General features: G+C 35.3%; 2 protein-coding genes and 1 pseudogene across 2 annotated transcripts; 1 reads left to right on the top strand and 2 right to left on the bottom strand.

Annotated features, from left to right (window-relative positions):
- The first annotated feature begins 2,260 nt into the window (after positions 1 to 2,260).
- On the top strand, positions 2,261 to 8,407 carry LOC114374288 (annotated as a pseudogene).
- An 8,584-nt stretch (positions 8,408 to 16,991) lies between these two features.
- On the bottom strand, positions 16,992 to 17,336 carry LOC114374297. The gene has a single exon (XM_028331928.1). It carries the CDS (start codon positions 17,334 to 17,336, stop codon positions 16,992 to 16,994), a length of 345 nt encoding a protein of 114 aa, XP_028187729.1.
- A 20,753-nt stretch (positions 17,337 to 38,089) lies between these two features.
- Positions 38,090 to 39,521, bottom strand: LOC114374305 (ubiquitin carboxyl-terminal hydrolase 12-like). The gene is made up of 3 exons (XM_028331940.1): positions 39,400 to 39,521; positions 39,149 to 39,306; positions 38,090 to 38,589 (listed from the first exon to the last, which is right to left on the bottom strand). The coding sequence occupies exons 1-3, from the start codon at positions 39,519 to 39,521 to the stop codon at positions 38,090 to 38,092; spliced, it is 780 nt and encodes a 259-aa protein (XP_028187741.1).
- Between the last annotated feature and the right edge of the window lie 32,568 nt (positions 39,522 to 72,089).

Raw genomic sequence — 72,089 nt, forward strand, 5'->3', positions numbered from 1 at the left:
CACTAAGTAAGATCATAAGGAGACCAGTCAGGGTCACGATGTTTTGCGAGAATGCTCCAACCATATGGGATTAGCATAGTCTTAAAGGAACACTCAAACCCGGTGACCCCCAAGACCTACACTCCGAAGAGTCCATCAGGGCCTCTCCCTCCTGATTCAGGTCCAACCCCTAAAATCATTTAAGCACACAGACATTGCTCGTGAATTATACAATACCCACGACCTCACACTCGTGTGTTAAACACGTACAACATATTGTGCTACAATTTAACACTGGTTCCTAAATAGAAAACCTACACTTTCTCTTTAACACTGGTACCTAAATAGGAAACCTACACTTTCTCTTTAACATTGTGCATTTACACTTTTCTCAAGATAACACTGGTCAGGTTATCGTACAATTCACAGCTTACAACACCAATAATGTCACATCAAGAGTTAATCACACACTTATTCACGACCAAAACTCATTTACAATTTCACATCTCATAATGTCACAATCCACCATCACATGTTTTCACGTATCTCATAATTTAGCACATGTTCTACTTTACACTTTTACTCAATCTCAATAACAATATTATAATCTCAAGGCAACATATTATTCCACAATTCATCACATATTTCATTTATAAGCACTGTTCATGAATTATACAATATCACGATCTCACACTCATGTTTCAAACATGTTTAACACAATTGCGCTACAAATTTAACACTGGTTCCTAACTAGGAACCTACACTTTCTCTTTAACATTGCGCATAAACACTGGTCGGGTTATTGTATAATTCATAACTCACAATATAATTAATGTAACATCTAGTGTTAAACATGTCCACTTATTCACAATCGAATATCATGTCCACACTTTAACATCTCATAACATCACATCAACCATCTCATAACATTCTTAATGATATTCATAAGGTACAACATACACATGTTCATCAAATTTAACCATAATATTCTCAAACTCCAACACTTAATAATTTTTGGAATCATACTATAACACTCTACAATATTATTTACATAAATTATTAATATAAATAACTACCTCTATATATATAAACTAGCAAACATCATATTGAATCACAAATTTCAAAGTAAGCTTTCAATGCATAAATTCTAAAATAATTATATGAACACTTTGGTCAATTTCAATTATGATATTAATTTTTTAAAATTATATATAAAAACCTAAAAAGCAAGAAAAGGAGAAAATACAAAATCAATATCTCTCTCTAAATTTTTCCTTACTTTATTTCATCAATTCATATTAATTAGAAAAATGCTCGACTTATAGGGTTCACGCTCAACACAATAATATATCAATTTCACAACAATTGGTCTGTCAAACATATATAATTCACTGTAATAATTATAAGGATAAAATGAAAATTGCAAAAACACCCCAAAACTCATTCCAATTGATATCTCTAAGGATCCTTACACATGTTCTCACTAATCCCCAATTGTGAATAACTCATCCCTTACCGCGGGCTCACGTGTCTTCAGCCAGCAATAGCAGCATCTCTAGCGGTTCCCTGATATTCCTCCAGTTATTCCTCCGAGTGTCCCAATAAAATTCTCAAACGTCAGAGAGACGGAGAAGAGATTGAAGCCTCCACTTATACTATCTTCATGCGATTCCTTTTTCTCCCTCCAAGAATATTATCTCGCAAATCACAACGTGAAAGTGTTCGAAATTGAATTTCGAACAACATATCCAAATTTTATGAAAACCCAACGGTTAACGAAACTGGGATTGTAGTTTTACTGAGACTATTTTGGGTTTCTGCGGGAAAAGAGAAAGCTAAGGTGTAAAGGATATTTCTCTTAGCTTCAACATGTTTTTATAATTCTCAACGGTGAGAATGCTCGGAATTGGGTTGCGAACATGATGCTAAAGTTTCACGACGATCCAACGGTAAATGAGTCTGAGATCATTGTTTTTCTGAGACAGGTTTGGTGGACTGCGGGAAAAAGAAAGGATTTTGAGCAGAGAAGGGGAAAAACGAAAATGAGGCCAAGAGACACCTAACTTAACATAGCTATTTATACCTAGGGTACTCAGCCTATTATTTGCTCTATATTTATTTATTTATTTACTAAAAATCTTTTTAAATTTATTTACGAAAAAATTGGAATGTTACAATTTCCACCACTCTTCATGTACCATAGCAAAACTAATGACATCCTTCTTCCTCTTAACCTCCATCTCCTACCTCTTCTACACCCTCGGATTCATCACACATTCATATGATTTCCCTCAAAAAAAGCCTTACCCTCTTCCCACCACCACCCACTTTTCCAACAACACTGCTCCATCCCCATCTCAACACACCAATAAAACAACACCCTTTGAGGGAAAAACCAACATTTCCCACAGTGTTCGGCATAGCAGCCTTATCAAGGCTATGGAACCATAGAAAAGAGTACATCAAACTATGGTGGAGGACAAATGTGATAAGGGGCAACGTGTGGCTAGATCAAGAAGTGACAAATGAACCTAGTCAGGAATACCTTTTACCAACATTGAGAATATCAAGTGATGTCTCAAAGTTCAAGGTCAAGAATCTACACAGAAAGAGGTTGGGAGTTAGAATATCTCGCATAGTCTCGGAGAAAGTGAGGCTAGGGATGGATACTCAGCCAACTTATTAGCTAACCTTAAATTTTATATTGGTAATAGTAATTGATTGGTAGGAAACCAAGCCTAAGTTTAGAGATATATGACCAATCCAAGTCTTCACCTGATAACTTTAAATTTTAGAATGATTTAGATGATTATGGGGAAGTACAATAAATAGATGTTGATAGTCTTCGTAAGTATATGACAATATTCATGTCTCGGAATTGAATCAAACTTGTCAATATATATATTTCCATCTTGCAGTAAAACTAACCGTGATTGAAACACCTCCAAGTCCTCGGTGATTACTGACAACAACTTTCCATCCACACTTCGTTGTATGATATGCAAGATGTTTGAGATACTACAAAGAAAGTGGGGAAAGGAAAAAGGAAAATTAAATTGTAAGACGGCAATATAATATAAAAGAAACCCCTAATCAACAAAAGAAGTGAAAATTTAGAAATTAATAAAATTTCAAGTGGGGGAATGTCTAGCATACTTTAAGTCTAACAGAATAAATAAATAAATCAAATTATGCTGTGAGACACTTTCTCCATTTTGACAATTAGTGTCACTCAGGGAAACAATCTGTTTAGCATTAATTCCTCAGCGTTGATAAAATATCAGGCTAATATTGCTCTTGGCTCACTTCCACTTGCACTTGGAAAAACTTTATGGCAGGCCGAGGCATTGTGGAGAACTTTAATGTGTGACATTATTTTGTGTTATACAAGCATAAAAAAGGTGAAACATCTATTCTAAATTTGAGAAATTGAAGAACCCCAACCAAAAATCAAAATCAACGGCACATTAAGTCCCATTCACATGCATTGCAAAGTAGCAAACAGTTTTTTATGTGGTTATAAGAAAGAAATCATACAAAACACAAAATATGTGTATAGAAATGCATACTTAATTATTGTAACAATGATAACAACACAACAACAACTAAGTGTTTTTTCTCATTAGGTGGAGTCAGCAACATGAATCAAACAATGTCATAATATTCTGTGGTAAATCATAACTATAGACAAATTATTGACCTCTAAGTTTTACTTAATTGTTTTGCTTATAGTTTTTCTTGGTATCCCTCTGCCTCTAGTGGCTACATTATCCTCCATCTGCTCTACTCTTCTTTTTAGGGCTTCTACCAGACTTTGCCACACATGACCAAACCACCTAAGGAGAGATTCTACCATCTTTTTGCAACAAGAGCTACCCCAACTTTACCCCTAAATGCATCCACTCCTAATCTATCTTGACTAGTATGTCTATAGACAATGATAACACTAACAGTAACACAACATACGTCTTTGGCATAACTGCCATCTACCAAGCCACTAAGGCAGGCAATTTACAAGCCGTGACATAGCAGTCAAGTAATTGCTCACAGGGAAGGGGATAAGTATGTGGTTCTTCCAAATTCCAATAAAGTTGTACAATGAGGACAGGGGAAAATAACAACATTAAGCATACACGTAAAATGAATCATAATATAACTTATGGCAGATGAAGAGTCACTAGTTAGACCAGGAATTACTACAATAATGGGAGTGGATTCATCTCTAGAAACAACATCTTCCATATGGATAGCACCAGCCGAAACTGTACCATGATTAGACACATTAGTCCAAAAGATAAACCATGGAATAGTATTTATGCTTAGGCTAGAGATTTCTAATTTGATAACCATTATAAACTCAAGACTTGGAAAACTATTTAGTATCTATAATATAGGATTGTTTCCGTTTTGATTCTGTTAACAATGAGAGGTGGTTTGTGATGGGGGATGACTACACTTTCTTTGTGACCAAGAATTTGGTGAGGGTGTTGCAAAAATATGATCATAATCAATTCTATTACATTGGGACCAATTCAGATAACCATATGCAAAATATTCATTTTTGTTATAATATGGCTTATGGGGGTGGAGGGTTTGCAATTAGTTACTCTTTGGTTGTGGCATTGGAGAGAATGCAGGATTAGTGCCTTCAGAGGTACCCTGTATTGTTTGGCCCAGATGATAGGATCCAGGCTTGTATGGCAGAGCTTGGTGTCCCTCTTACCAAGGAGATTGATTTTCACCAAGTTAGTGTATAATTAATGAAATGTTTCAACTTAGAGGCAAAGAGGAAGGTACATACATTTGTTCCAACTTAGAGGCAAAAAGTGTAACTTTAGTTGACTGTAGCTGCTGCCTTAAATTCATACAAGAATTTCTTCAGACCATCTTAAAGACCCCACACACCTAAAATAGGTTTGCTCATCAAACTATTTTCAATTGAACTAAAGTGATAACTAAGTTCTACAAGGCAAACACAAAGGCACACAAATAGGCGGACTAGGGTAGCATATGCATGCAATTACATTGGGTTCAAGCATTGTTCAATCATGGAAGGAAAACAAACTCTTGACGGACAGGGCTACTTACCTTTGACCGAGACTTCACAGATGAACTTCTCTGGTGTTGCTTTGCAGAGATTGAAGAGACACAGGGCCCAATCAAAGCTTGAGTTTGAGGGTCACTGTAAAAACAAAGTAAGCACAAAATCCATGAGAGTGAGAGAATTAAACTCGAAGACAAACAGAAAAGTAACGGGGTTTTGAGGGAGTACACAACTAGCTTGGACAACGATGAATGGAAGAAGCACAAAAGAAGCTAGGTTATGCACGTGCAACTGAGACAAAGCTAGCTACGAAATTAGTAGTGATTTTGCGAAAAATTTTAAAAGCTTATTCAAAGATGGTCAAAATGAAAAAATCGTCTTTGTATTACCAACACAACTACGACGGTCTTTGTCAACCCGTCGTTGTACTCCTTAAAGTCATTATTGAAGGCGGTTATTAAATAACCGTCGTTGTATACTTTCCTGAAAGTTACTACAACGCCACCGCATATCCTTCAACGATGTTTTCTTCTTAATTGTCATAGTTAGTGTGTCGTTAAAAAGCTTTATTGTAGTAGTGTACCTCACTCATTTTAAGTAATCTCAAGAGATTGAATCTATCACATGCATTTTTTGTTATATTGTTATATTTTGATGGTCTATTGTATGCTATTATTGATCTTGATACTACTTATATATATTTCTTTACATGCATGACGTATGTCATTACTCACATACTTATGTTGTTCGTTTATGTGCTTATTATCTCTCTTGCTTATGTTGTGTGATGATTGTGGTGTTAGTGTCGTGGGAATAGATGACATGCAGTCAACAATGCATAGGAACATCATACTTTGATCCGTAATTCATACCACTAACTCACAGGAGGAGGACTCGTCAATGACTCTTTAGTCTAGGGTTAGTATGTCCAACTTATGAGTCATTTTGTTGTATTTAAGGTTACCTCTTCTCCATTTTTGATGTACTTTGATATTTCCTATTAGCATTTAATCTATGGCATGCATTTTTGTATTCAGAATTACTTTGATATCAACACTACTAAAATCAAGGTATGTAGTACCATGTGATATTTTTTTTTAAAAGTACGCTTTGGTGTAGTACATTATTAATTTATTTGATGCATGAGGTAACTTATCTGGTAATTAAATTGTGGTTATTTAATTATGCCTACGTGATTATCATTTATGTTTACTATGATTTTGGCATTACAATATTTTCCAAGTATTTTCATGAATTAAATAATATTTTCGTAAAATTGAATTGTTTTCACATACCATTAGTTTAGCGTGACATCAAAGGATGTAATTACATTATCAACCTTGACCAAAACATCATTTTATCAATTAACACCCACATTCTCCTTCATTTTCTTCTTCTCAAAATGGAGGTTGACACAATTGTTTTAATTTATGGTTAAAGTTGTTTTTTTGCTTTAACTTATTATTTAGGTTCAATTTGATCCTTTAATTTTTTAATTTAATTTAATCCTCTGATTTTTAAAACTAATACAATTTGATTCTTTCGTTTAAATTAAATTCACGGTGTTTGAAAATGTGTATTTTATGATGGTTTCAAATCATTAGTGATGATTTTAAACCATCACAAATTATGATTTTTTAACTCTATTGACCCAATTTAGACAATAGAATCAAATTGAATAATTTTTAAAAGTAAAAGAACCAAATTGAACCCAAAAAAAAAATAAAGGATCAAATTTATTCTAAAAAATAAATTAAACGACAAAAAAATAATTTAACCTTAATCTATAAGCCCAATATAATGGTGGATTCTCTTTCTTGAAATGAGAAGCTGGATCAAATATATATATTTTCTTTTGAAAAGCTATTGGTAAAAATAGTTTTTTTTTTTTTAACAAGTAGGGTGAGAAGCTTTTAGGAAAAAATTGCATATTTTCGGTTAGATATTTCACCTCTCTCTTTCTATTCTCTTCCATGATGATTCCTATTTTTTTTCCTCTTACTTTGAATCTATTTATAGTTCTTTGACTTTTACTATCAATCTCATTCCAACAAAATTCACTACCTTTTTCTTTACAGGTATTTAGTTAAGCTATTTTGCCTTTTGGAATTATGTATATTGTTGATTAATTATGTTGCGTTGGTTAATCTCTCGTCATTGTGACACAAAAGATGCAATTTATGTGTCTATATATTAGGTGTTGTATTGTATTTAACTTGACTTAGCTATATGAAAAGAAGATACCAAAAATTCAAAATGAACGCAACACTAAACTTAGGAATATCTTAATTCAGGTAATCATGCTAATGTTTCTATAATGCAGGTAGGAGGTTGTGCTTTGTGCGGCGGAGCTCAAGAGTCAAGCACCTGCATGACTCAAGAGGAAACATCAAAGAAGGTCAATTATATGGCCAACATGAACCACCATGGGTATAATCAAAGAAGCAATGCAAGTTATCATCCAAGAAGTAATGCGGGTTTTCATCAAGGAGGAAATTTCTCTCAAAACCAAGGTCAAGATTGGAGGTTCCATCCAAGTAATAACTTCAAGAAAGACCAAGTGGGTTCGTCCAATTGCCCCCTCCCCCCCTAATCAGGGTCTGAATTTGTACAAAAGAACCAGTAATGAGTCAACTATTAAGAATCTGGAGGTTCAAGTGGGCTAACTTGCTAAGCAATTAGCTGAGAAACCCAATGGACATTTTGTGGCCAATACAGAGAAAAATCCTAAGGAAGACTACAAGGTGATCTTCACCAGGAGCAAGGTAAGAGAGAGTCTAAAAAGGAATGAGTGTAGAGGGAGTAGGAAAGGAAGTGGGAAAAGATGAGGAATATGATGAGAGAAAAATAAAAGAGACTGAGAAGAGAATTTTAAAGGGCGAGAAAAATGAAAAAGAAAAAAATAATACCAATGAGGAGAGTGATGTTGAACTCTAAGACCAAGGGCCAATTAGCCAGAGAAAGCAAGCGGGAAGCACAAACTGTACTTGCCAAGGATATTCCTTATCATTTGGTCCCTTCTAGAAAAGATAAAGACAAGTATTTTTCTCACTTGATATTTTCAGGAAAATGGAAATCACCATCCTCTTTGGTGAAGCGTTACAACAGATGTCGATGTATGAAAAATTCATGAAAGATCTCTTAACAAAGAAGGAAAAGTATATCAACGATGAGAGCATCGTGTTCGAGGGAAATTACAGCTCTATGATTCAGCGAATCTTGCCACACAAGTTCAAAGATCTCGGGAATGTGACTATCCCATGCTCCATAGGAACAACTTCAGTGGGAAAAGCTCTTATCGACCTAGGGGAAAGCATCAACTTTATGTCTCTCTCTGTATTAGCGCACACACATTTACTTGCTAAGTGCATCATGCACACTTAGTGAATCTTGCAGGCCAAAATAACCTACAACTCACGCTAAGCCAGGTCAACCCACTCTAAGCCCCAAACTCTCTCGGGCTTGAAATTATCTGAATTGAGCTTAGCGCACATGCTCGTGCTTAGTGCGAGTATTGTTCAAAAAAATATTAATTATGAGTGAATCAGGAAGGTAGGAATACCAAAGGTCACCGCCATTGTGTACTAAGCAGGAAAATCTCCTGCAAATCATGATTCCTTGTTAGCTCAGCTAAGTTGCAAGCCTAATAAAATCCTTAGTGATCCGTATTATGTGTGTGCAATTGCATTGTTTAGATGATGTGCGAATTTGAGATTTATAATTCCAATTAGTTTAAATGATAGCCACTAGCTAAAACAATTGTGTGATGAGTGAAACACTAGCCTTGTGAGAAGTGAAGCATGGTTAAACTTCTTTAATACTTATCATGCTTGCTAACCTTTTCACTCTCTGAGTGTATTTTTTGCATGATTCCTTCATGAAACCATGACTTGCCTGAACTTAAGAATTGGAAACTGAACTTGTTGAAAGATATGCAATTATCTCAGTTGTTGTGATTGGTTACAACTTAAACATTGTCATTGATCTAACTTGGTATAGTGTTAGTTTACTTTTGTTTGAGACAAACAAAGCTTTAAATTTAGGAGAGTTTGATAAGTGTTATACGTCATTTGTATATTAAAATCACATAGCAATTATTTAAATTACTTCTCTTTTATTGCTTATTTTGTGCTCAAACAATAGTGATGCAATCCTACCTCCCAAGGGCATTGGATAGAAGATTCCAAGAAGATTGGGCCAGAGATGCAAGAGAAGGACCTAGGGTTCTCATGAGCCTTAGGGTAAATTTCGGGCCCATGGGCTAAGTATGAGCCCACTTATCTTTGTAGATATTAGATTAAGGTTTCATTAATTTTTAGCCTTGTATTTAGGGCTCCATAATGTAGGTAGGGTACCCTAGAATTGTAGGATTTTTCACCCTTTGTATTTTAGGGCACCTAGACTATAGTTTTTGTATTAAGGGTAGTTTTGTAATTTCACATGCATTAAATCAATATTTGATGTGTGTGTTGGGAAATAAATTTAATTGCATTGGGAGAAACCCAATCCAATTACATTTTAGAGGGGGAGGTGAGCATTTGCTTGCTGCACCTCATTGCCACATCATATAGTCACACTTTGTGCATGTCCTTCATGCTTTACATGCCTCATGACACCTAAGCACATTTAGTAGAGAATCTTAGACTTGATCTTGGATTAGTGGACTGAACCATAGCTAAAATTCACTAATATAATTAGTGAAATTTTGGCTCCAAAATTTGGCTCCACAAATTCAATTTCAAATTCAAGTGAAATTTGAATAGAAATTCAAATTTCCCTCCAATTTTGTGTGACACTTAGACTATAAATAGAGACATTGTGTGTGCATTTTTTTAACTTTGATCATTTGAGAATTACACTTCAAAGTTCAAACTTCTTTTGAGGCACACAATTTTGTGCTCCTTCTCTCCTTCTCCCTCCACTCATATTCTCCTACCTTCAAGTTCTTATCCATGACTTCCTATGATGGTGAGCTTCTTCTTGACTCATCTTCTCCTCAAAGTGACGTCTCCTCTCAACTCTTCTTCTTCTCCATTCTGCTGCCATTAAAATTCAAGAAGCAAATGACTCCAGTGATGAAGAAGATCCAAGGCCTACAAACTCCAATGGAGCTACATCAAAGAGGATATTGATTTTCGATATGGTAGACAAGCTCAGAGCATATTATCAAGTTTAGAAGAAAGCATTGGGAGGATTGATGCTTTTCTCTCATTTGAGAGGGCATTTGTCCATGAGGATCGGATGTGGTCTGTGCCTCCTTAGACTCGTCTAAGTGTTGATGTGTTGGTGGACTTGGAAAATGTTAAAGGAGAGAAATAAAAAAATGTGAATTCCAAGAAACTTAAGAAGATTAGCTCCATTTCAAAAGGTAATTGTGTAAATAAGGGGCCATGGATTGGCCTGTTTCAGTGGGTAGTAGACAAAGTGACTATATTGATTTTCCTTTTTGTTTTTGACACTACTTGCCATCACTCTTGGTTGTCCTCTACAATCGGAATGTTTTTACCTTTAGATGGATTCTCGTCGTCGAAATCATTAGAAAACCTGTTTTTCCCTCCTCCTTGTCTCTCAAGCACTACCCCCAGTGTTTCTCCTTGACTCTCTCTTTAACATAATGAAACTTGTACCACAAAACACTAGTGCCCTGATAACATTAAAAATATTGATTGCTATAATAATTCAAGATAAATATTGATCTCTCACCATATCAGTATAATTAGCTTTTCTCTCTTCTTCTTGACCTCCAAAATAAGCATGATACTTATCCTACATGAACCATAAGTTTTATACACTATCAGTCGTTGAATGTATATATTTTTTCCCTGTAAAACACAATTAGTTGCCTACATATAATAAGCTAACAAGTTTGGCAATATATTTCCCACTTTTCATGGTTTCACTACCAATGAAATTGTCAACAAGTAACGTCCCATTGCAACACAAAATAGTCCAAATTATGAATAGTGCAAAGGTAAAAAAAAAAACTTAAATATGATTCTAGTTCTTGTAAACTTACCTTTATTTTAATTTTAATTTTTTAATTTTTTTTCATTTTTAATTTTTACAAGTTTATTTTTTTCAATTGTAGTCTTTAAATCACGAGCTTTCAAAGATTAAAAATAAAAAAGTAAAATCTTAAAAGGATTAAAATTAAAAAAAAATACAAAATCACGCAAACTAAACATGAAATTAGTCCATGTTCGCAAAGCAGAGGACCAACGCATTTATGCTCACGCATGACATCAAGGTGGCACTAAGGCCCAAAGTTGCGGAGGAGACTGGATTGGTCCAAGCCAGGAAATGGCCAGTGTTGTCAAATGCCTAATGGAAGGCCAGGAAGGGAAGAAGCTTCATTACCGAATCAAGGATCTCAAGGAGGTTGCGGCTAAGGTTCTCTCTCCACATGGTTCCTCTACCGACCATATCTCCAATTTGCTTCTCAAGTGGACCAACAAACCACCATCTCTACTAGTAACTAATTAAACCAGTACTAGCTTCTTCTTCTTCCTGTAATTTTATTATTTGCACTTATAAAATGTTGTTGTATTTATTTTATTTGGGATGATGACGAAGGTTTGGTTTGGTTCCATCTTTGTGTTTGTTTACCCTGAACCAAAAGAGTGGTGTAAAATTGAAATCCACGTGGTGTTTGTTACACACTTTAGTGTCATGTTGGATAGTCTACGTGACACTAAAATTGCCAACAATGCACTTCACTAACGACGTTACTTTCAAATTTAACGGCAAGGACTATTTTGCAAGACTTATGCAAAGATATGGACTATATTTTACATTTCAAAAAGATAGGAACTAATTTGCAAAATGGGTACAAAGACAGGGACCAAAATGCCTATTCACTCAAAAAGTAGGCTTTTAACAGTTTTTTAGACTTTCAACATTAGTTATGAACCAATGTTAAAACTATTATCGTTAAAAGTATCAATTTTAACATCGATTATTAAAATCGATGTTAAAATCTAGTATACAACATCAATTATTCCTTAATTGATGTTGTTTAATAAGAAATATACAAAAAATGCAAAAAATACAATAACAACATTGGTTATAGGAAAAACCGATATGGATAAAACACTTTCTACATCGGTTTTGGTAAAAACCAATGTAGAAAAGACATTTTCTACATAGATTTTATCTAAACCAATGTTGTATAGTAATTACAACATTGGTTTTGTCTGAAACCGATGTAGAAAGCATCTTTTTCACATTAGTTTTTCCTACAACCAATGTTGTATAGTCACTTTCTAAATCATTTATTATATAACCTATGTAGAATGTCATATTTTTTTTTAAAAAAAAATATGGCCTATTCTATCTAATAAAAGCTTAAACAATAAAGACACCATGTGTACTCAACTAATGTCAATATATAGTTAATACCAGGTAGTCAACTATTGTAGAGTTAATACATCACATAGTACAATAATGACATAAAGTCAATAAAATAACAAATATGCTAGCAAAAAGTTTAAATATGGGCAGATACCACACTGGAACAACCTTAATTTTCTCCACTAAATATGTTTAGGTGTCATGAGACATGTAAAGCATGAAGGACATGCACAAAGTGTGACTATATGATGTGACAATGAGATGTAGCAAGCAAATGCTTACCTTCCCCTTAGGATGGTCCAAAATATAATTAGATTGGACTTCTTCCAATTCAATTAAGTTTCTCTCCCAACACACACACACACACACATCAAATAGTGCACTTAATACATGCAAAATTACAAAACTACCCCTGATACAAAAATTAGTCTAGGTGCCCTAAAATACAAGGGTTGAAAAATCCTACATTACTAGGGTATCCTCCCTACACTATGGAGCCCTAAATACAAGGCTAAAAAATAATGAAACATTAATCTAATATGTACAAAGATAATTGGGTTCATATTTAATCCATGGGCCCTAAATCTACCTTAAGATTCATGAGAACCTTATGGTCTTCTCTTACATCTCTGGCCTAAACTTCTTGGAGCCTTCTATCCAATATCCTTGGAAGTTAGGATTGCATCAATCTTGGTCCTCACTGCTACTGTCACGGGAAGTTTCCCAATCTAAATCAGTCATGCGAGCATCCATCAATACGATGTCTGTCATAATGTGTTCATGGTACCATCAATAAAATAATTCCAATAAAATGGAAACATCCAAATAATTAGATAGCAATAAGGTGACAACATTTTTTACTTATATCATCCTAATTCACGAGGAAAGAAAAAAATGAGGTTTCAACTTGGATAAATTAATGAACTCTAAAGGGACCATTCCGTTTAGACTAAAAATAACACTAGAAAAATGATAACTAATAATTATATGAACATTAGTTCCGTACATATAAAGATGCGCGCAAGTTACACATTGTTCTTTAATAATAATTCTTTCTAACAAGCAACATTTTTAATCAAAAACTGTTTAATCCATATGGATTTTCAAAAGCTAGTAAACTACACAATGCTAATATCCAACAGGAATTTCAGCAAGAACTTCTTCAATCAAATTCACTAGCTATTCAGACAGAGAAATGCCTATGAAGTAATAATGTAATGCACCCAATTTTTTACCATCCACGGTCCACCGAAAAATTAATAATTTCTAGTAATCAAATAAACCTCAACTTTATTGCTTTTCTATGTTTGTCCAAAATAAACAAATAAAATCAGTGGTTGTTCACACTTCACAGTTCAGGCAAGTTAATCATTTTCTCAGGCTCTAACTAAGTCTAGTATTAAGAAAAGGACAATTCATGATCTTATGGACATGGTTGCTTCATGACTACAACAGCACACCCTGGATGCTTGGCACAATAATCACTTATACTTCCAATAAGTGCCCTACAATTAAGGAGGTTATTTTCAATCATATATTACTTAAATTAAAAATGAAGGGTGCCTGCAGCAAGCGATCCACAAGTTTTTTAATTAGCTACCTCCTAAAAAATCCATAACCATGAGTTCCCAGGACCAAGGTATCAACCTCAAGTTTCTGAACTGCACTGCATATCAAAAGGGGGAACCATGAGGGGTTGATGGGCTCTGCCAAAGAGGATTCAGTACCAACCTTTGCATTTCAAAATGGGAAACCACAAAAAAGTTTCCAGGAGAACCGATGCACACACATTTATTTATATTAACAAGCATAACCAAAATTTAATAAGAAAAAAAATGTTATACACTAACTGTATAAAATAATTATTTTATAATGTTATTCAATCACAAACTACTATATATGATAAATTTATTGGCTATCATGATAATAATTTTAAAAAGCATACCTATAATAATTTATAATTAGATGACAATGTGATTTTACCATGTAATTTTATAGTCACTCTAAACTCATTTAATAATGTTGTATTGTGAAAAAGTCTAATTTCATAGTATATTATATGTTCCACTTGTTGCATTTGTATTTTAGGCTATCACGAGTATATATGAAAGGCATCAAGATATGTTTGCCTACAGCCAAAAGCCAATTGAAAAGCAATAAAAGATTTAACTGTTTCAAGTAAAAAATGATACAAATTAAATATGAAAATGAAACTACTTGTGCATCTAACACTAATGCACTTAGAACAGACTCTCTGTATTGGATGACCAGTTCAATAAAGGCACATTACCTACCTATTTCAGATTCAAACGGGCAAGCCAATCAAAAGTAATTTACGACCAATTGAACTGTCCTCTTCCATTGATGAGCAGAGTCTAAAAAAAGTGGAAATTACAACCATTTAATTCTTTTATCATTTAACAAAAAAGAAAAACAGTAGGGAGTGAAGATTAAAGAAGCCCTATATTATAAAAATTCATTACCACTTTGCGCAGACGGGCCACATGTTCAAGTAAAAATTATTCAATAAAATCTTGTTTGCATTTGTCAAAATTTAAGAGTTTTTATTGAACGAGCTAAAGTAGTATGCAGAACAAGCTAAAGTAGTAATAACTACATATGCTTGCATCTTATTTCAATACATAATTAAGCTATGAAAAGGATTTTATCACTGATGGCATACTTGTGTCCAGATTCTGAATGGCATTTGAAGGTTTTATGCATAATACCAAGATAGTTTAAATACATTTCTGCCTCCATTTTAAGTGCAGTCAAATCAACGATACCCTACTAGTATATGCAGTTCATTTTTTAAGACTTCAAAGCATATTTTAAAATGTAATACGTATCTGCATTAAGAAATAAGTAATTATATTTGAAAGGAAAGTATAAATTCTAGAAATATCGTGCAAACATATTAACTAATCTCTTATGAAATCTTGTTTGAATTTGTCAAAATTTAAGAGTTTTTATTGAACGAGCTAAAGTAGTATGCAGAACAAGCTAAAGTAGTAATAACTGTTGGTTTTGTGGAGGAAATTATAAAAAATAGAGGAGAGAAGAGAAACAATACGTATGCGGAGGAAATAGAATTATTCTATTTTAATTCAAATTGTTCTCAGCAGCGATACAATAAATAACAAAAGATAAACTGATTAGATAACAAGATATTAGCAAAACAGAATATTAAAACTAACTTGCTCCTTAAAGATAGGAACCACTTATTGACTAGGCTAATCCATTAAAACTAACTTACTCCTAAAATATAGGAAACCAACTTATTTACTAAATCCTATTTTAAAAACTGAAAAATAAAATATTATGCAGTTACAAAAGTATATCTTCAACACTCCTCCTTGCTTTTGGAACTGCAAACTCCAATTCTTTGCCTTAAGAGTTCAAGTTTGTTGATAGGTAGTGACTTTGTAAACATGTCAGCCAGTTGATCTTTAGACTTGCAGTAAATTAAGTTCACTTCTCCACTTTGTTGCATTTTTATCAAATAATAGACCTTGATATTGAAATGTTTAGTCTTCCCATGACACACGGGATTGTTTGCAATAGCAATGGCTACTTGATTGTCAACAAAAATTCTAGTTTTGTTCTTTTGAGAAAATAGAATGTTTGGCCTTGTTGTAGTGAGATACATTAGACATCCAATCAAGCTCCCATAATATCCTCATCAATGTTATAAACACCTTCTTCCTTGCTAAACTTCTCCTTTTGATTCATTGGTGTGCTAATAGATTTGCATTCCTCCATTTGAAACTTCTTCAAATTTTCTTTTGCATATTTCCTTTTTTTTCATGTTTAGCATTCTTTCAAGATGGCAATGACCAAGTCTCTTGTGCCAGAGTTCCGTGGGTGTGACTTGAGTGAAATAGGTTGTATGCTCCTCCTCTGCTGGATCAAATGAAAAGCTTTTACCTTTCATTTTAACCCTTAGAACTTCTCGGCCAACAATGTCATAGATCAAGCAATGTTGATGTTCAAAGGACACTTTAAATCCCTTTTTAATCAACTGACCTACACTTAGCAAGTTTTGGTCAATGTTAGGTACATAAAGAACATCTGATATTAATTTGATACCTGAACACGTTGAAATTGCAGCAGTTCCTTTTCCTTTTACTGGAATATAACCACCATTCCCAATTCTGACCTTTGAGACATTAGTTGGCTTCAAATCCTTGAATAGAGTCTTATCATATGTCATGTGGTTCGTATAACCACTATCAATCAACCAACTTTCACTTGATTCACTACTCAAGAAGCATGTGGCCACAAACAATTGGTCCTCCTCGTCTTGATTAGCAATCTGAGCTCCCTCATCATGGTGATTTTTGTTGGGGCAGATCACCACTTCATGCCCTATCTGGTTGCACTTGTTACATTTTGCATCTGGTCTCCTCCAACATCTGAAAGGTGCATGACCTTTTTTGCCACAATGCTGACAAGGTGGATAATTTTTCTTTTTATCCTTACCTTTGTTTTGGTTGTTTGCACTATTTTCGCTGCTTGCTGGTTGATTTTTCTTGAAAAAATCATTTTTGCTTTCATCAACTTCATGATGTTTGGCGGGCAAAGCACCTTCGACAACACGATCTTGCCTCATCAACCTTCACTGCTCTTGAGCTTGCAGGGCATGTAGCACTTCTGCCAATGTGATTTTCGACAGATCCTTTGTGTTCTCCAATGAAGCTATAGATGCTTCATACCTCTCCGGCACCGTCACCAAAATTTTCTCTATGATTCTCGAATTAGCAAAATCACTTCCCAACAACTTTATCTTGTTGGCAATACCCAACAATTTGTTTGAGTGTTCTTTGATTGTCTCTGACTCTTCCATCCTTTGAAGCTCAAATTCCCTCCTTAAATTCAGCACTTGCATGCTTCGTATTCTATCATCTCCAGCGTATTCCTCTTTCAGATAATCCCAGATTTCTTTGGGTGATTTAAGAGTCATGATTCTGATGAATATCATTTGTGAAACACCAGTGAACAAACATGACCTCGCCTTTGCCTTCTTCATCTTTCTTTCTTTGTGATTTTTAATTTGGGCCATGGTGGGATTTTCAGGCAACGGATATATTTCATAATCCTCTTCCACAGCATCCCACAAATCCAAAGACTCCGTGTAGGATTGCATTTTCATTTCCCAAAGATCATAATTCTCTCCATCAAAGATTGGAAGAGTTATGTGGGAAAAACTTGCTTCACCTTCCATGGTACAGGTCCCGTAAGAATAAGACTCTAATACCAATTGTTGGTTTTGTGGAGGAAATTATAAAAAACAGAGGAGAGAAGAGAGACAATACGTATGCGGAGGAAATAGAATTATTCTATTCTAATTCAAATTGTTCTCAGCAGCGATACAATAAATAGCAAAAGATAAACTAATTAGATAACAAGATATTAGCAAAATAGAATATTAAAACTAACTTGCTCCTTAAAGATAGGAACCACTTATTGACTAGGCTAATCCATTAAAGTTGACTTACTCCTAAAATATAGGAAACCAACTTATTTACTAAATACTATTTTAAAAACTGAAAAATAAAATATTATGCAGTTACAAAAGTATATCTTCAACAATAACTACATATGCTTGCATCTTATTTCAATACATAATTAAGCTATGAAAAGGATTTTATCACTGATGGCATACTTGTGTCCAGATTCTGAATGGCATTTGAAGGTTTTATGCATAATACCAAGATAGTTTAAATACATTTCTGCCTCCATTTTAAGTGCAGTCAAATCAATGATACCCTACTAGTATATGCAGTTCATTTTTTAAGACTTCAAAGCATATTTTAAAATGTAATACGTATCAGCATTAGGAAATAAGTAATTATATTTGAAAGGAAAGTATAAATTCTAGAAATATCGTGCAAACATATTAACTAATCTCTTATGAACTAATCCAAGAAGCAGATAGACTACAAATTATGTGATTATCCCTTGGCCTCTTGAAAAGAGGACCTGCTTACAAAATCAATATACAGTATTATAAATACATTTAATGTGCACTATACTGTATGATCACAAATCACAAGAAAGCCTAAAAATGCATAAATAGAGGTCATAATTGTTTGGAATATACCCAGACCAGAATTATAAGTTATGAAACCAAACTAAAGAAAAGAAATACACAAACATTAAAGAAACTTCTAGAATGCGATTAAGCTACACTAATAGGCAAAACATTATGTAGCATATGGTTTTGTTTGGTTAAATTGTAACAATTAAATTCAATAAAGATCTGAAATGTGTGTCATAGAAATCAAACAAACCCATAAACTGTAACAATTAAATTCAATAAAACAATGCATTAGAGAAAACAACTACGCCACCTTTTCCTACGATCGTCATCATCGCCTCACCACTCTCTTCTCTTCCTCCCTCGTCCACCATAACACCCCTGGAAAAGCCGCACACTAGAAACACACTTGAAGAGAAGTTTCTGCGAGCAGATCCATCGTCACCGCAACAGATCTGGCACCACCACATCAGTATCCACACCACCAGCATAGATCCAGTGCCGCCAACCACAGATCCAGTGCGGTTTTGTGAATATCTGATGCAGCATCAATATCTTTTCTCTGACGCCCTATGATGCTATCTCTTCGTTGCTTTAAGGTAGTCATAGAGGCTTCTGAATCTAAGATAGTGACGCACTACGACCTTGTTGTCTTCTCTCTCAGAGCGAGACAGTCTATGGACCTGAGTCCATTTATCCACCCCTATACGCGGCGAGACTTGCTTTGAGTCACCGAGTCAACTCAACGAGCAAGTGATCCAACTTGGAGCATTGATCTTGGAGCTCGAGAGAGAAGGTGGGAGCCAAGGCTAGGGCATGTTGTGTGTGGAACTTGTGGTCGAGGAAGGAGAGTGCGAAGGGAGGGAGGTGAAAGGGCGGCGGCGGCGGCGTTTGGAGTCACTCCATTGTGAAAATTGAATTTTGGTGATTCTTGAAGGTTTTTCGTTATTGTGTGCGGCTATTCTTTGATAAAATACATTATTGAAGATGCTCTCGAAGGGGGACGAACTATACAGGAGCACTACAACTTTAAAATAAAATTAAATTGGACACATGATTAAAGCTCAATCCCTAATTTAAATTACATTATTGAAGATGCTCTCGAAGGGGGGACGAACTATCCACGAGCACTACAACTTTAAAATAAAATTAGGTTTAATTACCCATGTAGTCTCTATAGTTTCCTAACTTATCCATTTTAGTCTCTATAGTTAATAAGTGATTTTTTTAGTCCCTGTAGTTTACCTTTTAATTTCCAATAGGTCCTTACCGTTAAAATTGTTTAACACCATTAAATTATTGTTGCGAGGACCTTGGCTCTTCTCTGATATGTTTGCCAGGACTTCAGATTTCGTTGCTTTTCTCGCACCGCACCCACGCAGAAACACGCGGAGTAGGGTTCAAGTACTTGCTCACGTACTTGGTCTCTTAGGGAAAATCTGTTTCTTCCATTGTTGATATCTTCGACGTCGACGAACAAAGCATTCTTGAAGCCAACGAGCTTTCTGCTACCTCCGTTATTTTCTACTTCACGTCGATTTCGGTTCCTTTGAAAATAGAGCCACCGGTTGGACTACAGAGAGCAGTGACTCCCTCGGAGGATTCTCGGTCGCCGCCGCCACCGCGTTCTGCTCCAGCGGAGGACGGAGATTCTGACTCTTCCAAGAAATGGGTTATTGTTGGAATCATGGTTGGGGTTGTTGTGTTGCTTATTTTAAGTGTTGCCCTGTTTATTCTCTATTTCTATCAACTACGACAGGTGGAACACCTACCGCCGCCGCTGCCAAAGGCTTTCTCGGGTTCTGCCACCATGGAGATGACTATTTCGACGACGCATTCTTGGTCTATTTCTTCTGAAGGGGTTTGTTACACGATTGAGTCGTTGAGTGTGTTCAAGTTTGAGGAGTTGCAAAAGGCAACGGGGTTCTTCAGTGAAGAGAACAAGATCATGGGTTCTGTTTATAAGGCTTCTTTCAAGGGTGATTATGCTATGATTGAAGTTCTCAATCCTCCACATTGGATTGGGATCCATCTGACGAGCTTGAATGGTCTACATCTGTTAGCCAAATCTCTGACAGCAGATAGATGATGATGAGCTTGGCATTGTGTTATTGCTGCCCAATTGCTTCAACGGAATAAGAGATTCTTTGATCTTGTGTTTGTAAAGTTTTCTTTTGGCCTCGTTTTGTATCATATGGATTGATTGACGGCTACTACTACAAATTGAAGTTCACACTTACACATTTCAACATGTTATTCTTTAAGATAATTAATGATCCAACAAATGATATTATATCATTCGTGAGTGATATCAAATGCCAATACATAGAAGAGTCAAGGTCCTAGTAACAATAATTTAACGATGTTAAATAATTTTAACGGTAGGGATCTATTGGGAATTAAAAGGTAAACTTCAAGGACTAAAAAAATCACTTATTAATTATAGGGACTAAAATGGATAAATTTAAAAATTATAGGGACTAAATGGGTAATTAAACTATAAAATTAAATTGGACACATGACTAAAGCTCAATCCCTAATTTAATTTAATGGTTAAAAATTTATTAATTGAAAACTCTATAGTTATTTTTAATTAATTGGAGAGGGTCCGAATCCATCAATAGTAACTATTTTTTACACAATTTCACTTTCTTTTTTATTATTGAATACATTATAGTCATTTACACTTTATTTCTTATTGTAAGGGTATAATCTTTTACATTGACCCAAGTTATGGTCAATAAAATATTTTATTGCGTTAATAAGAAAAATATCATCAATAAAAGGCTAATAAGATTATAGATTATTAAGACTACTAATACTTAATAATCCCAATTATTAAGGTAATAGTAAACTGAAAATAATTATTATATAAATTAGTAGTCTTAATATTTATCAAATGCTAATAAGATATAATTGCTTAAATGATTTGCTTATCTTAAATTTAAGAGTTCTACAATGTCATATATATTTAATAACTGTACGAAATAATTTACTTCAATGCTAAGATTGTTCAAAAGTTACATTAAATTTTGGATTTTTTTGTAATAATCAATTAAGTAATAATTGTTTATATAAGTTACTCATTTAGTAACACATTATCAAGTCTTTAATTTCAATAAAATATTTTTTAAACAACTCACTTAAGCATCGTGTTAGAGATGCTCCAAGAGTATCTACAATGTATGATTATTTAAATAAGTTGTTTATCTTAAATATGTGACCCTAGAATGTCAAATAGATTTAAGAATTTCACCTAAAAATTTACTGCAATGATAAAGTTGTTAGAGTAACTACTTATTAGTTGCATTGGTATTTAATCAATGAAAGATATTTTTTTTAAGAATGCTAAACATAGGTACTTATTAGTTGCATTGATGGATAAATATAAATTAGTGAATTGTAATTTAAAAACTTGAATAATATATATCATTTATTTATTCAGTTAAAAATATATATTAAATTAGAAAAATAAAGGTAAATCTAATCAATGAAAGATAAAACAAGTAACAATTCTAAAAATATGTTCTTCTTAATGTATTAATGGCCAAATATAAATTACTGATTTGTAAATAAAATAATAAAAACATGAAATAAAAGTAAATATTCTTAATTCAATGTCATATTTTCTTTTTAAATTTGGTAGTCAGCTCTAATTTTTCTAATTGAATATAAAATTTAATTTAATTCATTTTAATTATTTGTATATTAACTTTTTAATATTATAAATAAGACCTTAACTTCACCTTAGCAGGATTAATTAATAGTTGACACTAATTCTTCATATCTTACATACTTATTAATTAAATATTTATTTTGCTTAGAACGATATATTGTCCGATGTATTTTAAGACTAATTACTTTTTAAGTATAATTAATTGAATAAGCCATGTAATGAATTTTTATATATGTGACTAGAAGCTATTATACTAATTTATTTTTAAGGCTTAGTTATTGTTTGGGTCCCTCAAATTAGGGAGTCTCTTTTTAATCTTTCAAATAAAAAATTACATTTTTTTAGTTTCTCAAATTTAAAAAATATTTTTTTAGTCTCTCTCCTAAAATAATAATTTTCATATTTTAGTCCATCAAATTGAAGAGAGACTAAACAAAACATGTAGTAAATTTAACTTAATTCATGAAAGTAAATATTGCACTTAATACACACAATTTAGCTGAAGTTACATTAATATCTAAATTTTTATTGTGAAATTATATTGTATATTTAATCCTTTATTTTATTTTACAAACATTAAAAAGTATAAAAATAATAAATGAGGATTAATATTTTAAATAAAATATCGAGAACAATATAAGAGCAATGTAGACTTAACTTATCATATAAAATATATAAAACATAAAACACCATGATAAACATGTTTTTCAAAACAGGAGTAAAAAAAACATTACATAAAATTCAAGGTGATAAACATTTTTACTAAATATTTTTATCTAATCAAAAGTTGAAATTTATTTTACATAATTAATATATATCTAATTACATAACAAAAATAAAAATTCAATAAATTACTATTAGTTGTCTAATATTTACTTTTAAATAAATCATTTTATGTTTTTTGTTTTATTATCTTCATAGTTAAATAAAGTATTCATGGTGTTCTTCTAGCTGACCAACTTTTTTATTTTGTTTTATACATAAATTTGTACATGCCAATTTATTAAAATAAAATTATATTTAAAATAATCACATAGATGTAATTTTTTATTTATTTGTAAAATCAAGTAAAATTTATTATTATTTAAATAATTTATTGCATGCTTTATTTTATGATCATAGAAAGTATAAAAAAAATGTAATAAATGTGATTGAATATCTCTTATGAGAATATGAAGAGAAATTTAGACTTAACTAATAATATAAAATGTATAACATATATAAATAAATACAAAAATTACATTGAATTTACGAGTATAAAATTTTTTACTATTTTTTTCAGTCGATGTTTATTAATTTATTTTACATGATTTATATATATATATATATATATATATATATATATATATATATATATATATATATATATATATATATTTAATTAAAATAAATAAAATAAAATTTAAACATAATTACTATTATTTTTTTCAAGTAAAACTATTGTCTCTAAATTGATTTTTAAGCAAATAACTATTTATTTTTATTTATTCTGTTCTCAGTTAAATTAATCATTTATGATTTTTTTACATGAATAATTTTTTTTGTTTTAACCTTCGTTCAATAAGGAAATGGACCATGACTAACCCAAATTAAGTTCAATTGAATCATAAGAAAGTATGACCAATAATTATTTTTGTCAAATATTAAACTTGAAAATTTTAATTTTCTTATATATATATATATATATATATATATATGTCAATATGTTAAAATGAAAATCATATATAAAAATATAACAGATTACATTACATATAAAATATCAAATACAAAATCTAAATAAAAATTATAATTGTTGCACAAGTCAAAATCTAGTGGTTATATAATGAATACGTACTGTAATGAATGCATTACCAGTAAAATGTTTATGAAGAGTGTTTAGCCATACACTTTTTAAAATATTCATTCTAATAAATAATTTCCTAGTTAAAATTTATTGAAAATGAAGAAAGATTCTAAATAAGAAATGGAACCTATAAAATTTGTACTACAATTGAAGACAAATCATTGCGGTTAAATAAATCATTTACATCTAGCAGAATATTCAATTGTTAAAAAAAAAGTTCATCAAAACATACTGAAACTGAATTCTTCTTCCACACATGACTAAATTATGGTGCTCCATAACCTAGTTCGGCATCCAAATTGCGTTCTTCAATGCCTTCTTCTGCTTTCACCAGGTCTTGCTATTTTAAGTTCTACCTCTATTTCTGTCGTCTTTGCTTTCAACCTTTCTTCTATCTCCAAAGCAGTCGCATTCTCCTTCTTCTTTTTTCAGCTGAACATTTTTCTCCATATAATTTTTCATACTCAAGGCAGATTAAACATGGAGTTCCAGCCAGATCAGATCAAATCTAAATTGCTCAAGTAGTTCATCCCATAAAATTTGAAGGTGATTACAAGCATCAATATCCATATCTTTTATCTTTTTATTCTTGAGAAAATGTAAAACTCGACCTAAAGCTCTGAATGCATATTCAATAAACATGCCAGTTCCTTTCCCTGATTATTGTCAATTAGAGAAGAATGCTGTGAACATACTTCTTCTATTAGTGGAACAAAAGCTTTTTCTATTTTTCCTAAACCCCTGAAATCCACCAACTCATCATGCGAGGTTGTGAACATTTTCTTGGGTAAAGGATCAGCAGTGTGTTCAATAGGCTTGTCATAGTCAATCTTGATAACTGGTTGATTCAAATGTTCTGAATTGCCGACCAAAATCTCAACTTGAATTATACAAGTATCATTCACAATAAACCCATTGGAAGGATCACAAAGTTCATTTAAAGAAATGAATGAAATGTAACCGCGATCATACTCCCTTGCATTGAACTGGAGACTAGATTCTAGCAAATTCATATAGCAAGAGTTAGTTGTGAGTTGGATTAAAATTCAAATGATATGATTATCAAATGGTTATATAATTACAATTCACAAGTAATCAATCATTACATGGAGAGGATCCTTCTCTAAGAGACTCTTAATAATGGGAAAAGTATGGAAACATAAACATCACGCGTATGCATCTATGTAGGATATAGATGATATAGAAATCAAAGAAAGAGTGGTGAGTAGAAACTCTTGTAGCTGCTTTATCCAACTATTAGAATCTAGTAATGTTTTTATCACATTTGTTAACTTTTAACCAAATGATTTTGACCTGCATATTTCTTACAAACATTTTCTAAATAACAATGCATACCAATCAGTGGCACAAACAGAGACTAAGAAAATTGAATTTATTTTAGGCTAACCACATTTGCTAGGAGGAAAAAATGAAATCTGAAAAAGATGAGGAATAGCTAAAGGATACAAAAAGTAAATGAGAAGAGACCATTATTAACTTTTTTATATATAGACAAATATTGTTAATTTGTTAATTTTTATCAATGAGAGAGATTTGAATTCATGACTTTTTTTCTCCTTCTTCCTTCAACTACCAAGCAATCTTAAGACTCCCAAGAGACCATTATTAGTTTCTACCAAACATGTGACTCCCAAGTTTGATTATATCAAAAAATGGATGAGTGTGAATAATGACGTATTTCGGTAATGCTTGCAATGACCGGGATTCGTCCACCCATCGATTCTATAGGTTCTTTTACCCTTAACCACCACCGACAACCTCTAATACTAGGTTTATGTGTTAGCAATTTTGGGTTATATATATATATATATATATATTATATAATTGAATGAGTTAGGGTCATTATTTTATTAGCCAAAATATTAAAGTAGTCTAATCAATATAAAATTATGGCTAAGGGCATATATGTTATGAAAGACTAATTGTGTACGTACAATTAGAATCCTTTTTCTTTTTATCCTCATCAGAAGTGAAAATTCAAAGGAGAACATAAAGCTCTCTACATTTGGAAGATCATAAAATCAATCTTAATCCTCATCAACCTTTCATCATTCCATTATGGCTAATCCAGGTACGCTTCCGCATTTAGTTTTCATCATGATTTTGAGTATGGGAACACAATGGGGTTTCATTCATCTTTATATATTAATTTCTCTCTACATTGATAGAAAGCATGTGGTTAAGATTGATGATCGACTATTGGAATCAAATTAGGTTGATTGATTGAATCCCTACAAATTGGTATCAGAACCACCCATACTTGATTCATGTATGATTTTGAAAATTTTATTTATTCAAGCTGTTGGCATATTCTAAATTATAAATGAATTTAGATATTTTATATATTGTTTCCTGATCTTACCTTTTACTGAAGCGTAACTTAAAACTATTTAAATGCACCACTCATTTAAAGGTTACAATGCATCAATGTTCAAAATTTAGCTACAGTATATCATTTTAATTGTTTAGCATTTAAATGAGTTAATTGAATCAAGATATCACCAAAGTGACCCCTCTTGTGTAGATTGTTCATAAGAAATGTTAACATGTGTGATTATTTATATGAGTGGTAATTGGCCCAAAGGAAAGTTACCATTTAACTAATTTACATACACACCTGTGATGTTAAACGTATGATAATTATGAGGTTTTGCATGTGAATGATAAATCGGATCAAAAGATGGGTTTGTTATTTGATATGCTTTTATTATCAATGTTTGAACATTATAACAAGGATTTCACTAGCAATTAATACCATTATCCAAAGACTTGATAGATATTAATGGTGCAGTAGATATCTTGAGATGGATTATACCATTATTTAAATGCATTGATGATTGTTCTGTGAGCTTATTGTATTATTTTTTTTCTTTCAAGTTGCTGTTTCTATATCTGCTAATCTGAATTTGGTTTCGGTTCTTGATGGTACAAATTTTAAGGAGTGGAAAGAGAACATGCAAATTGTTCTTGGTTGCATGGATCTAGACCTTGCATTAAGGATTGAGAAACCCCCTTCTCATACGGATCACTCAAACCGCATGAGTCTTATGATCATTAAGCGTGGCATTCCTGAGGTCTTTAGGGGTACTATTTCAGATGATATAACTAGTGTCAAAGAATTCCTTGCTGAAATTGAAAAGCGCTTGGCAAAAAGTGATAAGGCAGAAACAAGTACTATTCTTCAGAACTTAATTTCCTTGAAGTATCAAGGCAAAGGAAATGTCAGTGAATACATTATGGGAATGTCAAATATTGCTTCAAAATTAAGGGCACTAAAGCTTGAGCTATCAGAAGACTTGCTTATTCATTTAGTACTAATTTTTCTACCTTCACAGTTTAGTTAGATTAAGATCTCATATAACTGTAAGAAGGAGAAATGATCTCTTAATGATCTTATTTCATACTGTGTGCAAGAAGAGGAAAGACTGAAGCTAGAAAGGATTAAAAGTGCTCATGTTGTAAGTACCTCTAAAGACAAGGGCAAAAGAAAAAGAACCGAGGAGCCCAAGAATGAAGCTGCTAAGGGTCTAGCACAAAAGAAACAAAATCAAGGTGACAACTGTTTCTTTTGCAATAAGCTTGGATATGTAAAGAAGAAACAAAATATCATGCTTGGCGTGCAAAGAAAGGGTTGCCTAAGCTACCAGTAGTCAATTGATTCTAAAAGATGAATATATGTTGGAGATGGTAAATCGGTGGAGGTGAAAGCTATAGGACATTTTAGATTATCATTATGTACTGGTTTTTATTTGGATTTGAAATACACTTTTGTTGTACCATCATTTAGATGGAATTTGGTTTCAGATTCTTATTTGGACATATTGGGTTATTTGTGTTCATTTGGAAACAATGTGTTTAGGTTGTCTTTTAATTCAGATATTTGTGTTCTTGGCTTATAATAATCTATATTTACTTGATATTGTAGCTTCCTATGGTGAATCTTTTAATGCGGAATTGCGAGGTACTAAGTGTAGAATTGATAATACAAACTCAGGAGCATTATGGCATAAGCGCTTAGGTCACATTTCTAAGAACAAAATTGAACGACTTGTGTCAAACGGAATCTTGGATTCCATTAATTTCACAAGCTTTGATGTTTGTGTTGAATGCATTAAAGATAAACAGACCAAAAGCAAGAAATTAGGTGCATATAAAGCTACAAACATCTTGGAATTGATACATACTGACATTTGTGGGCCATTTCATACACCTTCATGGAATGGTCAACAATATTTTATATCATTCATAGACGATTACTCCAAATATGCATACTTGTTTCTTATACATGAAAAGACACAATCTATGGATATGTTCAAAGCATTTAAAGTTGAAGTTGAAAATCAACTCAACAAAAGAATCAAGAGTGTCAGATCTGACCGTGGTGGTGAATACCATGGCAGATATGACAGTTCAGGTGAACAACGTCCGGAGCCTTTTCCTAGGTGCCTAGAGGAATGTGGAATCATCCTACAGTACACCATGCCGGGGTCACCTAGCATGAATAGTGTGGCTAAAAGACAAAACAAAAATCTTAAGGATATGGTAAGAAGCAACTTACCAGAGTCACTTTGGGAAGAGACACTAAATACCGCAACTTACATTCTGAATAAAGTGTCAACCAAGGCAGCTGCCAAAACACCTTATGAGTTTTGGGTTGGGCAAAAGCCTAGTCTTAAAAATTTTCATGTATGGGGATGTCCAGCTGAGGCAAGGCCTTATATGCCAAATGAAAGGAAATTGGACTCCTGAACAGTAAGCAGCTACTTTATTAGTTATTCTGAAAGGTTCAGGTGCTATAAGTTTTATGATCCCAAATTAAAGACAATTTTTGAGACAGGAACTGCCACATTTTTTGAGGATATTGAGTCTGGGGGGAAGAATAAGGTTAGAGACTTTGTCTTAGAGGAAGAATCAGTAACAATTCCAGAACTGATTCATACAGTTGTTATTGATAAAGCAAATTCGGAACCTCTAAAAGATATTGTTATTGAATCTCTCACTCAAGATAATTTGGTCGTTCATGAAGAACAAACTTAAGATTCACAAGAACCTATGCTTCATGAGCCAATATGATGCAATCCTACCCCCTAAGGGCATTAGATAGAAGACTCCAAGAAGATTGAGCCAGAGATGCAAGAGAAGGCCCTAAGGTTCTTATGAGCCTTAGGGTAGATTTTAGGTCCATGGACTAAGTATGAGCCCACTTATCTTTGTACATATTAGATTAGGATTTCGTTATTTTTGGGCCTTGTATTTAGAGCTCCATAATGTAAGTAGGATATCCTATAAATGTAAGATTTTTCAACCCTTGTATTTTAGGACACCTAGACTAGTTTTTGTATTAGGGGTAGTTTTGAAATTTCACATGCATTAAGTGAATATTAGATGTGTGTGTTGAAAAATAAATTTAATTGAATTGGGAGAAGCCCAATCCAATTAAATTTTAGAAGATAGGCGAGTATTTGCTTACTACACCATATTGCCACATGATATAGTCACACTTTGTGCATGTTGTAACATCCCATTTTTCGTAAATAAATTAAAAAGGTTTTTTTAGTAAAAATAAATAAATAAAGTTTTAGAGAACGGTGAAGTTTATATAATTAAATAAATAAAGAAAAAATAATTGTAATAAAATAATGCTTTGAAATATATATATATATATATATATATATATATATATATATATTTGATTTATTCACTTGATAGGAAATAAAATAGAGTTCCTTTATATAAAATAATAATAAAAATAGAGTAAATAATAAGCTGTGAGTATTCTAGGTATAAATAGCATTATTAAATTGAGTTTATTTTGGGATATTTATTAAATTATAATTTTTCCTTTATTATTATAAATACATTATTGATGTCCTGATGCAAATTGGTTGATAAAATATAGTGATCTTGGTGTTTTTATTTTTTTTATATCTATGATTTTGATTAATTGATTTTGGTATAATTGTGTGAAATTATTTGGAGGGTTTTACTCGTCATGTTGTGATAAACTTTTTGTATAAATTGTTAAATTGAGATTATGAAATAGTGATTCAAATTTGAGTATATGATAATTTGAACCTGTGATTAATGGTGAAATAGATGTGTATTGAGATGTGTGTATTGAGTTGTGAGCTATGAATTGTGAAATCACAAAATTGTAAGACCCTTTAAGGGCAACAAGTTAATGCAAAGTCCCTTTAAGGGTGACGAGTTAATGTTAAGTCCCTTTAAGGGCGACGAGTTAATGCTAATACCCTTTAAGGGCGGCGAGATAAACTATTCGAGAACAACTGAGGAGTCATGTATTTTGTACAGTTCATACATAGAGTCTGTGTGCAAAAATATTTTATGGGTTGGACCTGAATCAGGAGGGAGAGGTCTTGATGGACTTTTTGGAGTGTAGGTCTTGGGGGTCACCCGGTTTAAGTGCTCCTTTAAGCCTATGTTAATCCCATATGGTTAGAGCATTCTCGCAAAACACCGTGACCCTGATTGGTCTCCCTATGATCTTACCTAGTGAGAGTGACCTGACTTGCTAGTGTGTGGTTTGTCTTGTCATGTACTCCTAGGCGCCCGACGTGGTTTTTCACTGACATGGTACCACATTGCATATAGGATTGAGTCTTAGTGTATATGTTGCATAACACTTGTGTATTGATCGATATTGATTGACTTGATGACATTGTGATTTGATCCTTGAGTACGTGAATGTTGTGAAAATGAATGAAATGTGTTGTGTGATGATGTGATGTTGGATGACAAAGTGGTGAAATAATGTGAGTTATGTTTAAGTAAGTTTTATTTTATTTTTATGATATTTATACCTACATATTGTATTGTTACTCTTCATTAGTTAGGAATGTGATAACTCACTCCCAGTGTGCTATTTGTGTTTGGATCCTTTGATGATCTCGAACATTGTGTTCATGGGAGCAGATGAATATGTGAATGATTATGAAAAACCTCATGCTAGAGGACATAGGAACACAATGCTCTGATAAGATGTGACATTAGGGTATAGGTTCTATATTAATTATATGAAGTTTTGGACGGCCTTGTTTTGAGCCAAAGTGAATTTCTTATTTATTTAGACAAGTTTTATTATGATGTTAGAAAGGTGAATGTGAGCCTTTTACCCTTTTGAAAGGCTTGTATTTAAAAAAATGTTTTAAATACTTTTAATCAATATTTGAATTTTTATTCCTTTTATTATTAATACATATATGTATGGGGTAGAGGGTGTCACACATGTCCTTCATGCTTTACATGCCTCATGACACCTAAGCACACTTAGTGAAGAATCTTGGACTTGATCTTGGATTAGTGGGCTAAACCATAGCTAAAATTCACTAATCATAATTGGTGAAATTTTGGCTCCATAAATTCAAGTGAAATTTGAATAGAAATTCAAAATTCCCTCCAATTTTGTGTGACACTTAGGCTATAAATAGAGGTCATGTGTGTGCATTTTTTCAACTTTGATCATTTGATAATTACACTTCAAATTTCAGACCTCAATTGAGGCACAAAATTTCGTGCTCCTTCTCTTCCTCTCCCTCCACTCATCTTCTTCTTCCTTCAAGCTCTTATCCATGGCTTCCTATGGTGGTGAGCTTCTTCTTGACTCATCTTCTCCTTGAAGTGGCGTCTCCAATCATCTTTCTTCCTTCTCCATTCCGCTGCCATGATCTTCAAGAAGCAAAGGACTCCATTGATGAAGAAGATCCAAGGCCTACAAGCTCCGCATAGAGCTACATCACAATATCTTTGCAGAGATCTACAAGAGAAAGGAGAAGTTCTATTCTAAATGATTATGTGGTATTTCTCCAGGAACACGAGGAAAATAATGGTATGGTGGAAGATGACCCAATCAACTTCCATCAAGCCATGCAAGATTCCAACTCAGAAAAGTGGATTGAAGCAATGAATGAGGAGTATAAGTCCATGCAAGACAACAAGGTCTGGGAACTTGTCCCATTACCAGAAGGTGTGAAACCCATTGGTTGCAAATGGATATTTAAGACTAAGTGGGATTCCAAAGGTAATGTGGAGAGGTATAAGGCTCGTCTTGTGGCGAAGGGCTATACCCAAAAGGAAGAGATTGACTTTAAAGAGACTTTCTCTCCACTTTCATCGCAAGACTATTTTAGGACAATCATGGCTCTTGTTGCACATTATGATTTGGAGCTTCATCTAATGGATGTCAAGACGAAATTTCTCAATGGAAACATTGATGAGAAAATTTATATGGTGCAACCATAAAACTTTGTGATGTAAGCTCCATTGGAGCTTGTAGGCTTAGGATCTTCTTCATCAATGGATTCCTTTGCTTCTTGGAAGATGAATGGCAGTGGAATGGAGAAGGAAGAGAGAAAGGAGACACCACTTTAAGGAGAAGATGAGTCTAGAAGAAGCTCACCACCATAGGAGGCCATGGATAAGAGCTTGGAGGAAGAAGGAGATGAATGAAGGGAGAGGAAGAGAAGAGCACGAAATTTTGTGCTCTAAAAGAGCTCTAAAATCTGATGCTTAATATTCAAATGATCAAAGTTTAAAAAAATGCACACACATGACCTCTATTTATAGCCTAAGTGTCACACCAAAATTGGAGGGAAATTTGAATTTCAATTCAAATTTCACTTGAATTTGAAATTGAATTTGTGGAGCCAAACTTTGGAGCCAAAATTTCACTAATTATTATTAGTGAATTTTAGTTATGGTTCATCCCACTAATCCAAGATCAATTCCAAGATTCTCCACTAAGTATGCTTAGGTGTCCTGAGGCATGTAAAGCATGAAGGACACGCACAAAGTGTGACTATATGATGTGGTAATGGGGTGTAGTAAGCAAATGCTCACCTCCCCCTCTAAAATTTAATTGGATTGGGCTGCTACCAATTCAATTAAATTTTATTTCCCAACACACACATCAAATATTCACTTAGTGCATGTGAAATTACAAAACTACCCCTAATACAAAAACTAGTCTAGGTGCCCTAAAATACAAGGGCTGAAAAATCCTATATTTCTAGGGTATCCTACCTACATTATGGAGCCTTAAATACAAGGATCAAACATAATGACATCCTAGTCTAATATGTACAAAGATAATTGGACCCAACCTTGGCCCATGGGCTCAGAAATCTACCCTGAGGTTCATAAGAACCCTAGGGCCTTCTTCAACAGCTCTAGCCCAATCCTCTTGGAGCCTCTTGCTCATGGCTCTAGTGACTGGTCCCTTCCTAGGGAGGATTGCATCATCCCCTTCCCCTTGAAGAGGATTTGACCTCAAATCTGTTAGTTCCTCCTCCTCAATATCAGCTTCACCTGCAAAAGGAATAAAATTAGAAATGTCAAAAGTGGTGCTGACTCCATACTCTTCTGGGAGGTCCAACCTATAGGCATTGTTATTGATCCTCTCCAAAAACCTGAAAAGGTCCATTCCCTCTAGGGCTAAGCTTGGATTTCCTTTTAGTAGGGAATCTATCCTTCCTAAGATGGAGCCAAACCCAGTCACTGTCGTTAAGAACTAGCTCTTTTCTTCCTCTATTGCCTTTAGTTGAATACACCTTTGTGTGGTTCTCTATTTGGTTCTTAACCCTCTCATGCAACTTCTTTACAAACTCTGACCTAGATTCCCTTTCTTGATGTATAAACAAAGTGTCCAGTGGGAGGGGAATAAGGTCTAACGATGTTAGGGAATTGAACCCATAGACAACCTCAAAAGGGGATTGCTTGGTGGTTCTATGAGCTCCCCTGTTGTCGGCAAATTCTACATGAGGAAGATACTCATCCCAAGACTTATGGTTGCCTTTCAGAAGAGCCCTTGAAAGGGTAGATAAAGACCTATTCACTACCTCTATTTGCCCATCAGTTTGTGGATGACAAGTAGTAGAGAAAAGAGGTTTAGTTCCTAGCTTAGCCCATAAGGTTTTCCAGAAGTGGCTAAGGAACTTAGCATCTCTATCTAACACAATGGTTCTAGGCAAACCATGGAGTCTCACAACTTCCCTGAAAATGAGTTTTGAGATGTAGGAAGCATCATCGACCTTGTGGCATGGTATAAAGTGTGTCATCTTGCTAAACCTATCCACCACCACAAAGATAGAGTCTACACCTCTTTGGGTTCTAGGAAGCCCAAGGACAAAGTCCATACTAATGTCTACCCAAGGTGTAGAGGGAATGGGTAAGGGTGTGTATAGCCCACGAGGCATCACCCTAGACTTGGCTTGTAAACAAGCCACACACCTAGTGCAATGCTTATGGACATCTTTCTTTACATGGGGCCAATAAAACTTTTCTTTGAGTAAGACAAGGGTCTTGTCTATCCCAAAGTGGCCCATGAGCCCACCCTCGTGGCTCTCTTTCACAAGTAATTTCCTAATGGATCCTTGGGGTATGCAAAGCTTTCCCTCTTTGAACAAATACCCCTCAGCCAAATAGAATCCATCTTGGGCCTTTTTCCCAAAACTCTCGTAAATGGGAGAGAAATGTTCATCTAAAGCATACAAGTCCCTAATATTATCAAATTCTAAAATTTGGGCTCTTAGGAGCAAAACAATGTGTGTCTCTTAGAAAGGGCATCAACTACCACATTTGTTTTTCCCTTTTTGTATTTGATAACATATGGAAATTGCTCTAGGTACTCTACCCATTTTACATGCCTCTTATTTAACTTGCTTTGCCCTCTAATGTACTTAAGTGATTGATGATCACTATGAATGACAAATTCCTTGGAAACAAGGTAATGTTCCCAAGTTTGGAGGGCTCTTATTAAGGCATAAAGCTCTTTATCATAGGTGGGGTAGTTGAGGGTGGCACTATGACTAAAATAAGCAATAGGGTGCCCACCTTGTAACAATACAACTTCAACTCCCATTCCAGAGGCATCATATTCTAGCTCAAAAGTTTTAGAAAAGTTAGGAAGAGCTAGAACAGGTGCCTTAGTAAGCTTTTCTTTGAGCAAAGCAAAGGCTTGCTCTTGTTTTTCACCCCAGGTAAATGCCACATTCTTCTTCACTAGCTCATTGAGAGGTGATGCAATTGTAGAGAAATTAGGAACGAACCTTCTATAAAAGCTTGCTAACCCATGGAAGCTCCTAATATCTCCCACACTTTTTGGGGTGGGCCATTCTTGGATGGCCTTGATTTTCTCAGGGTCTACTTGGACCCCATTTCTACCAACTACAAACCCTAAGAAAACTATATCATCTACATAAAAAGTACAATTCTCTATATTTGCATAGAGGGTGTTTTTCCTAAGGACTGAAAGAACTTGCCTGAGATGTCCTAAGTGATCATCTAGGCTCCTACTGTACACTAAAATATCATCAAAATAAACAACTACAAATCTACCAATGAAATCCCTTAAGACATGATGCATAAGCCTCATAAAGGTGCTTGGTGCATTAGTGAGCCCAAAAGGAATCATTAGCCATTCATACAAACCAAACTTGGTCTTGAAAGCGGTTTTCCACTCATCACCCTTTTTCATCCTGATTTAGTGATACCCACTTTTAAGATTAATTTTTGAAAAGATATTGGCACCATGCAACTCATCAAGTCTAGGAATGGGGTGCCTATACTTTATAGTGATGTTGTTGATGGCCCTGCAATCTGTACACATTCTTCACGTACCATCCTTTTTGGGCACTAACAACACTGGCACAGCATATGGGCTTAAGCTCTCTTGGACCCAGCCCTTCTCCAACAATTATTTAACTTGAGACTCTATCTCCTTAGTCTCTTGAGGGTTAGTCCTATAGGCTGGCATATTAGGAAGGCTTGCTCCTGGGACTAAATCTATTTGGTGTTCTATTCCCCTTAAAGGAGGTAGCCCAGGGGGTATCTCTTTGGGAAATATATCACCAAATTCATGTAAGAAATCTTGGACCTTTGGGGGTAAGGTCTCAAATGTAGGAATTGTGGCAGTGCTAAGGGATGTTTCCCTTGATAGGAGAAGGTAGAAAGATTGTTTAAGAATGAGTGCTCTTTTAATATCACCTTTTGTTGCAAAATGATTTTCCTTCTTAACAATCTTCTTGGAGGAATCCTTTTCCTCTTTTTCCTTCCCTTTGGCCTTTGAAGACAAGGCCTTACTATCCTTCTTTTTCTTTTGTTTTTCTTCCTCATCCCTCTTATCTTTCATAGTTAGTTGATCTTTGGCCACTTGTGAAGTTGTTTGAGGATGCAACACAAATTTAGTGCCAAGATGGGTGAGGGTAATCTCATTAGTTAGGCCATTGTAAATGATCTTCCTATCAAATTGCCACGGCCTTCCTAAAAGAATATGTCCTACCTCCATGGGAACTATATCACAATTAACTTCATCCTTATATGTCCCAATGGAGAAAGGTACCTTCACTTGTTGGTTAACTATCATTTCCCCTTGCTCATTGAGCCATTGAAGTTTATAAGGTTTTGGGTTGGGAATGATAGTGAGGTTCAACTTGGAAACTAATCTTGTGCTACAACAATTGCAACAAGATCCACTATCCACAATGAGAGAAAAAATTTTATCTAAAATTTTAGACCTTGTATGAAAGATGTTCTCTCTTTGTTTAAATGATCAGTACTATCATGTGAAATCAAATATTTTGATGATGGATCCACTTCCTATTATAAACAAGGTGTTTTCTTTTGCTGTCCAGCAGGAGAGACAATTTAATGGTACTGATGCTCTAGGTAATTAACTTGAGTGTAGTTAATGCAGCTTCCAAAAGTAATTCATGTACTTACTATGGCAAAGGTTATCATACGGAGGAGAATTGTTATAAAAAGCATGGTTATCATCCCAATTTCTCTTCTAACAGAGAAGGAAGAGGGGGTAGAGGTTCTGGTAGAGGAAATTTTGTACGTAGAAGTAATAACAATGGTAAAGTGTGCACATATTATGGAATTAATGGACACACAATTGAGAAATGTTATAGGAAACATGGATATCCACCTGGGCACAAGCTATACAAGACTTAAAATGATTCGATCAATAATGCTATGAGAAAGGAGTCTAATGCCTCATATTTAAATAACAGTCAAGAGACACAAAATCAAAATATCAGAGTCATGCCACAACAGTATCAAGCTTTGATGTCACTGCTTCAACAACAATCTAATAATGGAGGATTCACTTCAGGCACGTCACACATAAATCAAGTTGGTACTGTTATTAAACCTCACATAGGTAAAGTTCTTTCATTTACTTGTAGCATAAGCAAAGCTGAGCCTAGAGATTGGATCTTAGACTCAGGAGCAATTGACCATGTTGCTTGCTCTTTAAAATTCTTCTCCTTAAACAAACAAATTAGTCCCATAACAATTCAATTGCCTACTGGTCAACAAGTGATAGCCACATTTAGGAACTGTGAAATTTTCTTACTCTTTATACCTTGAAACTGTGTTGTATTTGCCAATTTCAATTTCAATCTCATCTATTTTCAAATTAGTTGCAAATTTGAGATGTCAATTGACTTTTTATGGTGATCATTGTTTGATACGGGATGTGACCAACCAGAGGATGATTGGTACAATTGAGTGTGCGCAGGGACATTACAAATTGATGTTGCCCTCTGCTGAAAGTGTTGCAATCAACACAATTAGCCTTAATGCCTAATCTGTCTTTTCTTGTAACAAGGTGCCAATTGAGCTATGGTATTTTTGTTTAGGCCACCCTTCACATGATAGATTTCATTTGTTAAAACAATGTTATCCTATATTGTCAAATGATAAATAATTTGTTTGTGATACTTGTCATAAATCAAAGCAAAGAAAGTTTCCTTTTCCACATAGTGATTCACATGCTCCTACTCCTTTTTCTCTTATTCATGTTGATATTTGGGATCCTTGTGCTACTCTCTCTTTTAATGGTCATAAGTACTTTCTTACAATAGTTGATGATCATACTCATTTTGTATGAATTTTTCTTATGATTTCTAAAGCTGAAACACAAACAAAACTGAAAAATTTTATTTCTTGGTGAAAGACAATTTGATACCAGAATCAAATCTATAAGGTCTCTTCGTGTGATTTCAAGATCTACCTCTGCTTCAATCAGCTTTGTCTTCAACCCCTTTGTTTTCATCTCTAAAGTTGTTACATTCTCCTCCAACGTTTTCACTTGAACAACTTTCTTAACATTAGTTTTCATACACAGGTTTCGAGTTCCTCCCATAAAATTTGAAGATGATTATAAGCATCTTCGTCCATATCTCTCATCACATTTTTAGTCTTGAGAAAATGTAGAACTCGACCCAAAGCTGTAAATGCCCATTCAATAAATCTTTGACTTCTCTTCTGCATACTATCAATAAGTGAGGGATATCGTGAACAAACTTCTTCAAGTAGTGGTACGAAATCTTCTTCTAGTTTCCCTAGACCCCTGAAATCTACTAGCCCGCCAAATGAAGTTGAGATCATTTCCTTGGGTAAAGGATTATCCATGCGTTCAACAATCTTATAATCAATCTTATTGACTGATTGATCAACTTGGTTCTCATGTTTTGATTTGTTAGCCAAAATCTGAACTTGAATTATACAAGTATCGTTCACAATAAACCCAAGGCTAGGGTCACAAAGTTTATTTAAAGGTGTGAATGTTGTGAAACCCCAATTAGTCTCACTTGCACTGAACACGTGGCTAGTTTCTGGCAAATTCATAAGAGTCAGTTGTGTATCAAATTTAAAATCAAATGATATAATTATCAAATGGATACACACACATTTCATACATAAAATTGCAAGTAATATATAAGTGTTTGTTATTCACTATAGATGTTATAGAATAGAACCCACAATATGATTGGACGGTGGAAACTTTTGTAGCAGCTTTACCTAATCTATAAGAATCTAGTAACATTTTTACCATGCATAATTTTTAGGCAAATGATTTCAACTTACACAATTCTAACAAACCTTTTCAAATAATATACCAATCAGAGTCGCAACAAAGGATTAACAAATTGTATGTATTTCATTCTACCCACACTACTAACAGAAAGGATGGAATCTGATAAATTAATGAATGGCTAAAGGATAAATAAAGTAAAGGAGGTCTTTAGTAGCTAAATAATCTGATTCTTCTTCCAAAAAATTTAAAACTCATCCAAAGCAATAGCCTCTATGTGAAATTGCTAGCAGATCCATTCGTTAAGAAAATAATAGCCAAAAGCTAAATTTGAAAAGAGATATAAGTATGAAAGATACCTTCTATGTCATTATATTTGTCATGGACCTGATTAACCAAAGCCAACTTGAAATTTGCATATTTTCTCCTCCCATGAGGCAAATCATCAGGATCCCCAGCATCTAAATAAATTGACAAATAGGCCACCTTGTTCCCTTTTGGATAGATAAGAATGCTCCTAAAAATGAAGTTACGAAACTTATTAAAAAATAAATGAAAATCAAGTCAAAGAGCAACATATATAATAGACAAGAATTCCTCAATCAAGCACCATGTATGGTTATCGAGGAAAAATTCCTCGGAGTACAGTGGCTTGGAGTCTAATGTAGAGAAGTTTCTAATCCTCCATGTAAACTTCTCAAATATTTTATCCTTTGCGTTCTCATTATCCATTTCAATGACTCGTAAGCTTCAGCCTGAGCAATGAAAAAAATAAAAAAATAATAAAAACATTGATTTTCACTTGCAAAGATCAAAAGAATGGTTATCCACGAGAAATAAGGGTGGTTGAATTCACAAAGACTTAATAAAATCATATGTTAAAAAAATGTTATCACTTTTCAATATCAGAATGTGCCAAGGAACTGAGATTATGAAATACAAATATTAATGTGACAAATAAGGTAACAGTTGAGCCCCAAATGCGAAAAAGGATATCTTTAAGTTGGAGTTGGACAACTATGAATAATACTTGACATACATACCATACCAAAAATAAAAAAACAAATCACGACGCAGCACAGCAGCAATAAGAATGAATTCAAAACAAATAATATTGTATGAGTCTATATATGTTCTCACTATTTTACTCTCTCTTGCATTAATCCTTTTTCTTATTATTATAAATGAATAAGTCTATATATGTTCTCACTATTTTACACTCTCCTCATTAATGCTAAATCCTAAATCCATACAACTTGTATATGGGTTGTAATATGAATTTGTGTAGCTGTCCTCACTCACCTCTAATTTTTGTAACTACCTCACTTCTTCATATGATGCTTGATGTAGCTTCATGTGCTTGTAGGCCTTGGATCTTCTTATCAATGGAGTCCTTTGTTTCTTGAAGATTAATGACAGCGGAATGGAGATAGAAGAATGATGATTAGAGATGTCACTTTAAGGAGAAGATGAGTCAAACACAAGCTCATCACCATAGGAAGACATGGATAAGAGCTTGAAAGAGGAGAAGATGAGGGGAGAGAGAAGGAGAGAAATAGCACGAAATTTTGTACCTCAAATGAGGTCTGAACTTTGAATTATAATTGTCAAATGATCAAAGTTTAAAAAATGCACAACATGGCCTCTATCTATAGCCTAAGTGTCACACAAAATTGGAGGACCTCATTGAAGCTCACCTCTTCTCTTTTATCTTCCGTTGCATCTCCATGGTGGAAAATCACCATTGAAGGACCTCATTGAAGCTCAAAGATTCAACTTCCATAGAAGCTTCACAAGCAAGCTTCCATCACCAACACTAAGATTTTAAAATATGCTAATCATGCAATAGATCAAATGAGTGAAAATGTATGATAATTGGAACTAACCAATTTGGATTGTGAAATCAATGATTCTCACAATTAATAGATAAACAATGTATATCTTTCTTCATAGTAATATTCTCTCTGATGTGCTTTGATTTCATTGAAAGGAAGAAACAAGATATCGTTGTTGTTAGACCCCAATTTTGTCTAGGTCCAAAAAAAAAGAAGAAGAAAAAACAAAGAAAACAAAACAAAAAATAAGAAAAAAAATAGAGAAAACAAAATGAAAAAAAAGAGAAAAGAAGGAGAAAGAAAAGAAGAAGAAAATACAAAAAGAGAACAATAAAAAATAAAAATGAAAGAGAGAAAAAAAAATGAAAAAAAGGAAGAAAGAATAACAGAAGAAAAACAAAAAGAAAGAAACGAAATGTGAAAGTAAATAAAAATAAAGAAAAGCAATGTAAAAAAAATGAAATGAAAAGGGAAGAAGAAAAAAGAAGAGTAAAAACAACGTAAAAAAGAAAAAATAATAATAATAATAATAATAATAATAATAATAATAATAATAATAATAATAATAATACATTTTATGGTCTATTGGACTCTCAAAGAGAACCCATTAGGTCAGAAAAGAGTACAAGATAAAAGTCGAAAAAAGAAGGAAAGGTTCGGGGGGATTAATGCAAAGGAGGCACAGGTCCCAAGGGGAGAAACTGACCAACCCAACGACGCTATTTGAGAATTCAGTCAGAGAAGAGAGAGGGGTCATTAGGACCCCTCATTCCTCACTTTCTCACTCTCAAGTTTCCTACTCTTCTCTTTGTTTTTTTTTTTCTCTTCTTCCTCTTCTTCTTTTACTTTTTTTTTTTCGAACCACCGCGTCACCCTTCGTGGTGATTCCACCATGGCTATCGGTGAGGCCTACAAGGTCTGTTGTTTTTTCTCATCCCTTTATTTTGTTGGGTTGTGCAAATGCTTCTTGGATGCATTTTTGATTTTTTTACTGTCTTTTGCCGACTCTAACGCGGCCACAGTGCCTCTGTCCCCACTGTCACTATTTGTCATTACCCTATGGTAGTGTAGGAGCACCTCCATTGCCATTCACCATTGGGCCCTTCGTCAGTGGCGTTAAGTCCCCTTTTCACATTCGTTTTCTTCTCTTCCTTTTTCTTTTTGCACCTCTACGCCACCGCCCTAGTGGCAGTCTCATGCCGATGGACCTTGTACTAGTTGTGCCACAAGTAGCGCGCCACCCTTCGTGGTGGTTTTCGTTTTGGTCGCGCTGTTTTCTGCGTGAGGCAACTAGGGTTTTATTGTATAGCTCTTTATTTTACATATTAGTGAATAACTCTTTATTTTATTGTATTTCTTTATTGTCTCTATCTTTTATTCTTCAATGTGACTTTCTTTTTTTATCATTGCCTAGCTAGTTAGTTTAATTGATAAAGCATTGTATGTATCATGTTATGTATCTTATTTTCCCCACGTTTCAATGTGACTTCAATTAATAATGCATTGTAAGTGTATTTCTCAATTCTATTCTATCTTTTTCTATTCTCATTCTATTTATTTGATTTTGTAGCACTATGTCAATTATTTATTTATTTTTGCAAATCTGCATTAGCATTCTTTAGTAAACGCTTAAGCATTGTATACTTCATGCTGGGTCTCCGAAGAAGACCGGCCTCACAGTGATCAAAAATGAGAAGGAGGAGCTAATTCCTACTCGGGTGCAAAACAGTTGGAGAGTCTGCATTGACTATAGGAGGCTGAACCAGGTTACCAAAAAGGACCATTTTCCCCTGCCATTCATTGACCAGATGCTTGAACGCCTGGCAGGTAAATCCAACTACTGTTTCCTTGATGGTTTTTCTGGTTATATGCAAATTACTATTGCTCCTGAGGATCAGGAAAAAACCACATTCACCTGCCCCTTCGGCACTTTTGCCTATAGGAGGATGCCTTTCGGCCTGTGCAATGCCCCTGGTACCTTCCAGCGGTGCATGATTAGTATTTTCAGTGATTTTTTAGAAAATTGTATAGAGGTGTTTATGGATGATTTCACTGTATATGGATCCTCTTTTGATGGTTGTTTGAATAGTTTGGAAAAAGTTTTGAATAGATGCATTGAAACTAACCTTGTTCTAAATTTTGAAAAATGTCATTTTATGGTTGAGCAAGGTATAGTTTTAGGCCACATTATTTCCAATAAGGGTATTGAAGTAGATCCTGCAAAAATTTCTGTTATTTCACAATTGCCTTACCCCTCTTGTGTGCGAGAGGTGCGATCTTTTCTTGGTCATGCAGGATTCTACAGGCGCTTTATAAGGGATTTTAGCAAAGTAGCCCTTCCATTGTCCAACTTGTTGCAAAGGGAGGTGGAGTTTGACTTTAATGACAGATGCAAAGAGGCTTTTGATTGCCTCAAAAGAGCGCTGACTACCACCCCCATCATCCAGGCACCCGACTGGACAGCCCCTTTTGAGCTTATGTGTGATGCATCAAATTATGCATTGGGGGCTGTCCTTGCTCAGAAAATTGATAAATTGCCCAGGGTGATATATTATGCTTCTAGGACTTTAGATGCTGCCCAAGCGAATTATACTACTACTGAGAAAGAGCTTCTAGCCATAGTTTTTGCTCTTGAAAAATTTCGATCTTATTTGCTTGGTACCCGCATTATTGTTTATACTGACCATGCAGCTCTAAAGTACTTGTTGAAGAAGGCTGATTCTAAGCCTAGGTTGATCCAATGGATGCTCTGGCTCCAAGAGTTTGACTTGGAGATCCGTGATAGGAGCGGAGCACAAAATCTAGTTGCTGATCATTTGAGTCGGATCGAACGTGTATCTGATGCAGATTCACCTATTCGGGATGATTTCCCGGATGATCATTTGTATATACTGTATAGTATTTCTGACTTTCTTTCTACTCCCTGGTTTGCTAATATTGTCAATTATTTAGTTGCTTCTGTTTTTCCTCCCTTAGCATCTAAGGCCCAAAAAGATAAAATTAAAAGTGATGCTAAGCATTTTATTTGGGATGACCCCTACTTGTGGAAATTGTGCAGTGATCAGGTCATTAGACGGTGCATTCCAGATCATGAGACTGACTTAGTCCTGCAGTTCTGTCATTCTTCCGCACCGGGAGGTCATCTGGGTGTTCAAAGGACAGCTCGCAAAGTGCTTGATTGTGGTTTTTATTGGCCCACCATCTTTAAAGATGCGTGGAAGATCTGCAGCACTTGTGAGCAGTGTCAGAGAGCAGGAAATACACTTACATGGCGACAACAAATGCCTCAGCAACCTATGCTATTCTGTGAGGTGTTTGATGTCTGGGGTATAGATTTCATGGGTCCTTTTCCTGTCTCTTTTGGTTATGTTTACATTCTCCTTGCAGTTGACTATGTTTCAAAATGGGTGGAAGCCAAGCCCACTAGAACTAATGATGCTAAAGTTGTCACAGACTTTGTCAGGTCTAATCTGTTTTGCAGGTTTGGAGTACCTAAAGCAATTGTTAGTGATCAAGGAACCCATTTTTGCAACAGAACAATGCATGCCCTGCTTAAAAAGTACGGGGTGGTACACAGGGTATCCACACCATACCACCCCCAGATCAATGGACAGGCAGAAATTTCTAACCGGGAAATCAAGCGAATTTTAGAGAAGATTGTGCAGCCAAGCAGGAAAGATTGGAGTACCAGGCTTGATGATGCTCTCTGGGCACATCGGACTGCCTACAAAGCACCAATAGGAATGTCTCCTTATCGGGTTGTCTTTGGAAAGGCATGTCATCTTCCAGTGGAAATTGAGCACAAAGCTTACTGGGCAGTGAAGACTTGTAACTTCTCTATGGATCAAGCTGGTGAGGAAAGAAAGTTGCAACTGAGTGAGTTAGATGAAATCCGCCTAGAAGCCTACGAGAATGCCAAGTTCTACAAAGAAAAGACCAAGAAGTTCCATGATAGCATGATAGTTAAAAAAGACTTCGTGGTTGGGCAAAAAGTGTTATTGTATAATTCTAGGCTTGGACTCATGAGTGGTAAGTTGAGGTCTAAGTGGATTGGTCCTTTTGTTGTTACTAATGTTTTTCCTTATGGTACAGTTGAGATCAAAAGCGACTCCACAAACAAGAGCTTCAAGGTCAGCAGACATCGACTTAAGCCATTCCTCACGAACCCTTCTTTAGTGGACGTAGTGGTGGAAGAGACTTCCTTACTCCACCCTACTCTTCCTCCACCATGACTTAGGGAGTTTTTCTTTTCCTATCTCCTTCTTTGCTTTTATTACACTTGTCCGATTCTATTTGATGATTTAATTGTTTTTAATCTTTTAATTGTGCTACAATGAGGACAATGTGTTGTTTAAGTATGGGGGGGGGGGGGAGTGTTCTTTGGTTTTGCTAGTTTTGTTGGTTTTGTTAATTTGTTAGTTGTGTTAATTTGTTAATGTTGTTAGTTTCGTCAGATTTTTAGTTTAATATTTTGGGTCAATTTTGTGTGCATGTACGACTTTGCATGTTTTTCTTTGAATTATAGGATATGTTCAAGAAATGGGTAATTGTTTTGAAAATAAAAGTTCTTGACATTTTGTGACTTGAAATCCTTGATTCTTCTCTACATGTCATGATAGTTTTGAAAGCTCAATTTGAAAGTGATGAGTTTACCTTTGTGAGAATTTGAGCCATCCATCATCATAATCATTTGGTGTGTTTTGCCCCATTGACTGCTTGCACAATAGCCTTGGCTTGATTCTTGTTGATGCGTCCTAATTCACATGCATATTTTGAAATGATTGAGGCAATTTTGTTCTTATAAGCTTCTAGCCAAATGGACTTACCTTGAATTAATTCCTTTGATAGCCCTTTTGAGCCTTGTTTCCCTTTCCTTGTTTTGAAGCTCACTACAAGCCTTAAGTGAAAAACCATGATATCACCATATCCTTAAGGAATTTTGAAGCTTTGGAATTGTTTTGGGAATAAGTGTGGGGGGGTTTTTGTTTCATTGGATAACTTGTTTTGTTGGCTATACTTCATGATGTATTTTGGGCCATACTTGATGTACATTGTATATTGGTTAAATGTTGGACATGCTGAATGAAATGCTGTTTCTCAAAGGATATAGAGTAAAAAAAAAAGAAAAAAAGAAAGAAAAAAAAATCGAAAATGAAAAAAAAAGCAATAAAGTTGAGTGAATAAGATCTTAAATGGCAAAAGAATGATGAGACTTTTGTCTTTATGTTTAAATTTTATCTTTACTTCTTTTTATTTTCTTATTATGCACTTATTCCCCATTGCTCCTCTATTCCTTTGGGATTTAGCCACTTATTCCATATTTTTCCATACCTTGTCCTTGGCCCCATTACAACCTTAAAAGACCTTTTGATTCTCATGTGCTTGTGTTTATGGGTTGATTGTCAATTTTAGAATCTTGCCAAGTTTATGTGGTGTTTGTTTTCATGGGTGCTTTGAGGGTAAATAGTAGCCTAGACACTTGAGAGATAGAGTGTATATCTTGTGAGGCTTTATCACTTTTCATTCTTGAGCTGATTAACTATTTTGCCATGATTGGGTTGCTTGGATGATTTTCATGAATGTCTTGACTTTTCAGATCTCCTTATGTTAGATGTTACCCATTACTTTCATTCCTTGATGTTCATTGAGAAATATGTGAATGTTTTCGTTTGTCTCTCTCTGATATCCTTGGATTTTGTTCTTTGTTTCATTTTGCCCAGGAGTGCAAAAGGCTAAGTATGGGGGGTTTTGATGTGCCATCATTTTCTTTTATTTTCTAAACCCTTTTTGCACCATTTTAATTACTGATTGGTCTTAATTGTCAATTAATCAGACAGTTTTATTATTTGGGCTCATTTAGCTAATTTGATGTTTTTAATCTAATTTCAGGAATTAATGAAACATTGGGCTTAATCCGGATTTTGGTTATGGACTTGAAGAGGGCAAATTAAGCAGCGCTTACCTTAGTTAATTAGGAAATTTCGCAATTTTATTTTATGTTGTTCAGTGTTTATTTCGTTTTGGGCCAGAGTATTGTAATAGGGCCCAGTGACTTTGAGTGACTCTTTTTAAATAGCAGCCTTGGGATTCGTGCAAGGCATTCTGTTATGCTATTCATTATTCAGAGCTTTTGTTTTAGGGTTTACGTTTTCTGCTTTGATGCTACTGTTCACGTAATGCAATTTTACGTTTTCTACTTCTAATTACAATTTCGTTCTTGCTTCTTCTTCTACTCTCATTTACGTTTCTGTTTCGTCTACATTTCTGTTCATTTACGTTTTTGCTTCATGTTTCATTTGCGTTTTCTGTTTGAATCCATGGAAGGCTAGATTTTCTGGTGTTGTTTCCTTTTGAGGACGAAGCCCAACTCTCTTTGAGGTTTCGCTTGTAATGTGGTTTCCTGGCAGTTTTCCCTTCACCAGTTATCCCAAATTCGTGAATATTAATCAGTACACGCTTCGTGTTCGATTAATTGCCTCTGAGCCTAACTTGCATTCATGCTTAATGGACGAAGGGCTAACTGGTGTATGTGGTGCCTAATCACGTATTGAAAACCCTAAGTTGATTTTCGCTTAGTAAATTGAAATAGGGTTGGATTAAGTGGTTGACTGTTAGGGACAAATTCTCCATAACCCAGGATAAGAGAATGGCTTTTGAATCAGAGGAAATAACCCGTTTTTAATATTAGTAGTTTCGTATTCCAGTTTACTTGTTCTGCTCTTTAATCACAAAACAAACAAACCCCCCCCCCCCAATCATTACTATTACTACAAGTATATTATGAACATTTGGTTTGTCACTGCTCGTTGGGAAACGACCTAGGATCACTTCCTAGTTACTGCATTTTCATGTTTATTTGATTCGGGTACGGCCTCGATCATCCCCACTGTCACTATTTGTCATTACCCTATGGTAGTGTAGGAGCACCTCCGTTGCCATTCACCATTGGGCCCTTCGTCAGTGGCATTAGGTCCCCTTTTCACATTCGTTTTCTTCTCTTCCTTTTTCTTTTTGCACCTCTACGCCACCGCCCTAGTGGCAGTCTCATGCCGATGGACCTTGTACTAGTTGTGCCACAAGCAGCGCGCCACCCTTCGTGGTGGTTTTCGTTTTGGTCGCGTTGTTTTCTGCGTGAGGCAACTAGGGTTTTATTGTATAGCTCTTTATTTTACATATTAGTGAATAACTCTTTATTTTATTGTATTTCTTTATTGTCTCTATCTTTTATTCTTCAATGTGACTTTCTTTTTTTATCATTGCCTAGCTAGTTAGTTTAATTAATAAAGCATTGTATGTATCATGTTATGCATCTTATTTTCCCCACGTTTCAATGTGACTTCAATTAATAATGCATTGTAAGTGTATTTCTCAATTCTATTCTATCTTTTTCTATTCTCATTCTATTTATTTGATTTTGTAGCACTATGTCAATTATTTATTTATTTTTGCAAATCCGCATTAGCATTCTTTAGTAAACGCTTAAGCTCTGTATACTTCATGCTGGGTCTCCGACTTGCTTGGTGGTATTTCAATAACGTATGAGTAAATTTTGTAAATGACATGCTGGGTCTTCGACTTTCTTGAGGTCACAAAGTTTACCTCAAAACTAAAGTCTTTTCTAAAAATGATAAAATTCTCAAACAAATAATCACTCAATTCTCTTTTTTTTTATGCACTTTATGCTGGGTCTGCAACTTACTTGACAGTGTTTGAATAAAGTGTCAAAAATCTTGTGAATACCACATTGGGTTTCCGACTTGCTTGATTTCACAAAGTTTACCAAAAAATCCAAAATCTTTCAAAAAAAATAATAAAATAAAATCAACCCAACATACAAACTCTTTTTCTACAAAGAACTACGTAAGTATGATTTCCTCATTGCACTAAGGGATATGTAGGAGCGAGGGCAAATCTCTTGTCGACCAAAAAAAAACTTAAAAAATAAAATCCTTTTTTTAAGAAAAAAAATAAAATAAAAATTTGATTTCCTTTTTTAAATAAAAATAATAATATAACAAAATATAATTCATGTTTTCTAGGGAAGATAAATAATTAAAAGTCACTTTATTTTTAGCACACTCGATTAAAGGTTGTCGTCTTCATAACGAACACATGGGGTGCTAACACCTTCTCCGTGTGTTAGCGACTCCCGAATCCTTTTCTCAAACCGTAAACCATTCCTTATCCTTTTTTGGTTTTCCCGAAGTTTTTCTTAAATAAACACTGGTGGCGACTCCCCAAGTTTTCCATTTTTTGGAAAACAATTTATTTATATGAATATTTTATTCGTCGTCCTGTCGTGGCTCACGTCGCGACAGATGGCGACTTCACTGGGAACTCGTTAGAGAGTTAAACCATTTGATCGGGTGTGTAATTTTATCGTAACTTTTTCTTTATTTATTTTCCCTTTCTCTTTTATCCTTGTGTTGTGCTTCCGTTCATTAAAGTTTCATTCCACTATCGTTCTTTTCGCGGTTTTGCTTCGATCTCATTTCCTTTATTCTTTGTTTCGCTCATGCTTGTATATAGCCTTTGCTACATTGTTATTTCTTGGTGTGTATCCTTGTATCTATTACCTTTGTAGTTAGAAATAAATTGTGTCATTGAATCCTAGGGTAGATGACATGTGATGTACCTGTTGTATCTGCCTGGGATTTTTCTGGTTGTTTTACAGGTGGGGTTAGGTAATTCTTAGGTTACTCTATTCACACATGACACTTACACTTTTTGCATAGACTTTGAGATATTGGGCCCTATACCTGGGTCTGTGTGAGCCATAGGGAATGGAGTTCAATTAGTGCTCATGTTGGGTCTCCGACTCGCGTGATAGCAATGAAGCCTCATCTAGAGTTTTCCTCTTTTGGTGAGGCATTTCCGCTGGTAGTCCCTATCGCCGCAGTGTTATTACCTAAGAGGATTATATCTCTAGAGGCTGGTAAGGTTATATGAAACTAACCTTGGAAGTTGTCACTAGATAGTGAACTTTTAGACCCTTTCTGTTAGGTTCCTGAATTAGGGGCATAGAGCAATCTCATCTTATCGTGTTTCCTTGATTGCATCATGCATCTCTTCATGGAATTCATGCTTATTTGTTTTTCCACATTGGTATGCATTATTCATTACATTCTTTCCTTGAAATCAGAAAAAAAAAAGTAATCATTGTGCTAGGAAAGAAAGACTGTGCTTTACGGCACTTTTACCAGACACGTGCCAAGGCAAGGATAATGAGTGACATTGAGCAAGTACAGGAGCAAATGAAGGCTGATATGGAGGCCATGAAGGAGCAGATAACAACAATGATGGAAGCGATGATGAGCATGAGGAAGATGATGGAGGTCAATGCTGCAACAGTTGTTTCTGCCAGTATTGCTACTGAGAGGGACCCGATTCACCCGCCTGATTTCAGTCAAGTGAATCGTCCAGTCTCAGATGTAGTAGGTCAAGGAGGTGAGACGATGAAAAATGGATATGGACCTCATTATGTTCAAGTCCAAAGTAAGTCTTCTTTTCCACCATACAGTTTGCCTCCTAATTATACACCGCCTACTATTGTATATGCTCTTGGAGAGAATATTGGTAATTCTGCACCTGTTTTCATTGAGAATTAACAACCCCAACCTGATCATACTCATGTCCATGTCTCTCAACCTATGGGGGAAACACATGATGCTCCCTAGGACCACACTCTAACTGATTTTGGGGTTTATCCAGGATATACCACTAAAGGGCCTGCATTTTCTACTATCCTCATGCCAAATGTTGCGGAGGCCCCTTAGTATCGACCACCATCACAACCCTTACATTTTGTGATGGAAGGAAGACCTCTTGCTATAGTTGAAAAGAAAAAAAAAATTGATCATATAGAGGAGAGCCTGAGGGCCATTGAAGGAGGAGGAAATTATGGCTTTGCTGAAATTACAAAATTATGCTTGGTACTCGACGTAGTTATTCCTCCAAAGTTCAAGGTGCCAGAATTTGATAAGTACAAAGGAACAACTTGCCCAAAGAATCACCTGAAAATGTATTGCAGGAAGATGGGAGCATATATGAAAAATGAAAAGCTGCTGATGCATTTCTTCCAAGAGAGTATTGTTGGGGCTACTATTACCTGGTATACTAACCTGAAACCTTCCCGGATCCGCTCCTAGAAGGACCTAAAGGATGCATTCATTAGGCAGTATCACTATAACTCTGATATGGATCCAGATAGAATGCAACTACATAATATGTGCAAGAGAGACAATGAATCTTTCAAAGAATACGCTCAAAGGTGGAGAAATTTGGCAGGTCAAGTAGTGCCCCCGATGATGGAAAGAGAGATGATAACAATGATAATGGACACACTGTCGATGTTCTACTATGAGAAAATGATAGGTTACATGCCTTCGAGTTTTGTAGATCTAGTGTATGGTGGTGAGAGAATTAAAGTAGGTCAAAGGAAAGGGAAATTTAATTATGTTGCTTCTACGAATCCTGGTAATTAGGGACCCAGGAAGAGTTGCGAAAGGAAAAAGGAGGGAGAAACTCATGTTATGGATGCACTTCCCGCATGGCCAAACTTTCCACTAGCCCATTATAATCCCATGTACCAATATCCTCCCAAACAACATCACTACTTAACCAATATCAGTCCAGCCCATTACCCACCACCCTACCAGCCAAGAACACCCAGTCAACCACAAAGGCCACCCCTAAATCGGCCACAAAATCCACCCGTTGCACATCCAAGACCAAACACCACCCCTAATACCAACCAAAACACCAATCAAGGAAGGAATTTCCCAAAAAATAAGCATGTAGAATCCACCCCAATTTCGGTGTCATATGCTGACTTACTCCCATATTTGCTCAATAATGTAATGGTAGCCATAAGCCCGACAAAGATCCCTCAACCCCCATTTCCTCAAGGATACAACTCGAATGTGACATGTGCTTATCATGGGGGAATTCCAGGGCATTCCATTGAGCATTGTATGACCCTGAAACATAAGGTGCAAAGTCTGATTGATGTAGGCTGACTGAGATTTAAGGGGGTCAATCACTTGTGAATTCTGATGTCGTCAAGCAATACTATGCATGATGCTTAGGACAATTTGAAGGTTATTGTTAGATGTCTACAACTCCAATGACTAATTAGGATTTTCAGGTTTATGCTATTACTGTAAACAACAATAACAATGCTAATAATATGGATGAATCTGATGTCGTTGTCTCCTTCTCTCACAATTACATCTGTGCATATTTATTTAACTTTCACTAGAATATGAATGTACGTCATTGGTTTGTCTACTCAAGTGACTTGCGCTCCTAAGTTGATCTCCAAGTTTGCCCAATCAGAAATTGTGTGTTCTAAAAGTCTGGTAGGGGTGTCGTAAGTGACAAGTAAAGTTGAATAAACATTTGATTGATTTTATTTCAAATCAATAAATAATAAGTACAAACATTTATGCGACCTCATCTTATCTTTCTTAAAAGTTGTCTTTCTTAAAAAAAATTGTGAAGAGCAAGAGTCATTTGGCTTAATCTGTCAATTGAAAATCCTTTTAATATTTATTGTCCTTGAAAATTCTCTTTTGAGAACCTCTACAGTTTCTTTCATTTCTTCTTGCTACCAGGATGTGACAAATGACGACAACAACAGGTACCTCTGAACCCTACATTGGAGCAATGACAACACCATGCATGAGCTTCAAGCGAACTAAGGGCAGATAAGAAATTCTCACCCGGTAGGTTGAAAACCCAAAAGGGTGGCCTAGGAAAAAGTTAGGGTAATAATAGTAAAAAAAAGAAAAATAAAAACAATCAGGAGCGTGTTATCAGAGGTTTTGTCCCAAAATCCAAACTGTAAGAGTCTCTAGTCGAGATTTGAAATTACAAATGGTTGTGTTTCTTCGTCCCAAACACTAATTTATTCCTGCTACCTCCTCCGAGCCAAAGCATATTTGTTTTCTTAAAAAGCAACAAAAAACAAAACAAAAACCATGAGTAGGAACCACCACTAAACAGGAGGGAAGAACAATGCAAACAACACATGCATGAGGTTTACTAAGCTCTAGGTTGGGCAACAATGATGTTAAAAAAAGGTAGAAAGCAAATCTTCCAAAGGCGAGTGAAGCAAAAAAAAAAAAGACAAAAGTCCTCCAAATGTTACAAGGAAGGCACAAAAGTGCAATATGGATTAATGTATAGGACAAATGGAGTAGAGCCCAACCGAAAAAGTTGAAATGAATAAAAGTACAAGCAAGACTCTCAAGGTTCTTACTCAATATAACCCGTAAACACTTTTTTAGTCTCTCTGATCCTTTCTTTCATAGCCTTCTTACCCCCTGACCACGTTATAAGGCCACTAAAGTCCATGTGGATCATGGAATGACTATTTTTGCTTTTGAGTTTGGATTCTGAAATTGAACCCGCACATGCTTGTGATTGTTTAAAAACCCTAAGGTTTGCACTTGCTCATTTGAGAAGAAAACTCATTCGACCAAGAGCTCATGGAAGATGCACAAAGACAATTGTCATAGTAGGGTACATCTGATGTTAGTCGCTCATGCAAACTCCTTAGGATTCCTTTCGAATCCAAGGGTAGCCTTTGTTATATAAATTCTTTCGGGATCAGCCCATGTGATCAAGTTTCAGCGGGATCGATAGACCCATGGCATCACTCTCTGATCTTAAATCAAAAAAGTTTCACTTGGTCATATACCAAAGTGTAATAATCCATTACTATCCTTCAATGGTGCATGCAGTCGGTCCTAAAGCCTTACATTTCTTTGTTATGCAGAATAATCAAAGTTTTTAACCAAAAAGAAAGGGACGAACCCTAGGATCAATATTTCAATTGATTAATTTAATTTCAAATGGCTTCATTACCATCACCCAAAAATAGTCAAGTGATTAAATCAAAACATACACTCTGAGGGAGACCCTGAAGAGATTTGCAAAAGACCGAATGAAGTCGCGTGAATTATCATGTCTTTCAGAAAGAGACAGCCAATATGTGTTTTTCACACACACAAAAATCACAAAAAGAGGGAAAAAATTTCATGGCATTGCACAGTTTTCATGATTCAAACCTTTGGCATTGTATTGCTAGATACAAATCCTACATTTACTGTATTTCAAGACGAAGTTTGCATCCTAAAACTCATGCTTCATATCAGGCTATAAGTGCATAGATTTATATTTATATGACAGTTTCCAAAATCCATTGTCCTATCTTTTGAGTGGCCCTTTTAAAAAGTCAACATCTTGCTTTCTTATAAGGTTGAGCCCTTGGGTATTAGTACCTATTGGCATGTTTCATAGGACTTAATGTCCTCTATCTTTATGTTTCACATGACTCAATGTCCTTTCCTATTAGTTTCATAGGACTCAATGTCCTCTGTTTATGTTTTCGTAAGACTCAATGTCCTTTGTCTTTATGTTTCATAGGACTCAACATCCTCTGTCTTTATGTTTCATAGGACTCGACGTCCTTTTCTTTTTAGTTTCATAAGACTCAACATCATTTGTCTTTGTTTCATGGGACTCAACGTCCTTTGCCTTTGTGTTTCATAGGATTCAACGTCCTCGTCTTTATGCATTCATAGGACTCAACGTCTTCACCTTTATGTTTTCAAAGGACTCAATGTCCTTGTCTTTATGTTTTATAGGAATCAACGTCCTCTGCCTTTATGTTTCGTAGGACTCAACATCCTCTATCTTTATATTTTCATAGGACTCAACATCCTCTGTCTTTATGTTTTCACCAGAATAAAATTAGTGTCTTTGTCTTTACTTATCCTTTACTTTCGATAAAAAGATAAGTAAAGACAGATAGCTATCATATCCTAATTTTGTCCGAGCCCAAAAAAAGAAAAAAAATAGAGAGAAAAAAAAATAAGAAAAAATAAAGAAAAGAAAAAAAAAGATAAAAAAAGAAAGAAAGAAAAAAAGAAATGAAAAAAAGAGAAAAGAAGGAAGAAAGAAAAGAAGAATAAAATAAAAAAAGAGAACAATAAAAAAAGAGAGAGAGAAAAAAAACAAAAAAAGAACAAAAGAAGAAAAAATAAAATGAAAAACGAAAAAAAAAAAAGAACAATAGAAGAAAAAGAAATTAAAAAAGAAACGAAACGTGAAAGTAAAAAAAAAAAAAAGAAAGAAAACCAATGTAAAAAATGAAATGAAAAGGGAAGAAGAACAAAGAAGAGTAAAAAAATGAAAAAAAAACGTAAAAGAGAAAAAATAATAATAAGAAAAATAATAACAATACATTTTGTGGTTTATTGGATTGTCAAAAGAGCACAAGATAAAAGCCGAAAAAAGGAAGGGAAGGTCTTGGGGGATTAATGCATAGGAGGCACGGGTCCTAAGGAAAAAAAACTGACCAACCCAATGGCGCCATTTGGGAATTCAGTCAAAGGAGAGAGAGGGGTCATCAGGTAATCCCTCATTTCTTACTCTCTCACTCTCATGTTTCCTCGTCTTCTCTTTGTTTTTTTTTTGTCTCTCTTCTTCTTCTTCTTCCTCTTCTTCTTCTTTTACTTTTTTTTTCGAACCACCGCGCCACCCTCAGTGGTGACTCTGTTGGATCAAGTGGCCTTAGAATAATTAAGATGGGGGGGTTGAATTAATTATTCCTAAACCTTTACTAATTAAAAATTTACTCTTCTAAGGCTTTTACTATGTTGTTAAGTAAATGAAGAACAAAAAAGAAACTTAACCAAAAGTAAAAGCTGGAATTAAAATGCACAGCGGAAATTAAAAGAGTAGGGAAGAAGGAGACAAACACACAAGAGTTTTTATACTGATTCGGCAACAACCCGTGCCTACATCTAGTCCCCAAGCGACCTGCGGTCCTTGAGATTTCTTTTCAACCTTGTAAAAATCCTTTTACAAGTAAAGATCCACAAGGGATGTACCCTCCCTTGTTCTCTTTGAACAACCTAGTGGATGTACCCTCCACTAGAACTGATCCACAAGAGATGTACCCTCTCTTGTTCTCAGTCAACAACCCAAGTAGATACCCTCTACTTGTATCAGAAAGGATGTACCCTCCAATGTGTTAAGACACAGTTCTTAGGCAATTAAACCTTTGAAACTTTGTGAATGGGGATACAAAAGAATTCTCAGGCGGTTAGTCCTTTGAAATATTTTGTATATGGGAAAGGGAAGAATCAAAAGAATTCTCAGACTGTGTCGTTTTGAATTCTTTGACAAGGGAGAAGGGAGACACAAAAGAATTCAGGCAGTTAGTCCTTCATTCTTTTGGAAAAGAGAGAAGAGAGACACAAAAAGAATTCAGGCGGTTAGTCCTTGGCGAATTCTTTTTGGCAAAGGGAGAAGGGAATGAAAAAGATGAATAGTACAATTTTCAAGGTTTAGAAAACCAGAAAACTTTGGAAAGCTTTTGGCAAAGGAAGAAGAAGAAGAAGAAGTTCAAACAGATTCAGAAATCAGTTGGCAAAAGTTTGTTGTCTAAAGAATGAATGAATTGGAAAAGTATTTTTAAATGCAAAACAAAGTCTTCCTTTTATAGAGGTCAAGATAACCATTAGAAGAGTTATAACCTTTAGAAAAACTTAAAAACCATTTGAAAAAGTTGAAAACTATTGGAAGAGTTGCATCTTTTGATTTTGTTCAGAAACTATTATTGGTAATCAATTACCAAATCAGTGTAATCAATTACACAAAGCTTTTTTGTAAAAGGATGTGACTCTTCACAATTAAATTTGAATTCCAACGTTCAAACACACTGGTAATTGATTACCAAATCATTGTAATCGATTACAACATTTTGAAATCAATGGGAACGTTGTAAATTCAGTTGAAGGCTTTTTGAAAACCATTTTGCTACTGGTAATCGATTACAATAATCTGGTAATCAATTACCAGAGAGTAAAAAATCTTTGGTAAAAGGTTTTGAGAAAAATTCATGTGCTACTCAGTTTTTGAAAAAAAAACTTTTTAATACTTATCTTGATTGAGTCTTCCCTTGATTCTTGAATCTTGAGTCTTGAATCTTGAATCTTGAATCTTGATCTTGATTCTTGGAACTTGAATCTTGAAACTTGATTCTTGATTCTTGAAATCAAACTTCTATTTGAACCTTGAAGTGTTCTTGATTCAATCTTGAACTCATTCTTTGATTCTTGAGATCATCATCTTTGTTATCATGAAGTGTTCTTGACTTTTGAGGCTTTTTGTCATCATCTTTGTTATCATCAAAACTCTTTGAATCAATTTTGATTCATCATGAAGCTTGCTTCTACAGACTCCACCATGGCCATCGACGAGGCCTACACGGTTTGCTATTTTTTTCTCATCCCTTTATTTTGTTGGGTTGTGCAAATGCTTGTTGGATGCATTTTTGTTTTTTTACTGTCTTTTGCCAACTCCGACGAGGCCACAATGCCTCTGTCCTCGCTGCCACTATTTGTTGTTACCCCATGGTAGTGTCGGAGCACCGTCATCACCATTTGCCCTTGGGTCCTTCGTAGGTGGCATTAGGTCCCCTTTTCACATTAGTTTTTTTCTCTTCCTTTTTCTTTTTTGAACCTCCGCGCCACCGCCACTGTCACGACGTTGCCCTTGTCACGGCCTCATGCCGTCATGGCCACCCTCCATGGTGGTTTCCGCTTTGGCCGCACAGTTTTCTGCGTGAGGCAACTAGGGATTTCCAACCCTGTTGCATAATTGTAGGTTGGGTTGGGTCGCCCTGACCCTATTCCAACTCAACCCTAATAAAAACAAAAACGTAAAAAGAATTATTGTTTGCACCACCTTTTTAATACATGCAACTTTTTCCATTTTGGGCCTAGCCCATTTTTGCAAAGTATGTAATATGAAGGAAAGGCTATTCACACCATGATTTTCATACACAAACATTTTCTTTTAGGCCAGTCCATTTTTGTGAAGTATGAAATTAAACAAACTTTACTATTTACACCTCTTTTTTAACACATGCGCCTTTTTCATTTTGGGCCTAACCTTTTTTTTGTGAAGTCTGAAACAAAAAAAAATTGATAGTTGCCCTCGCTTCTTTATATGTGCACCCATGCCACTTACGATGGTGACTAGGCCTGTCATGTTAGTTGTTAGTCATCATCTACAACTAACTTTTGTATAGAAAAGTTTTCCAAAATGTATATATTTTCCCCAATTTATGGTTCTTTTTGTAGGATTGTAAATATTTTATTGTTAGTTTAAACTTTGCTTAGTAGATACTCTCCACATGGAACTAATGTAAATTTCACTTTATTTTCAGACAAAAAGGAGAAAAATTGGAAGGCGTAGCAGCTGGAGTCTTGCTAAGCCCGGGGCATGCGCTTAGCGAGTATCATCCGCTAAGCGAGACATCAGCCCGCTTAGTGAGTAAGAGGAATCTTGAAGGGAATCTGACACGCAAGCATGCGCCCAGTGCGTAACCAGCTCGCCCAGCGAGTTATCTATCTCTTCTGGCGCTTAGCGCGCTTGGCTCTCTAAGCCAAAGTTCACTTACTCGCGCTAAGTGCAAAAATGGAGCTAAGCACGCCTTCAAGAACAGAAAGCCCTTTTTAAAGCTTGAAGTGAAGAAAAAGAGAGATCTTGGCAGATAGAGTGTAGAAAGCAGAATAGAGGTGCACAACAGAGCAAGGAAGCCAAAAACCTCAGCTTTCAAGAGGATCTTAGGTTTAAGAGTAATTTCTAGGTTCCTAGAGGTAGAGGAGACATCCCCACCACTGTGTAATCTATTATTTTCTTCTTAAACCCTCATCTTGTAGCTGAAAGGTGTTGCCTTGTGATGGAAGGCTAAGAATCTCTGTGGGGAAATTCTGCTGGAACTTGATGTAAATTCTTAACTATCTATTTAAAGTTGTTTTGTGTGTTCATTGTTTCTATCTGCACTTAATTATTGCATGCTTTTGATTTGATCAGCCATTGTTGTGTAAAGTTAGGATTTTTAGCATTGGAAAATGTATTAATCCTTAGAACTGGAAAAAGCAGGGCTAGATAACTGCATTGCTAGACATAGAGTGCAGGGATTTAGTTTTATTATGCTGTGACCCTAATGTTGTTTGGTTAGGCTAAGTTCGACGAGACATCCGAGAATGAAGTTTAATTAGAATTAGCCCATTCATGCGAGACATCGATGTTTGGGAATGTTGTCCTCAGCATAGAACACATGAACATCTTTGAATAGAGAAAAATCCTTAATTGCATCAAAAGAGAGATAATGAGCACCATAGTTTTATTCATGCTCATTGTCTTTTTATACAAATGTCTGCTTATTGAATGATGCTTCACTAAATGAAACAAGTTCCCTGAGTTCGATACTCGGTTTCTTACCGTTTTATTATTACTTGCACGACTCAGTACACTTGCCGATAAGATTTCGCATCCATAATAACAAGTAGTACAGGGGCAGAACATTTGCAACAACATATTGTTTTGCACTCTTTCTCAACATTGCTCCTCCAACTAAAAGAAATACACTACCAAGGATGAATTTCCTTGCATACACACATCCAACAAAGTCTGAGTTTGAATACCCAATCACCTCAAGGTGATCAGACCTTTTATATGTAATCATGTGATCCTTTGTTCCCTGTAAGTATCTCAGAACCTTCTTTGCAGTTTTTCAATGTTTCATTCCCAGATTACTTTGATATCTTCCTAACATTCCAGTTGCAAAGCTTATGACTAGTCAAGTACAAATCTAAGCATACATAATACTTTCATCAACAGATGCATACAAAATTGCTTCTATTTGTTTTCGTTCCAAATCATTCTTATGGCATTATGCAGGACTAAATGTGTCTCTTTTTGAATTGGAATGGGTGATGCTGAGCAATTTTTCATCTTGAAACTCTCTAGTACTTTATTGATATATGTTTTCTAGAACAAGCCTAATAGTCCTTGTGATTTGTCTCTGAATATTTATATTCCTATCACATAGCTTGCCTCACCCATATCCTTCATTTCAAAATTACTAAAGAGAAACTTCTTAATCTCACGAAAATACCAAGATAATTAGTTGCAAGCAAGATATCATCAGCATACAGAATAAAAAATATTACCTTATTTTCACTGACCTTTAAATATATACATTGATCAACAATGATTCCCTTAAATCCAAAGGAAGCAATGGTATCATTAAACTTTAAATACCATCAGCGGGAAGCTTGCTTAAGTCTGCATATTGATCTCTTTAATTTGCACATCATGTGTTCCTTTCCTTCAACTTAGAACCCCATCGCTAGGTTCATGTAAACATTCTCCTTTAAATCTCCATTAAGAAAGGTAGTTCTCACATCCATTTGATGTAGCTCCAAGTCATAATGGGCTACCAATGCCATGATAATCCTAAAGGAATCCTTTCGTAAGACTGGTGAAAATGTCTCTGATCGAGGCCGTACCCGAATCAAATTTACATTAAAATGTAGTAACTAGGAAGTGATCCTAGGTCGTTTCCCAACGAGCAATGACTGACCAAATGTTCATAATATGCTTCATTATAACAATAACAATTGGGGGGGTGTTTTTTTGTGAATTTAAGAACAAGCATATTGGAATACGAAATTAATAGTATTAAAAACGTGTTGTTTCCTCTTATTCAAAAGTCATTCTCTTATCCTAGGTTATGAGGATTTCACCCTTGGCAGTTAACCACTTAATCCAACCCTAATTTAATTTACTAAGCGAAAATCAATTCAGGGTTGTCAATATGTGATTAAGCAACACATACACCAATTAACTCCTTGTTCATTAAGCACGAACGTAATTTAAGCATAGTGGTAATTAATCGAACACGAAGCGTTCACAGATTAACAGAACGCATGTGGGTTAATTGGTGAAGGGAAAACCGATAGGAGAGAAACATTAAAAACAGAACCTCTAAGAGAATTATGCTTCATCCTCAGAGGGAAACAATACTAGAAATTTAGCCTTCCATAAGTTCAACAAAAGCAGAAAACATAAATGAAACTAAAGGCAGAAAACGTAAATGAAGCTAAAGGCAGAAGAAGGAACAAAAATGAAATTGCAATTGAAAGCAGAAAATGGAAAATGCATTCACGTGAACAGTAATACAAAGCTAAAAAAAACGTAAAACCCTAAACTCCATGCACTCAGCTTAGGTATTCTCCTGAATAATCGAATAGCCTTTCACGAATCCCAAGGTTGTGCTATTTATAAAGGTCACTCAAAGTCACTGGGCCTGATAACATTATTTCGGCCTAAAACAAAATAAAAACTCAACTCAATAAAATGAAATTAGACGAAATCTAATAAAATTGTCTTCTCTCTTCAAGTCCAATCTGGCTCAGCCCAATTGCTTATAATTATCCTGAAATTGAATTAAAAACACCAAATTAGTCAAGTGGGCCCAATTGATAAAACTGAATAATAAATTTAACAATTAGAGTAAACCAGTAATTAAATTGGTAACAAAAAGGGTTAAGAAATAGGAGAAAATAATGACCCATCAAAATCCCCCACACTTAACATTTTGCACTCCTGGGGAAAATTAAAAATAGAGCAAGGAACAAATCCAGAGACATTAAAGAGAGATAAACAAACACCAAAGCAATTACATATTTCTCACTGAGTCTCAAGGAATGAAAGGAATAGGTAATATCCAATGTATAACTAGTTAAAGAATCAAGACAGTCATGAAAATCATCCAAGCATCTCAAACATGGTCAGGTAGTCAATCAGCTCAAATATAAGTGATATAGCCTCACAAGATATGCACTCTATCTCTTAAGTGTCTAGGCTACTGTTTACTCTCAAGGCACCCATGAAAGAAGACACCACATAGACTTGGCAAAATTCTAGAATTGACAAACAACTTGACAAACACATGTACATGAGGATCAAAAGGTCTTTAAAGGTTGTAATGGGGCCAAGGACAAGGTAGAGAGAAGTATGGGATAAGTAGCTAAAACCCTAAATGAATAGAGGAGCGATGGGGAATAAATGGAAATTAAGCAAAAGTAACAAACCCAAAACCTCTAATATCAACAAAATAAACCAAGGCTTGAAACCAAATCAAGTCCTCAAAACAAGACCTCATTTATTCAATTTCATGTTTTTTTTTCATATTTTTTTTGCAACAGTACGAATTTGCAGCAGTTGAAAGTATTTTGAATTTTTGAAAATTAAATCAAGAACTAGGCAATATATATATATACATCAAGCATGGCCAAAATAAAACATTAAGCATGACCAAAAATCATGTCTTCCAATGAAACATACCCCCCCCCCCCCCCCCCCACACTTATTCCCAAAACAATTCCAAAGCTCCAAAATTCCTTAAGGGTACGGTGATATCATGGTTTTTCACTTAAGGCTTGTAGTGAGCTTCAAAACAAGGAAAGGGAAACATAGGCTCAAAAGGACTATCAAAGGAATTAATTCAAGGTAGGCTCATTTGGCTAGAGGCTTATAAGAATAAAATGCCTAAATCATCTCCCAACATGCATATGAACCAAGAAGTATCAACAAGAGTCAAGCCAAGGCTATTGTGCAAGCAATCAATGGGGCAAAGCACACCGAGTAAAATAAGCAATGATGGCTCAAAATCTCACCAATGGTAAATCTATCACTTTCAATTCGACCTTTCATAACTAACTTGACATGTAGAGAAGGCAAGGATTTCAATTCACAAAATGCCAAGAAACTCTTATTTTGAAAACAATTACCCATTTCCTGTACATAACCCAAAATTCAAAGAGAAACATGCAATGTTGTACACAAAACATAAAACCAACATAACAATTTTAACACAAATTTAACCTAGAAAAACAAAACTCAAACAAAGAACAATCTCCCCCCCCCCCCACATACACACTTAAACAACACATTGTCCTCAATGTGGCACTATCACAAGATTCAAAGCAATCAAATCAATCAATAAAATTGGACAAGTGTGTCAAAAGTAAAGAAAGAGACAGAAAAAGAAAACTCCTTAAGTCATGGTGGAAGAGAAGTCGGGTGGAGTAAGGAGGTCTCTTCCACTACGACATCCACTAAAGAAGGATTTGTGAGGAATGGTTTCAGCCGGTGTCCATTGACCTTGAAGCTCTTATCTGTAGATTCACTTTTGATCTCAACTGTACCATAAGGAAAAATGTTAGTTACCACAAAAGGACCAATCCACTTTGACCTCAACTTACCACTCATGAGCCCGAGCCTAGAGTTATACAATAAAACCTTCTGCCCAACCACGAAGTCTTTCTTAGCTATCATGATGTCATGGAACTTCTTGGTCTTTTCCTTGTAGAACTTGGAATTCTCATAGGCTTCTAAACGGATCTCATCTAGCTCACTTAGTTGCAACTTCCTTTCCTCCCCAGCCTGATCAAAAGAGAAGTTGCATGTCTTCACAACCCAATAGGCTTTGTGCTCTATCTCAACGGGAAGATGACATGTCTTGCCAAAGACAACCCGATAAGGGGACATCCCTATGGGTGCCTTGTAGGCAGTCCTATGCACCCAAAGAGCATCATCCAGCCTGGTGCTCCAATCCTTTTTGTTAGGCTGCACTATCTTCTCCAAGATCTTTTTTATCTCCCTGTTTGAAATCTCAGCCTGCCCATTGGTTTGAGGGTGGTAAGGTGTGGAAATTCTATGAACGACCCCATACTTTTTGAGCAAGGCATACATTGATCTATTGCAAAAGTGGGTGCCTTGATCACTAACGATGGCTTTAGGGATTCCAAACCTTCAAAACATATTAGATCTAACAAAATCCACAACAACCTTAGCATCATTAGTTCTGGTGGCTTTGGCTTCCACCCATTTTGAAACATAATCAACAGCAAGGAGAATATAAACAAAACCAAAAGAGACAGGGAAAGGTCCCATAAAATATATACCCCATACATCAAACACCTCACAGAACAACATAGGTTGTTGAGGAATTTGCTATTTCCAAGAAAGTGAACCACCTGCTCTCTGACAAGGCTCACAAGTACTACAAATTCTCCATGCATCCTTGAAAATGGTGGGCCTATAGAAACCACAGTCAAGCACCCTGCAAGTTGTCCTCTGTATACCAAGATGGCCGCCTGGTGCGGAAGAATGACAAAAATTTAGGACCAAGTCAATCTCAAGGTCTGGAATGCATCTCCTAATAACTTGGTCACTACACATCTTCCACAAATATGGGTCATCCCAAATGTAATGCTTAGCATCGCTTTTAATCTTATTAGTTTGAGCTTTAGATGCTGAAGAAGGAAAAACAGAAGCAACCAAATAATTCACAATATTAGCAAACCAAGGAGTGGGGAAGGAATCATAAATACAATACAAAATGTACAAATGGTCATCCGGAAAATCATCCCGAATGGGTGAGTCCTCTAGTGCATGTTCAATCCTACTCAGGTGGTCAGCCACTAAGTTCTGTACACCGCTCCGATCACGGATCTCTAAATCAAACTCTTGGAGCCAAAGCATCCACCTGATCAATCGAGGCTTTGATTCAGCCCTTTTCAACAAGTACTTTAGAGCTGCATGGTCAATATAAACAATAACATGGGAGCCAAGCAAATATGAACGAAATTTTTCAAGAGCAAAAACTATCGCTAAAAGCTCCTTTTCTACGGTGGTGTAATTTGCTTGGGCAGCATCCAAAGTTTTGGAGGCGTAATAAATCACCCGAGGTAGCTTGTCAATCTTTTGGGCAAGGACAGCCCCCAATGCATAATTTGACGCATCACACATCAGCTCAAATAGGGCTGTCCAATTAGGTGCTTGAATGATAGGGGTGGTAGTCAACGCACGCTTGAGGCGATCAAAGGCCTCTTTGCACCTGTCATCAAAATCGAACTCCACCTCCTTTTGCAACAAATTGGAAAGTGGAAGGGCCACCTTGCTAAAATCCCTGATAAAACGTCTATAAAACCCTGCATGACCAAGAAAAGAACGAACCTCTCGCACACAAGAGGGGTAAGGCAATTGTAAAATAACAGTTATTTTTGCAGGGTCTACCTCTATGCCTTTATTTGAAATGATATGCCCTAAAACTATACCTTGTTCTACCATGAAGTGATATTTTTCAAAATTCAGCACAACGTTAGTTTTAATGCATCTGTTAAGAACTCTATCCAGACTATTCAAACAAGCATCAAAAGAGGATCCATAAACAGTAAAATCATCCATAAACTCCTCTATGCAACTCTCTAGAAAATCACTGAAAATGCTAAGCATACACCGCTGGAAAGTACCAGGGGCGTTGCATAGGCCAAAGGGCATCCTCCTATAGGCAAAAGTACCAAAGGGACAGGTGAATGTGGTCTTTTCTTGATCCTCAGGAGCAATATGAATTTGCAAATACCCAAAAAAACCATCAAGGAAGCAATAATGGGACTTACCTGCCAAGCGCTCAAGCATCTGATCAATGAATGGCAGGGGAAAATGGTCTTTCCTAGTTGTCTGGTTCAACCTCCTATAGTCAATGCAGATTCTCTAGTTGTTCTGCACTCTTGTAGGAATAAGCTCATCCCTCTCATTCTTGATTACTGTGAGGCTTGTCTTCTTAGGAACCACTTGGACTGGACTCACCCACTGGCTGTCAGAAATGGGGTAAATGATTCCGGCTTGTAAGAGTTGGTCACTTCCTTTTTTACCACGTATAGGATGACGGGGTTGAGTCGTTGTTGTGGTTGCCTTACTGGCTTAACTCCATCCTCTAAAAGTATTCTATGCATGCAGGTGGGGGCTATACCAGGAATGTCGGCTAAAGTCCATCCAATGGCTTTCTTGTGCTTCTTGAGCACTAGCAGCAATTTGTCTTCTTGCTCAGCAGTAAGGGAAGCAGAGATGATTACTGGAAATTTTTCGTTGTCTTCTAAATAAGCATGCTTGAGGTTTTTTGGTAAGGGGTTAAGCTCTAGTGTGGGTGATGGCTAAACAGTGGGAGGGGAAGAGGAAGGTTCTTCAGCCTGCATCTCACAAAGCAAATTAGAAGCATACTGTCAGCATAAAGATCAGATTTAGGATCCAATTCAACCTCAGATTCAATGCATGAAAGATGACAATTATGTATATCAGACTCAAATGGATGTTTGTTACCATGCATAGAAAGAACATCAAACATATATTCATCAACGAGTTGATCAAGTATCTCAGCACGGAAAATAGAATGATCTTTAGATGGATGCTTCATGGCATCAAGAATGTTAAAATGAACAACAATATCACCAAATTCCATAGACAATGTGCTTGCATAAACATCTATTTTGGTTCGGGCTATTTTCATAAATGGCCTGCGTAAAATAATTGGGACTGAACCCTGGGAGAATCCCTCTTCCATATCAAGAACATAAAAATCAATAGGGAAAATCAGTTCACCAACCCTCACTAGTACATCCTCTATGAAACTTGCAGGGTAAGCAACACTTCTATTTGCCAAATGAATTACCACATTTGTGGATTGCAAAGGTCCAAGAGATAATGAATTAAAAATAGACAGAGGCATAACACTCACTGATGCTCCTAAGTCTAGCATGGCGTTCTTAAAATTATTGTTCCCAATAATGCAAGGTAACAGAAAGTACTTGGGTCTTTACATTTATTAGGAATGTGAGGAACAGATTTACCTATCAATGCGGACACGTTTTTGCCCATGCTAATTCTTTCATTTCCTTTAAGCTTCCTCTTGTGGGTGCACAAATCCTTTAAAAACTTGGCATATCTTGAAATCTGTTTGAGGGCATCCAACAAAGGTATATTCACTTCTACCTTCCTGAAAGTCTCTAAGATCTCCTTATCTACCTCTTCCATCTTTTTGTTTGGAATTGCTCTAGGTGGAAATGGAAGAGGAATAGGAGGCTGTCGTACATCAGAATTGCTAGAAAAAGGTCCTGCATGGTCAAGAGGTTGTCTCTTTTGTGCATCTATCTCCTTATCTCTTTTAGGTGTAGGTTCTGCTACTGGGATAGGCACTTCAGTTTGCTTACCAGACCTCAAAGTGATGGCACTCACGTTTCTCAGATTCTGCATAGCTTGAGAAGGCAACTTGTCTGAGTTTTGGGACTGAGCTTGGTTCAACTGAGTGGCCATCTGCCCCATCTGATTTGTCAAACTCTAAATGGAGGCTCTTGTCTCTTGTCTCTTGAGAAGGGGCTTCAGTTGATTGTTGTCTCTGTTGCTATGGCTACTGTTGTTGTGGTTGTGGCTGTTGTTGTTGTTGTTGTTGTTGCATTAGGGGAGGAACGTATGGCCTGCTTAGACCAACAACATTTTGGAAGGAAGGAGCAGGCTGTTGTTGTTGTTGTTGAGGGCTAGACCATCTGAGATTAGGGTGATTCCTCCATCAGGGATTGTATCTGTTGCTGGAGAGGTCATAATTGTTTTGCTGTGGTTGACTTTGCTGCTGAGGTTGACGAGGTCTATTGTAAATGTTTGCAGCATAAGCTTCAGGCTACTCAATTACTCCAGATTGCTACATAGAAGGGCAAAGGTTTGTATGGTGGTCGACAGAGGAGCATAAACCATAGACTCTTGCGACAGGTACAGATTTATGATTCAAGGCCAGCTGGGTTACCAGGTTAACCAAGGCATCTAGTTTACCCTCAAGCTTCTTAGTTTTAGCTGATGAAGATGAATTTATGGCTACTTCATGCACTCCTCAAATGACAATAGCATCATTTCTGGCACTAAATTGTTGGGAGTTGGAAGTCATCTTCTCAATTAAATTCCTGGCTTCAGCAGGGGTCATGTCTCCAAGGGCTCCACCATTGGCAGCATCAATCATACTTCTCTCCATGTTACTGAGTCCTTCATAAAAATATTGGAGAAGAAGTTGCTCAGAAATCTGGTGGTGAAGGCAACTGACTCATAATTTTTTGAATCTTTCCCAATATTCATATAGGCTTTCTCCACTGAGTTGCCTTATGCTTAAAATATCCTTCCTGATGGCAGTGGTCCTAGAAGCAAGGTAAAATTACTCTAAAAACACTCTCTTTAGGTCATCCCAGCTCGTAATGGACCTTGGAGCAAGGTAGTACAACCAATCTTTTGCCACTCCCTCCAAAGAATGAGGAAAGACCTTCAAAAAGATGTGATCTTCTTGGACATCTGGAGGTTTCATGGTGGAGCAGACAATATTGAATTCTTTTAGATGTTTATGAGGTTCTTCACCTGCAAGACCATGAAACTTGGGCAACAAGTGTATCAGTTCAGTTTTAAGAACATAAAGGACATCCTCATCAAGGTATTGAATGCACATGCTTTCGTAAGTGAAATCAGGTGCAGCCATTTCCCTTAGAGTCCTCTCATGAGGTGGAGGTTGAGCCATATTTTCATAATGTTCAAAATCAGAATGCTCAAAATTACCAACCACAGAATGCTCAGACTCACCAATAACAGAATGCTCAGGATGCTCAAAAGGTACAAAATGTTCAGGGTAATGATGCACACTATGCCTAACTAATCTATGAAATGTCCTATCTATTTCAGGATCAAAGGGTTGTAAGTCACCTGGATTGCCTCTAGTCATGCACTATATGCAGCAGTTCATGTGTTTTTTAGACAAGGCAAAAGAGGTGGGTTAAAACTACAGCTATACTCAAACAATATCCAAATGAGCTGAAATTTTGTGAGCAACACCCTAAAATCATGAAAAGATAGCACGAAAAATTTCAGACAAATCTAACTATGGAAACTGCCAAAGGAAAGTTTAGAAAAATAAAACAATAAAACTTGAAAAAAAAAACTAGTAAACAGGCGATTTTGGCTAGTTAGAGACCTCAACTGAGCTCCACTGAGTTGCCACAATATGGGAAATTGTTTTCTACCCCAAATACATATATAATAATAGTCATTCTGATACCCGGAGCAAAAGTTATGGCTGTTTGAAGTTTTGCTAAACACAAGTTCTCAAATTTTTTTGAATCTCTCAAATTTTGCCCCAACAAGTGTTCCTGGTATTTTTCACACAAAATATGAGTCAAAAGAACCTACCACACAAAAATTCAGCCAAAAATAGCAACCCTAACTATCAAAACAAAAATCGCCAATTAAATTGTAAACAACTGTTGCTAATTCAGTCGCTATGTAATGTTGTGTGAACAGTAACATAGAATCAGTCTCTAATTCCGTCACTACGCACTATTCACAGGAAAACATGAAACTGAAACAGGGGAAGCGCTGAACAAGAGGTATGCTAAATTACAAAACAGAACATCAATTAAAACATAACAATGCACTAACACAACACTAACCCAACACGAACACACTAAACAAAAGAATTAAACGTAAAACAAGTAAACATAAAGCACGAATCACTAGCTATTATGAACTTTTAGACCATTGCTCCCCGGCAACGGCGCCAAATTTGATCGAGGCCGTACCCGAATCAAATTTACATTAAAATGTAGTAACTAGGAAGTGATCCTAGGTCGTTTCCCAACGAGCAATGATTGACCAAATGTTCATAATATGCTTCGTTATAACAGTAACAATTGGGGGGTGTTTGTTTGTGAATTTAAGAACAAGTAGATTGGAATATGAAATTAATAGTATTAAAAACGTGTTGTTTCCTCTGATTCGGAAGTCATTCTCTTATCCTAGGTTATGAGGATTTCACCCCTGGCAGTTAACCACTTAATCCCACCCTAATTTAATTTACTAAGCGAAAATCAATTCAGGGTTGTCAATATGTGATTAAGCAACACATACACCAATTAACCCCTTGTTCATTAAGCACGAACGTAATTTAAGCATAGTGGCAATTAATCGAACATGAAGCGTGCACAGATTAACAGAACTCATGTGGGTTAATTGGTGAAGGGAAAATCGATAGGAGAGAAACATTAAAAACAGAACCTCCAAGAGAATTATGCTTCATCCTCATAGGGAAACAACACTAGAAATTTAGCCTTCCATAAGTTCAACAAAAGCAAAAAACATAAATGAAACTAAAGGCAGAAAATGTAAATGAAGCTAAAGGCAGAAGAAGGAACAGAAATGAAATTGCAATTGAAAGTAGAAAATGGAAAATGCATTCACGTGAACAGTAATACAAAGCTAAAAAAAAACGTAAAACCCTAAAACTCCATGCACTCAGCTTAGGTATTCTCCTAAATAATCAAATAGCCTTTCACGAATCCCAAGGTTGTGCTATTTATAAGGGTCACTCAAAGTCACTGGGCCTGATTACATTTTTTCGGCCTAAAACAAAATAAAAATTGAACGCAATAAAATGAAATTAGACGAAATCTAATAAAATTGTCTTCTCTCTTCAAGTGCAATCTGGCTCAGCTCAATTGCTTATAATTATCCTGAAATTGAATTAAAAACACCAAATTAGTCAAGTGGGCCCAATTGATAAAACTGAATAATAAATTTAACAATTAGAGTAAATCAGTAATTAAATTGGTGACAAAAAGGGTTAAGAAATAGGAGAAAATAATGACACATCAGTCTCTTTATAATCAACACCATCTCTTTGAGTAAAATCTTAGCAACAAGTCTGGCCTTGTAACATTCAAGGTTGCCATGAGAGTCACATTTAGTCTTAAAGACCCACTTACAACCAACTCTCTTGCAACCTTCTGGAAATTCTACAAGGTCCCAAACACCATTCTGTTCCATGGATTCCAACCGCTAATCAGAATTATCACAACTTGTGACTTGTGAAAACGAAACTTATCATCATTAATAATGCTTAAGTCAATTTCTAATTCATGTATATATACCACATAATCATTTGAAATAACTATCCTTCTTTCTCTTTGAGACCTCGTTAATGCTATGTCTTGCGGTTCTTCTATAATATGTTCATTATGAATCATGAGTTCATTATTGTGTTTTTCTTCTTCATTGTTGTTTTTAATAACATCTAGAGGAACACTCACTTTACTACTAGAGGCATAGGTCAAAGGAAATCGCACTTGAATTTCTTTAATTTTCACATCTCATGGAACTGTACTGTCACTGATTTCACCATTTCAATGAACCTTGCATTTCTAGTTTCAACAATTCTCATACTATGATTAGGACACTAAAACATATACCCTCTATGATTTTTTTGGATAACCAATGAAATATCCACTAATTGTTCTTGCATCCAATTTCTTTTCTTTTATATTATAAATCCTTATTTTTGCCTAGCAATCCCAAACATGCATGTGTCTTATTAGGTGTCCTATTAGTCCATAGTTCAAAAGGAGTTTTTAGAACTGCTTTACTTGGAACCTTATCCAACAAATACATAACAGTTTTCAATGCATACATCCACAGAGATATGGATGAATTAGAGTTACTCAACACACTTCTAACCATATTCATTAATGTTATGTTACGCCTTTCTAATACACCATATTGTTGCGGTGGACCTAGAATTGTATATTGTGCACAAATACTATGTGTCTGAAGGAGTTTAGCAGATGGACTTAGGTGTTGCCCAATTCCATCATACCTTCCGTAGTACTCTCCACTTTTATCAAACTTGACAACTTTCACCTTTTGTCTAATTGCCTTTCTACTTCATTGAAATGAATTTATAATGAATCTACTAGAGATTTCTCATGCAATAAGTAGACATAATTGTAACATGAATAGTCATCGTGAAGGTGATAAAGTACCTTTCCTTTCCAAAAGAATTAACATCAAAAGGTCCACAAATGTAATTGTGCACAATTTCAAGAAGCCGAGTGCTTCTTGTAGCACCTTTCTTTGTGTGTTTTGTTTGTTTTGCTTTAATAAAATCCACACAAATATTTAGATTAGTAAAATCTAGATTTGAAAGAATGTGATTCTTTATTAATCTTTTCATTCTTTCTCTAGAAATGTGACCTAAACATTTATGCCACAAGAAAGCAAAGTGTTCATTCACTAAACTCGGTTTAGTGACAACATTATGATGCGAAGTCAAAATAGTTTCAAGATACTAAAAATTTAAATTCAATTTATATAAATCATCACAAAAATACTAGTACCAATGAGATGATTATTGTAATGCCCCTGATTGTTCACTTCTCGACAGCTTTCACACTATAACACTTCACACGGTGACACTTCACTCAATGTCCTTCACCGGTTAGAATCCTCTGTAAGTTGCCCTTTCTGAAACCTCGATAACCGGCTCTAACACCGCTCAAATGCTCTTGAGATCATTGACTTTTCCCATATACAAACAAAAGACTTTTTAGCATGTTTTTTCCTCACTCACATGCTTTCTATAAAACTTCCTAGAAGGTCATCCATCTCATAACTACTCCAAGTCAAACATGCTTAACTATGCAATTCTTAAGTGATAGGCTACCGAAAAGTAGATGTATCATTTTGGTATACATAGTACCAATTAGTTTCTTTAAGTCATCCTAAATTGTACAGTCTCATACCTATACAGCCTCTAGATCCCTCTTATTCTAGTGTGATTTGTTTAGGGTGTTACAATTATGCTTAAATAAATTGAAACATCTATTACCAAAATTAAAAGAGTATCTAGTAATGTCGAGTTTAGATAATGATATCAAATTCTTAGATAAACAAGGTA

Source organism: Glycine soja, chromosome 2 (genome assembly GCF_004193775.1).
Source record: "Glycine soja cultivar W05 chromosome 2, ASM419377v2, whole genome shotgun sequence".
Lineage (NCBI taxonomy): Eukaryota > Viridiplantae > Streptophyta > Magnoliopsida > Fabales > Fabaceae > Glycine > Glycine soja.

What these genes read in the sequence shown, in the direction of transcription:
- LOC114374305 (XM_028331940.1), bottom strand. Translation starts at nt 39,521, where the DNA reads ATGGATAATGAGAACGCAAAGGATAAAATATTTGAGAAGTTTACATGG. An exon ending in TTCCTCGATAACCATACATG is followed by an intron (nt 39,307 to 39,399) that starts GTGCTTGATTGA and finishes CTTCATTTTTAG; the next exon opens with GAGCATTCTTATCTATCCAA. An exon ending in CAAATATAATGACATAGAAG is followed by an intron (nt 38,590 to 39,148) that starts GTATCTTTCATA and finishes TGAATTTGCCAG; the next exon opens with AAACTAGCCACGTGTTCAGT.
- LOC114374297 (XM_028331928.1), bottom strand. Translation starts at nt 17,336, where the DNA reads ATGACTCTTAAATCACCCAAAGAAATCTGGGATTATCTGAAAGAGGAA.